Source organism: Salvia miltiorrhiza, chromosome 4 (genome assembly GCF_028751815.1).
Source record: "Salvia miltiorrhiza cultivar Shanhuang (shh) chromosome 4, IMPLAD_Smil_shh, whole genome shotgun sequence".
NCBI lineage: Eukaryota > Viridiplantae > Streptophyta > Magnoliopsida > Lamiales > Lamiaceae > Salvia > Salvia miltiorrhiza.
In genome coordinates, this window is record NC_080390.1 from 6,275,945 (window position 1) to 6,329,907 (window position 53,963).

General features: G+C 36.7%; 2 protein-coding genes and 3 long non-coding RNA genes across 5 annotated transcripts; 2 read left to right on the top strand and 3 right to left on the bottom strand.

The window, feature by feature from the left end:
* Positions 1-2,375: 2,375 nt before the first annotated feature.
* Positions 2,376-9,653, bottom strand: LOC131022446 (uncharacterized). The gene is made up of 9 exons (XM_057951932.1): positions 9,509-9,653; positions 7,517-9,169; positions 7,129-7,355; positions 6,735-7,067; positions 5,085-5,331; positions 3,696-3,824; positions 3,406-3,621; positions 3,174-3,297; positions 2,376-3,048 (listed from the first exon to the last, which is right to left on the bottom strand). Exons 2-9 carry the CDS (start codon positions 9,065-9,067, stop codon positions 2,819-2,821), a joined length of 3,057 nt encoding a protein of 1,018 aa, XP_057807915.1. The 5' UTR covers positions 9,068-9,169; positions 9,509-9,653; the 3' UTR covers positions 2,376-2,818.
* Positions 9,654-11,520: 1,867 nt separating this feature from the next.
* On the bottom strand, positions 11,521-15,876 carry LOC131022447 (CO(2)-response secreted protease-like). Its single transcript, XM_057951933.1, has 11 exons — positions 15,633-15,876; positions 15,453-15,544; positions 15,286-15,377; positions 15,099-15,199; positions 14,860-15,015; positions 14,662-14,773; positions 14,074-14,578; positions 13,504-13,850; positions 13,307-13,421; positions 13,009-13,222; positions 11,521-12,271 (listed from the first exon to the last, which is right to left on the bottom strand). Exons 2-11 carry the CDS (start codon positions 15,531-15,533, stop codon positions 11,715-11,717), a joined length of 2,280 nt encoding a protein of 759 aa, XP_057807916.1. The 5' UTR covers positions 15,534-15,544; positions 15,633-15,876; the 3' UTR covers positions 11,521-11,714.
* An 8,337-nt stretch (positions 15,877-24,213) lies between these two features.
* On the bottom strand, positions 24,214-25,806 carry LOC131022448 (uncharacterized). The gene is made up of 2 exons (XR_009101296.1): positions 24,898-25,806; positions 24,214-24,680 (listed from the first exon to the last, which is right to left on the bottom strand). It is a non-coding gene; the product is annotated as an uncharacterized LOC131022448 (long non-coding RNA).
* Positions 25,807-33,475: 7,669 nt separating this feature from the next.
* LOC131022449 (uncharacterized) lies at positions 33,476-37,093 on the top strand. The gene is made up of 3 exons (XR_009101297.1): positions 33,476-34,328; positions 36,182-36,248; positions 36,854-37,093. It is a non-coding gene; the product is annotated as an uncharacterized LOC131022449 (long non-coding RNA).
* Positions 37,094-41,839: 4,746 nt separating this feature from the next.
* On the top strand, positions 41,840-46,853 carry LOC131022450 (uncharacterized). Its single transcript, XR_009101298.1, has 3 exons — positions 41,840-44,090; positions 45,944-46,010; positions 46,614-46,853. It is a non-coding gene; the product is annotated as an uncharacterized LOC131022450 (long non-coding RNA).
* Positions 46,854-53,963: the final 7,110 nt, after the last annotated feature.

The window sequence follows — 53,963 nt, forward strand, 5'->3', positions numbered from 1 at the left end:
CTGTTGACTTGCCGCTTCACCGGAGCCCGTCACCTCTCTGAGCAGCGTCCTATCGTCGAGTCTCCGTCGATGCGGCGGAGATTGGTGTTCGATCCGCCTTTTCTTGGGAAAAGACATCATACCCAGGGCTACCCCGCTGCAGGCGAAGCTATCGCCGCCTCTCCAGCTTCTTCGCCGCCTCCGGTTGATTTGTTCAAGTTAATTATAGAAACTGAATTACTGATTTGTTTATAGAAACTAAATTGTTTTTATTGGTTGATTTGTTCAAATTAATTAATGTTTGCAAGTTGAAGTATAAAAAGTTGTTGCATACTGAAAAACAATCGGAAAAAAAAAAAACAGCTACCATATAAAACAACTGAAAAGAAGAAGAAAAAAATGAAATAAATTAAAATCAGGCGAAAAAAGAAAAAAATAAAATAAATTAAAATTAGAAAAAGTGAAAAAAGTGGTGGCAAAGTTGGTTGAAATTAACAAATTAATTAAGTTTAAAAAATACATCAAATTATAGGGGTCCACACTCAATCTCCACTAATTATTTATTTCTTAATCTCTGTGTCGAAAAAATGTAGCCAACAATATTAGGACGGAGAGAATAAGATTTAACTTCATTAGGACGGCCCGATAAAGAATACAACCCAAATTTGTTGGGACGGAGAAGCACTATTGATACTTTACCCTCCAGATTCTTGATTTTTTCACTCCCTCCGTCCACCAAAAAGAGTCCCATTTGAAGTTCGGCACGGGTTTTAAGAAAGTTGTTAAAGTATGTGTAAGAGGAGTAGATGTAAATTTATAGGGGTAGTGTTAATGAAATTTTTTAAATTCTTAATCCCAAATTAAGTTTTGAACTTCTAACAGCTTGGAAACACCATCATTCAATCACCATTTCTCGAATGAAACCTGAATTCATTCATCAAAAAAAGATTAGGAACCCTCAGACCTCAATTGTCATCACAGGGCGACACAAACCAAAGGCAAAGCATCAAATGCAGTTTCATGTTCTGATCCAACAGATTAAGCCATAGCATCACATACATCACAAAAATTCATCAACCAACTCAGACGACAGACCAAGGCAAGGCATCACATCATCAATTGCAGTTTCATGCAATTTCAAATCAAGACAACAGATTCAGCCATAGCATCACAGACATCACAAAAATATGGCATCACCAGCCCCCCTTCACAAAACCAACATTTCAACCACCACAAGAAGTCGAAAAAAAGAACAGATTCACCACCACATAAATAGATTAACCACCTAAAATCGAAAAAAAGGAACAGAGGCGGCGAGTCATAAAGAGGCGGCGACTGTGAATCAATTTGTCTATTTGCCGATTCATCTCCGAAAATCAAAGGGAGGCGCCACCTTAGGATTTTGGGCTCAGAGGGAGGTGGCGATTTGAGGGAGACGACACCTTACCTTACGGTTTTAGGCTAAGAGGGAGGCAGTGCCTTAGGGTTTCGAGCTCAGAGGGGAGAGAGGCGGTTGGTGGTGGCGTTCCTCGCCGGAGAAGAGAGGCGATGCCACGCTACCCGATGTCGTGCTCCTCTCTCTAAAATCCCGCTGCCACCGCCAAATTCTCTTTCGCCACCTACTTAGGCCATCAATGGTCACCGACTCAAGCCATTAGAAGGGGCGGCCTCGCTGGAAAGAGGCGTAACCCTCGCCGGAGAGAGGTGGCGCAAGTGCAGTTGAAAAACTAGGGTTCCAAAGAAATGAAAGAAAGTGAAAGGCACGTTTGATTTAATCAGAAAAGGGGGAAGGATTTTAATTAAGGAAATAGATTATGATTTAATTAAAGAAGTAAATAGATTGTTTATTAGTTATTGTGGTGGGTCCATGAATGACAAATAAAGTAAATATGAAAGTCAAATAAGGGTAAAATTATATAAAAGTGAAACAAGATTTTTTTTCGTGGACAAAAAAAGAGGTGAAATAGGACTTTTTTTTTGTGGACGGAGGGAGCAAGATGTAATGCTTCATAACCCTTTTTCGCCGTCATATTCATTATCTATAATTAACGTGGATTCTTCGTATCCTCTAGAAGCTCTTATCGATGTTAATAGTATTTGATTCGATGTTACATCGATGTGACTGGGATAAAGTAGCAAGAATCCTACTCATCATTACCTATATTTAATTAGCTCAGTCTTTACTTTATTTTATTTTTTGATTCGTTGCCTATTTAATCAGCTTTGATTTGTCTCTTATGCGTGTTGGTTTTCGAAGGTGAGAGGATCAACGATTAGAAAAGGGAAAAAAAAAACTGCAACGGATGTTACGCTAGACAAGTGCAAAAACAAAAAACTATGAGAGGGAAAAAAATAAGAGAAGAAAATATCATCAGTATTGTAAAAATCACCGAAAGTGCAGTATACAAAAATTTATTCCAACAAAAGGCAACTGTGAAAAGTAAGCATTTTCTGCAGTTTTCACAACCAAATCATTAGATGAACTCAGATGATTAACTACCAAAACTTGAACTAGAGAGGTAGATTTATACATTCTCTACTCTTGTAAGAAACTCTTTCGTTTGTGTATGTATGTGTGTGTGTGTGGTGACAAATTAATAAAAACAAACCAAAGTTTTGTCGACAGCATCCGTGTCGAAAAGAAACGTTTGAATGCTGTAGGGCGAAACTCTTGTTATCTCCAACATTCTTTCTCCAACGCATCTCTTGCAAAAATGTCAATAGCATGTGAAAATGAAACAAAAAAAGGCATTAGTGACTCATATAGAAAGTCCTCCGTCGATGATAAAACATCGCCTTATTTCCACAAAACTCGTTGTCTAAACACATAAACATCGCATCAATCGATGGGATCAGGCTGCACGGCTTTCTGGACTATTTCGGTCTGCTCTTTAGTGTGAACTTGGTAAAAGCCGGTAGCAGTGGCGGCAGATGGAGCACGGCCTACGTACTTGATGTCGTCCACATTACCTCTGTTTGCAGCTTTCATTGTAGTGCCAAGACGAGGTGCGATGTAGCTGTATGCCCCCATGTTCATTGGCTCTTCCTGGCACCAAACAACCTCCGCATCTGAAAGAATCGCACAAATTTTAGTCGATCTCGATTACTCCATTTGGTCAGATGAAATTATGCAGTCGCACTTAAAATTTAGCATATCAAACTGTAGATAACAAAGTACTATATTTCAGACATACTTGGATATCTCTTGAGTTCACGTTGGACGAGGTCGTATGGGAAGGGACAAAGCTGCTCCACCCTACAGATTGCCACGTCCTTTGCACCGACCTTTTTCCTCTCTTCATCAAGCTCATAATACACCTGCAAACAAGAGTACAATATGGAATTATGAAGAAAAAGGAAGATAAAAAGTAACAGGCATAAAGTGATCAGCCAGTGATCTACTACACAAGAAGTATAACTTCATACCTTTCCGGAGCAAAGAACCAGGCGTCTTATGCCCTCTTCAAGATCCGAGTGAACACTTTGGTCCTTAATTAGGCGTTTAAATCTGGTTCCTTGTTTGTCAAAACCTGGGTGGCCTTGGACATCATCAAACTCAGATAAATTAGATTTGCAGTCCTTGTGACGTAGCAAGTTCTTTGGTGACATCACAATGAGAGGTTTACGGAATTCCCTATGTATCTGCAATCCCAAAAATATAGAATCAGAGAATGCAACTTCTCTAATAGCATGGATCTTTAGTTAAATCTACTTACTTGCCGCCGCAGAACGTGGAAATAATTTGCAGGTGTAGTTACATTCACCACCTGCCAGTTGCATTCCTGAATCTGTTTCCTGAGGGTTGATTCCATTTCAGGTATGACAAAGGGATGATCATCACTCATCTGCAATACAACATAAAAGCTCAATTTCCACATCCATGGAAAAACAACATACAGGATAAATTCTGGAAATATGTAGGGTGTGTTTGCTTTTTATCCCTCTAAATGGAGGGATAACAAAAATTTATGCCTTTAATGTTTGCTTTCTTATCCCACATTTTACACAAACACCATTTTTCCTTCCTTATTTTCACTTCAAGGAGGGATAATATTATCACACCAAAATATTATCCCTCCTTGAAGTGAAAATAAGGAAGGAAAAATGGTGTTCATGTAAAATATGGGATAAGAAAGCAAACATTTAAAGGCATAAAATTTTGTTATAGAGGGATAAAAGCAAACACACCCGTAGTCTATAGTTGAGTTATTGAGTATCAAATGTCAAAGACTGTAAAGCGACTAGCCAAGTCATGTCAGAAGTTGACACAGCAAAATGGACAAATGTAACATAGCTGAAGATGATGATTGGGTATTTAAGAAGTCAAATAGGATAGAAAATTCTTCAAGGGGTCATATTCTTCATAGTCAGTTATTTAGCTTCTTTGGTTTTACTTTGGCGCCATATTGTCTTGTCCCCAGCCTAAACACCCAAAATCCATCCCAAAATCCAAAAGGGAAAAGCACACAGACAAGCTAATGACTGCCTCATTTTCATCAACAAAATGAGGTCCCTTACATTAGTTTGAGTGCGCAGAAAAGATCAAGAATCTATTACGAAGGAGAGAAAATTCTTCAAGGGGTCTTAGTCTTCATAGGTCCACATTTATTTAGCTTCTTTGGTTTTACTTTGGCACCATATTGTCTTGTCCCCAGCCTAAACTCCCAAAATCTATCCCAAAATTCAAAAGAGAAAGCACACAGACATGACTGCCTCATTTTCATCAATAAATTGAGGTCCCTTACATTCGTCTGAGGAGCTCGCAGAAAAGATCAAGAATTCTATTACTAAGAAGCGAACAAGCAACTTATGTCAGGAGACTCAGAATAGCCACATCAATCAATGGGCTAGTGAACAATAAAAAGATTCAGGGATTCAAAGCCATTATTCTCTGGTGTTGTGGAACACTCCTCTTTTTATTCTACTATGTTCAAAAGGAGAAATCGTTAGGCATCATTAAGACAACCAACATTAAAAGGAAGAAACTACAAACAGAAGAAATTGGCCTATCCACCTGTTAAAATTTTCCTATATTCACATGTAAATGCAAATACAAGATTAATTACATGGAATGAGCAGAATATAATGAAGAAAAATAGCAATACCTGAAGGAATCGTTCTAATCTTGCACTTGAGTGTTCTGGACCTTGACCATCATACCCATGAGGTAGAAGAACAACTAGTCCAGTTTGACGCAGCCATTTGGCCTCTCCACTGCTCACAAATTGGTCAAACATCACCTGAGCTCCATTGGAAAAATCACCAAACTGGGCTTCCCATAGTACCAGAGAATTGGGATTTTCCATTGAATAGCCTAATTCAAACCCCAAAACTCCAAACTCGGAAAGAGAGCTGGAAAGGACCAATTATCACATAACTGGTCAGAAAGGGACTAGAAAAATATAAAGCTCTATATGTGCAATGAACAAGAAAAATATTAATCTTAAGTAAAAATAATTGAATAATGAAAGCCTGAAAAGCAACTAAATCAATGATGCATAGTCCAAGAATCAGTCAATCAGATGTCATACATGAGGAATAAATTCATGACATCCTTGCTCCAGAGCATAGTTATGAATCGCGCAGGTAGCGCGCGCGATCGCGCGTCGCGGTGCGTCGCGCACCTCCATCGCGCTGCACCGCTATAACTTGGCTTATTCATGATAGCGCGCGCTATTCGCGCATCGCGCCGGTAGCGCGCGCGATTCCTCTGATGCCTTGAAATCAGTCAATTGCATGCATGGGCCTCACTTTTATTGCATGGGCTTTTCTTAATTAGGCTTAATTAGGGTTATTACTTATTAGGGTGCAGAGTTTTGAACGGCCATAAGGCAATAAGTGATATTTAATTAGGGTTTTAAGTTTTATTCTATATACTTAATTACTTAGAGTCTTTAGACTTTCCAACGCAGAAGATTTCTTTTATTTCTCTCACGGCAGTCTGCCTCTCTCTCTCACGGCAGTCTCTGTCTCTCTCTCACGGTTCATCAACCTTCTTCCTCTCATAGTTCTTCCTCTCCTCTTGTCTCCTCTTATGACTTTATTTTTTATTAACTAGACATATTATGCATGGTTTTACTATGATTATGATATATATTATGTTTTTATCTATTTCTGCGCAATATATTCAAATAGCGCGCGATTCGCGATGCGCGATCACCCTAGGACAGGTTTGCGCGATCGTGCGCGATGCGCGATTAATAACTATGCTCCAGAGCACAAAAAACTAGCTTTAAACTTATTTATAGCAGTCTGGATCGTGTGCCTTTTTAGAAAAACTTATTAGTCCTGTGAACAATTATTGAAATTACATCATTTACATCAACAAACACACATATGGCTCCCCTTGCCTTATTTCTTGATAATTAAACCTACGAATATCAGGCATACTGGCCTAACAACAAGAACCAGACTCTTAGTAGGAATATTCGTCCATATATGGAGAACTCATCGAACTTCATAAGTTCTAAATATCAACAATACCATCAAATTAAAAATGACATGGTCCTTGACTCTCAAGAGTAAAAGCAGCAGATTTGCATAGTTGATATTGATAGAATATTTATCGAGCCATAACTTCAACTATTTTACAGTTTCTGGTCAGCACTGCTTCAAAGAAAGGAAGATGTTTGAGGGACGGAGGGAGTATTAGAAGTCCAATTAAGCACAAAGGTCAAACAGTACATAAAAGAAAATATAGGTAGTTTTTACTTATAAGAACTGATATGGGAAGCAAACATGTCAACCGAAATTACCTGTTGCTTACAGTAAACATCTCTTCGTGTTGGTTCATCATAACATGATCTAGAGGGCAGTATTTTTCCCCTGTTTCCTGATCATGGAGAACAGAATGCCTATGGCTAAAAGTACCTCGCTCAACATCCTGCCCACTCAACCTAACATGGTTTCCCTCCACAAGCAATGTTGCAAATGCGAGTGCTTCGCCAACTGCCCAGTCAATGCCCTCTCCTGTCTCAATCATTTTTGCACGATCTTCAAAAATTCTCTTAACTGCTCTATGGGGTTTGAATTGTTCTGGAATAGTTGTGATAGCCTTGCCAACATTCTTCAAAATCTCTGGTTTGACCCTGAAAATAGAAAAGGCTTAGTGCTTCATAAATTCTCTGAGAGTGTCAGTAAAGACATTACCCAGTGTTACGAATGCGTGAAAGCTGTTCAGGAGACTTGAACCCAGTCCAGTAAGCTGAAAGCCAGTCCCTTCTTTGAGGCACATAGTCTTTGCTGGAAAGAAATTCTTCATTGAGAATTGTTGCAACTTTGTTGTTTATCCTATCAACATCTTCTTTTTTGACCTCACCAGATTCCAGAAGCTTCTTTTGGTAAATCTCGAGTGCTGAAGGGTGATTCCTTATAACCTATAACCGTTCAGGAAATTAGAAGCTTGCATAGGCTACTTGAAGAAAGAAAATATTTTAAGTGAATGTCTAGTATAAGAATTAAATGAAACCAAATTTCACCTAGAGATAGTAGATTAACAACATTTCATTAAGTAGCAAATGAAAAATAAAGTGCATACCTTGTACATTTTAGGTTGAGTAAAGGATGGCTCATCAATTTCATTGTGCCCAAATCGACGGTAGCACACAATATCAACCACAACATCAGTATGAAAATTCTGACGCCACTCTGCAGCAAGTTCGCAGGCATGAACAACTGCTTCCACGTCGTCACCATTGACATGGAAAATAGGAGCGCTAAGAGCTTTGGCAACATCTGTGCAGTACTGGGAGGATCTTCCTGATCTTGGGTCAGTAGTGAAAGCCACTTGATTGTTCACAACAATATGAATGGTCCCACCAGTAGTGTAGTTAGGAAGAGCACTAAGATGCAAGGTCTCGTAGACAACACCTTGTCCAGCAAAGCTTCCATCACCATGAATCAAAATACCCATGTTTTTTGTTCTGTCAACGTCATTGGAGAAATATTGTTTGGCTCTAGTCTTTCCAACCACAACAGGGTCCACTGCTTCCAAGTGGCTAGGATTTGCAACTAATGACAGATGAATTCTCTTACCACCCCTTGTTGGGCGATCGTAAGAAGTGCCAAGATGATATTTGACATCACCAGTCCCAGTGTAAAGTCCAACTTCATCCACAGGTTTTGTACCACCACTAAACTCGCTAAAGATTTGCCGCAGAGGTTTCCGAACAACATTACCCAGAACATTTAATCTTCCTCTATGTGACATCCCAATGACAATGCTCTCCACTCCAAGATCTGCTGACCTATCAAACATTTCCTTCATACCAGGAATCAATGTCTCACAACCTTCAAGCCCAAACCTTTTGGCTGCAGTCCATTTGGCAGCCAAAAAGTTCTCAAATTGGGTACTCCAGATGAGCCGGTCAAGGATCACCTCACGTCGTTGTCGATTATATTGAGTAAGTGTCGGAGTCTCAATTTTGTCTCTCAACCAATTACACTTTTCACGATCAGCAATATGCATGTACTCGTAGCCTATACTTCCACAATAAGCTTGTTCTAGCCTTTTCAATATTGCCCTTAAGGTCTGCACGGGACGGTTCTCGGACAAGAACCCTGCCATTCTCCAAACACCGATGAAGAATTCTCTGTCAAGATCAGCTTCTGAAAAACCATAAAGTGCTGGATCTAGATCATCAGGAATGGACCTCTGTTCCAGACCCAATGGATCTATCTTGGCTTTCATGTGACCATACACCTGGTAAGCTCTCACTAGCAACAACAGCCGCATACTCTCTTGAATTGTTTGGCCAGAAATACCAGGAGAAGTGGTGGCCTGGCCGACAAAATTTCTGAAAAAATTGTCCCATGATTCATCCACGCTATTGGGATCTTGCTCCCAGGCTCTCTGTAGCTCCTCAAGATAAACACTACTCGTGCCATCTAGAAAGCTATCACTCAACCTGGAGAGAGGAACAGGCCGAGGAGCAGGCGCAGATTGAGCCTTTGATCTAAAAACTGTAGCATGGAAATATCGACTCCGTTCAGGAGCAACCCCTGGCCGAGCTACATAGGAACCAGTTTGAGATAAAGTCCGTCTAACAGCGAGCTTTGCCACATTAGAGCCAACTCTAAGCCACGCCATAGCTATTACAAAATCTAGTTTACAACGACCACGACTGCGAAAGTTTGATGCTATTCCAACCAAATCAAGCGCTATGCACTGTCATTCTATCTCCAAAACATCCTAATCCAACAAAAGAACAACGATTAAAGAACCTCAAAATCAAAATCTACAACACACCACCTCATCGTACGCACAATATTAACAGATACCAAACCTCATTCAACGTAAAGCAATACGCAAACGCAATCGATTCAATCATACATGTCTAGCATAAATTTCAGGAAACAAAATCATTACACGAAATCGACAGAACAGATCGAAGCATCGCGACGAAATATTGAAAATAATCTCTGTGAAGGTGGAACAGGTGGCGCAGCAATATCATGCAGCATAGCAATACTCACATTAAGAAGTCGGCTATGAAAATAGCAATATACGTTTCTGATAGAGATTTAATACCTGAGAAAAAGAGAGAACCATGCTCCAAGCGAAGACTAAACCCTAATCTGCTGCGATTAGCTCTTTCTTAGGCTGTATCTGCACATTTTTCCCAATCCAAGCTCCATTTTATAGCATTTGTTCCCCATTTTCGGTGCATTTCTTTAATTCAAAGTCAAAAAGCGAATTTTATATTATAAATTATACTAGGTCTAAATCATACGTGGCGGCTCACCGATTTGTATATACATACGTGGCGTTTACCTATTATTATTATTATTATTATTATTAGTATATAAAAGAAGGCCACGCCTACTTACACTCCAAAAGGTCACTAATGCCCCCATAATTTCCACGACAAACAAAAGTAGTTATTCCAGATAATAAGAAATTCTATAGGATATTTAAAATGTTTTATTACACAATTTAATGAAACACTTACAAATATATTGCTATTAAAATATATTATCTTCGTCCCTCAAATAACTTCATGTATTTCCTTTTTGAGACGTCCCTAAATAACTTTCTATCAATTTTGAGATATTATCCTACCACTAATAATACTTTATTTATTCTTACTTTTCAACCTTTCATCATTCTCAATACTAATTATAATACATTTTCATCACTTTCAATATTAATTAATTATAACACTTATCAATACATTTAACAACTTTTCCTCCAAATTTTTATCATCCCCTATTATGAAATTATTCAGGAGGAAAGAGAGAGTATATGTATATCTTCGTGTCAAACTTGTGTTAAATTTTTCCTTTTTTTTACCAAACTACATTTATCCATTTTATATATAAATGAACTAATATATTTTATCACAGTGATTAGACACAAAACAATTATGATCTGTAATTGTATAACAAAATTATGTTACGATTTCTAAAGTAATAAGGTATCCATATTCGTCATGGTTTGAAAATTTTGAATCGAAAAAGTTGAGATGAAAATAAAAATAGTACTACATGAGGACGAAAGACATATATGAAGACAAACGCATCAGAATTGAAAAGCACACTTAGCAAAAGCAAATATCAAATTTAGACAATAGGCTATAAATAGAGACAATAGGAAAAACTTTTGCAAGATCATATCATATCTTTAGCTCAATTTTCTCTCTCTCTTTTTTTTTTTTTACAAATTTGTCATTGAAATTGAAACTCAATTCAATAATATTTATTTTCTCTTTTAATTATAACTATTATCGTGCATGAGAGAACAAGTTTAATTAATTCTAAGGAGACGACTTTATATGAATAATTGAGTATTTTTATTTTTGATAGTAAACATTTTTCTAATCTCACAATTTTAATGGAATATGAATCAAGCAAAATTAGCTGAAATAATAGGAATAATAAAGGATTTTGAGATATCTCAAATTTCCAATCCATCTAAATAAGCATGAGATTAGCTTTATTATTTTTATCTATTAATATTAATCATACAAAATAAATATCCACTAAATAAATAAATTACAAATGCAAATAAGGAACACGATGGAAGGGAGCAATATAATGGGGAAAAGAAAGTAGTGGTAATAAACAAATAGGGCAAATTCGACCTGTTAACTTGAAAAGGCTAAAAGAGCATGTCCTTATCTTGTTGGTCAAGTTTACGCTTTTATTATGTCGAAGAGCTGAAAATTAAGCATTTTCTTAGAAAATAATGTTGTAGGAAAAATATTTGAAAAATCCTCAACCCTAAACCATTCTCTCCATATTCTCGAACAAAGCCGTAATGATGGTTTCTCAAATTTGGCGGTAGCTTTCACGAATGTTCTTTACTTCCTTTGTTCTAATTGGATTTGGACTCTCTCAAAATTATTTGCCCGAAAATGGTCAAATTAGTTTTTAATCCGAATGACTTTTGGTGTTAAAAAATATTACTCCCTTCCTTCGGAAGATGATCCATTTATTATTGGACGTTACATAAATTAAAATTGCATGTTTATCATAAAATTTGAATCTAAATATTACATTCATTCATCAATATAATATTAATTAAGGCGTTTCTTATCGATATTAAAATATCAAAATAATTATTTTCTCACAATAATTAAAAGTTTTCATTTCAATGATTTATTGTGTAATACAAAAAAAAAGGGAGTCATATATATATAACTTGAGAAAAGTTAATCAACACCACGCACGCAATGACGCTAGCTGCTGCATGCACAATGCTATAATTATATAAAAGAAAAAGAAAAAATGTAGGATCAGTCGACATTAACCGCAAACACAATTCGGACAAGGTGCGATCCATCAAACCACGTGACATCTCCAAAATTGTAGCCCTTGGGCGCTCGCTTGGCGTCGAAGTAAACCTTGAAAGCCGCCTTGTCGACGCCGCGCCGGAACACCATCTTGCTGGGCGCCACCCTCACCAGCAGGCCGCGGGGCGCATTCACGGACGCCACGTAGGTGGCGTGGGCGTCGGAGCCGACGTTGGTGGCCACTCTCTTGACCTTCCTGGTGGCGTTGCGGGCGAGGCTGGCGATGGAGATGGTGGGGTAGTTGAGGCTGGAGATGAGCTCCTCCGCCGCCCCGCCTTTGGGGCAGCTGAAGTTGGCCCTGCTGCTCAACGATCGTATGGTCTTCTGCTTGTAGCCCTTGTAGCACAGGAAGTAGAGGTGGTCGATCGTGGTCGTCTCGATCACTAGGCCGGGCTCCGCCGCTTTCGTCGGCCTCATCTCTCCCGCTCCCATCTCGTGCGGATTGGCGGGAGATGCTGTGCCGTTCGACACTACTTTCCCCATGTTGTTTGAGCTTGATGCTGCAAATACAAATAATACCATACAGTATTACATAATCATGCATGCTTGATGCTCAAAGTGAAGGGATCCTAAAAAAAAATGATTTAGCAAAATTTGTGACATGTTTCAGCATCATGTCCAGCGATTTAGATTTCTAGTATAGATCAAGACCAAACCCTAAACTCTAGCTTCGTATCTCCATGTAAGTAGAGGCTTTTAGTCATTACAATAATGCTCTGCAGATTTGATTTATCTCCTACGTTATTCTCTGTTCTCTCTAGTTTATGGCATATTTCTAATAATTTAATTTAGTTTGTAAGTGATTCTTGGCGTCAAGAACACAATTAGCAATCGGATATATATAACACGCATGTGATCACCACAATAAAATCGTCGCAAACCCAATTTATTGAGGTTATGATTTATTAGACGAGAAGTCGTACTTTCTCAATTCCAAAAAACATTTAATTTTCATTTTTAGATACCATAATTGACATTCAGTGTACTATGTCCCATTTTAAATTTTATTTATCTCCTTATCTTTTTTCTTTAGTTTCATTTTTATATACTCCATGATTTAGTTTAATTTTGTGATTATATATTAACAAGACTTATTTCATACAATTGGAATATACATAATTATTTTTATAATTTAATTTCAATTTTAATAGTAATAGGTTTATAAATTTAAAGTTATGACATATATTATAATGTTAAAACTTAAACTTTTATGATGTATTGTTCAAAAATGGATTACCAGTTGTGATCAATGCAGACTTGATGGCGGAGAAGGTCCAGTTAGGGTGGATGGATTTGATGAACGCCATGGCGCCTGTGACGTGAGGGCACGCCATTGAGGTGCCGGACCTGATGCCGAAACCAGATGCTTTGTTTCCAGGTGCACCGTAGTTTGCTTCTATTCTCGGCACTATTGCTGCAAGAATCGCCACACCGGGTGCCGTGATGTCTGGCTGTCAAATCCTCCACCAATTTTAATAATTATGTCGCAAAACCACAAATTATGACTATTTTTCTAGGACGGAGGGAGTACTTACCTTGAGGATGTTCTCGGTGAGGCCTCCGGGGCCCCTCGAGGAGAAGGATGCTACAACTGGAGCTGGCCTCACCCCTCTCATCTCTGTAGCTGCAAGCACACTTGCAGTAGGATTCCTGTATGTGTGGAAGGAAAATTTTGATTAGATGCATTTTTTGTATTGTTTTTTCAACAAGTATATATGTAGCTAGGCTTTACTTAGTGGAGTTGATGTAGTGGAGGATGTGAGAGCCTATTGCTGCTCCAACTTGTGCATAAGGAAATGTGCCTGAATCAAGGGGAGTAATTTCTTCCTCCTCTGGATCTATTATGATCACCCCTTTTGCTTTGGCATCTTCCACCACTAGCTTCTTTATCCTCCTCGAAACATTAGCCTCGTCGTTCATGCACACCACCATCTTTCCGGCTACCTTCGTGTAATCCAAGGAGCCCGGTACGCAGTTCCTAGCATCGGATGCCGTGGCGAAACTTGAAGCAATGCTCTCTCCGAATGCCAAGGGATACTCGTTGCCTGTTGTTAGAGGGGAGAAGTTGATTGCAGTGCCCTACTTTGATACAAGAGATTCATTTCAGTTAAGAGATATGCATGTTTTGGAGTTTCAAATTCTTTATGGCCACTATCTCAGTGCGGTTTGCAAAAATATGTCAATTTCTGCTAATTTGAAAGAAAAAAAATAGCATACTTTTGCAAATCATCACCTTAAAATAGTGAGCTTAAAGAAATTAGAACTTGGTATTTTGATTAAATTGATGATCATGTAACTCTACCTTGAAGGATCTACCGTTCCCGAGCACGATGGTGGTCTGAAAGGCTCGATCAATGGTGGAGGCAGCAACGGTGAATATCCAAGGAGCGGAGTTGACAATGGTGTAAGGATCAGGGCCGTCGTTTCCACCGGAACAGACGACCATGACGCCCTTCTGGTCTGCGTGGAAGGCTCCGATGGCAATGGGGTCGCTGAGGAAATCGGATTGAAGGATGGAGCTCAAGCCGATAGAGATGGAGATGATATCGACCCCATCCTTGACAGCATCGTCGATGGCTTTTAGTATGATGGAGCCGGGGCAGCCCTCCTCGGAGCACGCCTTGTAGGTGGCTATCCTAGCAGACGGGAAGCCACCACGGGCAGTGCCCCGTGCAAGGCCATAGAAGTTGGCGTTGGCCACGGGCGCTCCACCTGCAGTCGATGCAGTGTGTGTCCCGTGGCCTAGGAAGTCCCTCGGTGAGCCCGGGCTCGCCTCGTTTGAATAGAATCTTGCACCTATCAACTTCCTGCATCAGGTGGAGATTGGATTGAGGTGAGAAGCATTGCAAGTTTTTCTTGAAATTGGCTAGAAAAAAGTAGAATATAAGACCTATTGCAGTTGGACTTGTTGAAATCAGAACCTTCCATGCACACTCCTTTCCACTTTGATGGGATCTTCCCAATTTGATGATCACTGAAACTAGGTGACTCAGGCCATATACCTGAACACAATTACAAATGGGATTGATTCTTGAAATTATTTTGGAATTTGCAACAAGAAACTATACAAAAAAAGAAAAAAATGGACCTGTGTCTATGATTCCAATAATAACATCAACTGACTTCTGCTCATAAGGGTATCTTGATCTGAAACCAGAATCTGCAGCCTCAAGAAAATCCCAGGAACGCGTCGTGTGGAGTTTCAGGACCGGATCAGGAAAGATCGACACGACCTCATCATGACCTGCTTTTCATTCAGCAATCAAGCAATGAGCCCTCTGCATATATATGCATTTCAAGCAATAGAAACGAGGGCGAAGATCACACCGGATAGCACAGATGCTTCAGTCTCTGTAAGCATAGCAGAGAATCCCTTCAAAGCATGATTGTAGGATGTCAACAAGAATCTTCTCTCACTCTCTTCTTCACTGCCAAACAACATGTATGTGTGTGTGTGAGAGAGACAGAGAGAGATTCTACTTCAAGAAGCAAGAAATTTAGCAGTAGAACTCACCTTGGGATCAAGGATGATAGCAGCTGCAGATGGGACGAGTCATCATCGCCTGCACTTAAACTCGAAGAACTCCCCATATAAACAATGTAAGGCTGCAAAATGCAAACATCAAACCATATAAACACTCGTCGTTGTTCAAGATTTATTGATCATGGTTAAGAACTTGCCTGAATGCTTGGTTTTGATGCCATACAGCAGATAATGATGAAGGAGAATTGAATGTAGAAGAGCTGCAGCACAGAAGCCATAGTGTTTGTGTCTGCTCACAAAATGCAAGGCATGTAGATCATGTAATATATATACACATTCCACACACACTCACACCTAAAACAGACATACATGTATACCTTTTGTCTAAAACAAGACATCTGTTAAAAGAAACATGTTCCATGCAAATAAGCAAAGAAAAACTTGACACTATCTGAAATTCCTTGCTTTCATGACAAGATTTTCTTCAGTGTGTGAATTAATTTAATGATTACTTAACATCTATACAGATAATTAAGCACCAAAATGGCACAAGGTTGATTAAATAAAGAAAATGAAAATGAAAATTTATATATAATTAATCCATGCATTATAAGTGTTGATTGCTTCGTCTAGAGGCATCTTGGTTACTTATTGGAATTTACACTAGACATAACTTTTTGGCCCTACATGTCAAATAATTTTTTTATATATAGCTTTTTATATTTAACGTAAAACTAAGATTAAAGTTGTGAATTATTCACAACTTTTATATATTTATCCTTTTCTTTTTCTTCGAAAAAAAATGGTTGTTGGTTATAATGTCATTGTAGGTTGAAGCATATAATCCTCAAAGCAATGTGACTCTTTAAATGTTTTAAAAATATTAGTTTTTGAGCATGTTGTGCTTTATTCTTGTTTGTTTTTATTTCCAAACCTTTTTCTCCTCTTATCCCATGTAGATACATGGCGTGTTTTTGATGATGACAGCCTTGATTCCGCTTTTCTCATAGTTGCTTTAATTTTATTTTTGATTTTTGATGTGTTTCTCACTCTCATTTACAAGTGACATTCCCACTTCCCAAATAATTTTCTAAACTATAATAGTTCCCTTTGCATACAATAGTATAATTGTCTGCTTCAGAATGAAAATATTTTTTAATTTCTTTTCCAAGTTTATTTTTCAGGTTGGGCTTTTTTTATTGAATCAGCTTGGGCTGGATCTAATTAATTGGGATTAGTCAAGGGTAATTTTAAACATAGCCCCCATTTTTCTTTACATAGCCTCTAATTTAAAATAATAATAAAAATATTATTAAAAATACTTTTATACCCTCGTAGCCTAAATCCACCTTCTACAATTGCTAGAAACTGTCTTTTGCAGCCCCTGCTTCTCTTATCTTTTTATTCTCTCAATATCATTACCAGCTCACCACACCAATAATCAAACCTTTCATATGCGACCTCTGTCATTTCTTTGTCCCGATAATGATAATCAAAAGCTTCATATTTAAGCAAGAACATATCCAAAATTATCAATTTAAGTACATGACGGAGGAACAAAAAATTATAGTTGTCTCGAACAATTGACAAGCATTTGATCGAAAAAATCTACAATTTGTGCATAAACAAATTGATATTGAATGGAAATACATAATTTGAAAACGAAAATCACAAAATTGGTTGTCGTAATTCAAAAGGCTTTTAGGTGTATAAATTAAATGAAGAAAAAATTGATGTTGAAATTCCCTTTGAAATTTTCCAACTCATGGAAGAATCTTTCATATGAATTTTCACGTAAACCACTTTCTTGATTTACTTTATTGGAGAATTAATACTTTGAAATTCACAAAACAACGACATAACTTCTTTGAATTGATACTTTGATTATTGGAGAATTAATCACCGCAAATAGTTGATCAATTCTACAAGGAATTGTGGTGACTGTAGAAAGAGGGATTGAGAGGTGTGGTCAGTGCCGCTGCCAAAGCTGGTGGCGATGTAGTGACTGAAATTGTACGAGGGGCTACACACTATAAACTTTAAGTTCATACAAACGGTTCATGAATTTGACTCTACAAGGGTATAATAGTACATTCAATAACATTTATATTATTATTTTAATGTAGGAGGTTATGCGTAGAGAATTGGGGGCTATGAATAAAATCACCCATTAGTTAATTAAATCATTGGGCTAGTTAATTATTTCATTTATTTCAGGATTGCTTTAATTAAAACGGCGATTCTATCATAACACTCATTTAACTCTTTATGATATATCAAAAATAATACTTTCTTCGTCTATGATTAATGTTCTCCACCTTTTTCAGTGCAGATTTTACAAAAAAATAGATAAGTGTATTGTTAGTGAAGTTTGAGTCTCACATTAAACGTGCTATTAAGGGGGTAATGTTTAAAAATGTGTGGTGAATGAGTGAAGTTCGGATCACACATTAGTAAATTGTGTTATGAGTGGAGTTTGAGTCTTATATTAAAAATGTTATTATTGGGTAGTGTTTAAAAATATGCGGTGCATGAGTGAAATTTGGGTCTCATATTAGTAAATTATGTTGTGGGTAGTGTTTATAAATGGAAAGGGAACATTTTTTGTGGACATACTAAAAGCAAAAAATGGAACATTGATAACTCTATGAGAAAGAATAAATAAAAATAATATGAAGGTATTTATAGTCTCCTATTAATATGATACATAAATATTTTTATACAGATATAAATCCCATAAAAAACTATATAGCCTCAAATTCAAAATTATGACAGAAACACGTTTAAATTAAGTTGATAAACGCGGGATTCAACAAACTTCATCGAAGAAATTTCGTCGTGGAACGGATCCCTATCCCAACCTCAACATATCTATATATATATCTATATAATATATAATAACGAAACTGGATTGCTTTAAATAGAAACTTCAGTTTTCCATTTTTTCAACTTTCTGTTTTTAGAATAATTTTAGTAAATAATATAGGATTAAGTACTTAATTATTAACTATATTATTACTTAATTATCTTTGATTACATTTCAAAGTATACTATTAAGACTGCCATAAATTAATTTAATTACTCAGCATGATTTGTTCTGATGAGGAGTAATATGTGCAGAGCAGAGGAATGGTCTAGGTCAGAGGGATGGGCCTTGTCAGATGAACGGTCTGCACCAGAGAAGTCGCCTCCATCAGAAAAGTCGCTCACGCCAGAGGAATGGTTCTTGCCAGAGGAATGGCTCTCGCCAGGGAAATGGCTTTCGCCAGAGAGATCACCAAAAGAGCGGGAAAATCTCCCGTCCAGGGGCGAATTTACTATTATGACCCTGACCACGCAAGCCGCATGTTTCAGCAATGAATTTACTATTTTGTCCTCAGCTTGTAATCTATAAATAGCCATGTATACACACCTCGTAATCTTATGCTTTCAACACTTTTACTACGGCAGCAAATTACTCTCGTGCTCCTAACGATTTAGCAATTCTCTCTCACAAACAACATTAGGTATAATTCATAATTCATCAATAATTCACCGATAAAACGATCACTCGTTCGTTTATGCTTTACCATGTTCAAGTAACGGTTTTCTAAAATAGTACCTTTAATTTTTCCATTTTTAACTATTTCTTTGTTGTAATTAAATATGTATATGTTATATATATATATATATATATATTGTAATAATAAATAGAAAAGGTATTAATAAATGAAACAATAGGGCCGGATGACCCTATTCAACATACAACATCAAATTTTGTCCACCATTTGAAAAAACATAAATTTTGGCCATTTTTTGTATGTCATGACTATTCTACCCTTCTCACTCTCTCCTCTCTCTTTCTCATCTCCCTCTCTCTCTCTCTCCAGCGGGCAGCGGCTGCCGCTCTCTCCTCTCTCTTTCTCATCTCTCTCTCTCTCTTTCCAGCGCGCCGCTTGGGCAAAATTCGTCGGAGTAGAGGATGAGGCAGCGGCGGTGGAGGAGATCCTCCCTCTCTCTCCTTTCAGCGGCTGCCGCTCTCTCCTCTCTCTTTCTCATCTCCCTCTCTCTCTCTCCAGCGCGCCGCTTGGACAAAATTCGTCGGAGTAGAGGATGAGGCGGCGGCGGTGGAGGAGATCCGGTCATCTGAAATCGACGGTGTGGAGGACGGACTGGTCAGGTGCTGGAGGATGAGGCGGCGGCGGCGGTGGATCTGATCTGATGAAGCAGCGGTGGATCTGATCTGATTGTTGCGCCGCCTCCTCCATCGGCAGATCTGATCTCCGTCTCCTTCGATTTCAGCCATTGGCAGATCCGACTGATCTGTATTTATGCTGCACGTATGACACTTATCTGTATTAGTGCCATAAGTGCACACTTCCCCCTAGGGTTTAGATATTCCATTTAGGGTTTAGATTATCCATTTGGGGTTTAGATGTTCCATTTAGGGTTTAGATTGTCCATTTAGGGTTTAAATAATGTTGTTGTTTCTGTATTTGTGCTGCACGTATGACACTATTAGTGCCATAAGTGCCAAAATGACCATTTTATTTAGTTTTATTTTGAATTTCCGTTGGCACTTATGGCACTATTTAGTGCCATAAGTGCCAAAATGACTATTTTACTTTGTTTTATTTTGGATTTCCGTTGGTACTTAAGTGCCAACGGAAATCCAAAATAAAACAAAGTAAAATCTTGGCACTTATGGCACTAATAGTGCCATAAGTGCCTAACCCGACCCGGCACGCGACCCGCGTGCTTGATCCTACCCGGTCCGCCTCATTAAGGGTAAAAACGTCCAAATCAATAAAAATGGCCAAATTTTGTATTTTTTCAAAGTGTGGCCATAAATTGTGTTTTATGCTTCATTTTGGCTACTTCAAGATTTTACTCTTAATAAATTTATCCTAAATAATAGTATAAGAGTTATTATATTGAAGCCATTAAGTATAGAATTACTTAAAACCTATAATTAAAGTTATATTAAGAACAAATCAATGGTCATTTTTTCTAAGTCAATCACTTCGGCATGATGATTTTTTTTACTGAGTATCTACCAATCACAAATTTTGTATCTATTTATTTTATTTTTTTCGAGAAAAATTTGGAACCTCTAATGCTACCATGTATGAGTAACAAAATAAACGTGAAAAAACATAATAATAATACAACATAAGAAAATTATAATCTATTTTTTTGTCCAACATAATTAAGCGATGTTTTTGCATATGTAGACCCAATAAAATAAAAAGAAAATTATTCATATATGTATATTCGATTATAACTTTCAATATTCATATTTATATGTATATTTCTATATTTCTATGGTGATTTTGAATTTTTATAAATTTGTTTATTTTTATATAAAGTTCGTTAAATTTGAAACGATCATTATCTAACATTTGTTTTGTTATAAAGTGTTCATGTGTCCTAGAAATTTTTTTTTATTTTTTTTTAGAATTACAAGAGGTATCTATTGTGAACAAATAAATCACCCGCACGCATAGGGCATTTTGTTTTTTGATTGATTAATTATAATTAGTTGTTCGTTGATATATAGTTGAGGTTTATTACTTTTGTATATTGAGAAATTTTTATCAAATCAATTGATAAAGTGTTAATTATTTTGATTAAATTAATAAGGGTTAAGTACCAATTTGCCTCCTATGGATGGCGTCCCTATCGCGTTTAGCACCCTATAGTCAGGGTAAGTGCTGCTTACTACCCCAACGTGGCAAAATCGAAGCAAATCCCCCCCCCCCCCACGTTTTAACAACCCTTAACGCCGTCCGATTTTTTTTTATTATTTCTTTTAACATGGGTGGGGCCCACACCAACGGTTTTACAACTTTTAAAATCTGAAGATTAGGGTTTAGAACCCCCAATTTTCAAAATCGACGAACACTAGCTTTCAGAAATCGATTTTCACATCTCGTTAGCTATTTTAAAATCTGAAGATTAGGGTTTAGAACCCCCAACTTTTAAAATCTGAAGAGTAGGGATACGAAGTTTTCGCCTTATCTCCGACATATCGAAAGCAGTTAGGATGGAACAGGGAAAGTGATTGTAGGCACAGGTCATGTCATCTTCCCTATTAATCTCCTCTTGGCGAGCACCAACGGTAGCCATGGTGGATTATATATAGGAACAATCTGGAAGATATCTACAGAATAGGGAAAGGATGATCGGAGAAGTAATCAAGAAGGAGAGGAGAAGCCTAGTACCTGGAATGGAAGGTGATCGAACCAAATGGAGCAAAGAGGAAAACCAGGCGGCGGCTGGAAACAAATGCAATAAGAAAAGAAAAATGCGTTAGTAACAGAAGAAGAAAAAGAAGAAGAAGAAGAATCGAAAACGGTGACTATTTATAAGGAGAAGCGGAAGTTGGACAAGGGGAATTATTAGGCTCGAATATCGTAAGATTTGAAAGGAACGATCTAGATCTCATCGAGCAAATGAAGGTTATAAATGAAGGGTAAAGATTAATACATGTCAAAAGTCAAAAATATGGAAGTGGAAGCAACTCTGAAAAAGTGAAAAGTAGGTATCAGACATTAATTACCTACTATACTAGTCGATTTGACAGAATGACGACACGATATGGAATTAGCTGCGCAGGGACGATAATAAATGAGAAACATCGGCTGTGCAGGAATGATAACAAAGTTCTATGCTCCAAAAAACTTCATACTTACTCGTTTATTGGAGACTGGGGGAGAGTAGCTGATGAGGAGTGAAATACTCATTAGCGTAGGGCACCATTCTATTGGCCAAGAATATTGTTATTTATTATCATTAAGCTAACATTTGTAATGCAGATCAAAGAATTTTACCTGCGCAGGTCAGAGAGACTATTCAACACAGGCAAAAGGGACTAATTCCATTATAATTATCTCGCGGAAACCCGGGAGGCCAAACTTCCTGCGCAACTCTTATTATACTCGTCTGTGCAGTCGGACTTTGTACCTTTCAACTAGAAAGTTGCAAATTAGTTAGTAACAGACGAATCTTAGATAATGATGGCTATATGTGTTTGTACATGTAGAGTACGTGAAGGCTCAAAAGGTCTAGACTACTCATGTTCATGTAATCTCTATAAATACCCCTTCTCTTCCTTGTAACAGGCAGAATGAAAATAATAAAAAAGAGATGAAGTGTTTTACAAGTTCTTCAGTTTAGCTTTCTACTTCTCTGGTGATTTTGGGGATTTCAGGTTTAATTTTCGTCTATATCATTTGATTATGGGTTATGATGTTTTTCTGTTTCACAACCTATCTAAGTTTAAAGTGTTTATGATTTACTATTTTCTGTGCGTAGCATGACCAAAGCTCTGTTTAGCCTTCCTTGTGAGACGACTTGGGTTAGCTTATTACACTAGGACGACCTCGTGCGATTGCGAGTCAATTCATAGGTGTTTTGGGTTGAGTCAGTTGTATTTGGTATTTAACCCTAACTTTTAATACTACTCATTAGAGCTTCTCTTGCTTATCGTTTCTTCAATGTCTCATCTTCATGGATGTTCAGTTGTCCTTGTGTACTACTCAAGCTGTCATTCGCATTGTCATTCCCAACCTGAAAATTATAAAATATCTATGATAATAATAATCAATCTCATAATCAATCTTAATATAATATTTAATGATAATAATAAACTCAATACCGCGCGTGTTTTCAATATCTGTTTCTTTCAACTGAATTTCCTTAGTCTCACTTTCATCACTTGATCCATAATATTTAGCTATAACATGTGGATCACAATTAATTTTTGTCACAACATATGCTCCATCAAATATCATTGATTCTCCAACTTTGATCTTGAATAGAGCATGTTTGTTTCTGATAGCATCTATCTCAAAGGGCAACTCATTGCTTGCAACATCCTGCAAAAATTTAAATTAAAATCAACCACAATATATTTAGCCTCCTGTAACATGTATAATTTTTTTGTGAATTCACTTACACAAATTATTTCTTCAACAGGTTTCCCAATTAATTGTAAGCACTCCCTATCCCATAAGGTAAAAAAAAAAAAAAAAAAAAGAACTTTTAGAATTATCAGCAACACATATACTCTTAGTTTATACCTATTTTTAATAGACAACACATTAGTTACTAATATATATATGTATTTTTGAATTAGCAATATTTAAATTTATATTTACATTATTTCCCTGAAATATCAAAGCTTGCACAATTATCACAAAAAAATTCTCATCATCGACTTTCAGATTTTTCAAGCATATTGCATGCTAAGTAAGCTCATGCTCAAAGTGCTTGCACATCACATATTGTGGCACATATCCAGAACATTCCACTCTAAAAAAAATTAACTAAACAAAAAAAATAAACATTAAAAAATATTTGATATTAAAAAAATATAAAATATGTATAATTAATAAAACCTTTTGACCAATTAACTCTGAAATAGTCTTCAATTTTGAACTGTCATCATTTAACTCATCTTCTGTTGTTCGAATTGTTGGTGTTGTCAACAACTTGAGATTAATAGATCTTTTCTTGTGAAGATTGATAAAACTGAAATTCGAAGTAGTGTCAATAGTTTGGTAATACCATAATTGTAGTGACCCGCTATTTTATTTTTATGATTAAGGTTATTTACCCATTTCATTTTTCAATTATATTAATCCAGTGATTAATATTTACATAATTCAGCTCAGAGTTCTGAATTAGATGCCTATGACCACGATCAAAATATTGAAGTAGTCAATGATTTATTTTTCAGAATGATAACTGACTTATCAAAGTCAAGTTGTTATTTTATTTGTAATAGAAATATTATTTCTATTTATTTAACATTATTCACGTTAGATTTATTCTCTTAAGTCACAATATTAATAGACGAGAAGTCTGCTATCAAAATACGACAATTATTAGAGAGTTTGATATAATTAGCAAAACTCGAGATTAGTATTACAGATACGTGATATTAGCAAGACCCGGATTTATATCAGATACAGATTTACCGAGATACTGAAGGATTTACTAGTCACACCACAACTTTTCAAACTTTACAATCACTCATTTCCTACATACCTATTACAACACCAGCTAGCAAGAAAAAAGAAAAAGAAAAAGGTAGTGTGCGAGTGTGGTGAATAGCTGCAGCAGCTCACTCCCTTCCCTGCAACAGCAACGGCTATCCTATCTCTGCAGCAAGCCCACTCTTCCATTACTCCAGCCATACACAAGGTACACAAAGGGCTCAAATCAGCCACTCTACTGTTGTACCACCCTACAGACTACTCAAGTATAGTTACTAATACACTCCTTCAAACAAACAAATCAGCAGCAACTCTCTTCCATTTTACTTCCCATTTCCCCTCCATGCTACACTAATAACCCACGAGGAGGAATTCCATTCATTGCTCTACTGCCAAACTTTAGAGGTAAGATTTGGCTTAACTCCCTCCATTCCTAAGCTCAACCTGCATCGTTTGAGAAACAATCTTTATATTACAGTTTATCGTCCCACCGATTCAATCACACAGCAGCCACCCAAACACAAGCATTCACAGGTAAATACTAAGCTCTCTTATTTTTGAATCCAGTTCGCATATCATCCAACAAGCATGATTAATTAGAAAGGCAGACTGTGTATAGATGTATATTTGCATAATGGACTTAGCAAAGTCACACACTTACGTAATCTAGAATGAGCTTGAGTTATTACAGAAAGAACAGCATAATCGGTAGTCACCTAGAACAACCAACAACCTATAAGCTCTCACACAAGTCAAATGCATTGAGAATTTGCATAATCAGTAGCAAAACCACAGCATTTCATAACAAGAGTATAGAATAACCAAGATTTCACGAGCTATGAGAATAGCATCAAATCGAAGAGCATAATATATGATCGAAAACAGAATATCCTAGGATTGTTGAAGTTAGCTTTTGAGGGGGGGAGCCGACTGTCCTGTTTAGTCGAGCTCAAGGAAGCGACGACGGCGAGCTGCCTCGTCGGAATCTGAGTACAGCAGCAACGGAGGCGGTGGGCCCTCACCTGCTCGCCCGAGAAACGCAACAGCAGCCTCAGCCTCACCCATTTTTAGAAGCTTATCGAAGGCAAAACTCCAGGTAACGGTGACCCGGCGGTGGGTTTCAAAATTTTTTTTTTTTGAGGAATTGGACGGTGGACGGAGGCGGCGGCGGAAATCTCGAAGGCAGCCGACGACGCAGCAATAGGCAAACGTGAGCAGGCCTCTGCTTTGCCAGAGATGAAGGGACGACGATCGCTTGCTGATTTTAGCACAACAACGGCGATTTCTGTGAAGAGGGTCAAGGGCTCAATCCCTTTTCTCAACGGTGTGCGTGGAATCTGATCTTGTAGAGGGGAAATTGTGAGAAGGAGAGTCGGAGGTGAGACACGGCCGCGCCGGAATTTCAGGGCGGCGGCGGTTCGGCGAAGAGGTGGCAACGGCTGACTGGAGTGCACGGCCGATTTTGGTTCTCAGTGTGAGACTTTGAGAAAAGGAGTTCAGCGTGAAGGAAATTTTAAGAGGAGAAAGAAGCTGGTGTTTGGGCTGAAGCTGTTATGTGGGCCGATTTATTTTATTGTTTTTGGGCTTATTTATTTCTTAAGGATGAGCCTATTTATTAATAAGTGGGCCGATATTTATAGTTCCTTACTTATTTATTTGGGCAGCCCTATATTGCTCCCATTTAATAATTGGATTGCCCTATTATTTATGTCTAGTTAAAGGACTAGTCTTGATTAATCTATTAATTGGATTTAATTAAATCTAATTATGAATTAATTTAGAACGAGAATATTATTTAGTGAGCGGGTTAGTAAACCTTAAGATGAGTGGATATTAAATATCTGATCTCATAAGACAAGCTTTAATCATTTAGTTTGATTATAATTAACGAAATATGAGTCATGCATAGTTAATTTACGCATTCTCATTTATTTGAGAATTTTTCTCGAGTTAAAGTCTTATATTATATCCTCGCATTAAAGGTCAAGCGCGAGAGTAAGAGCCAGTTAAGCAGTCACTGAACTATAGCGAAGCTTTCCTATCAGGTGGGTTTACTTTCATATAATATCAAATGAGTTTAATGTTATATTTGAACAAGTTATTTCGTTGCATAATCTTTGATATGAAAATTATTTCAACTGTTGTCTTGCCATAAATGTTTCAATTTTAGTATGATATCTATCTGCTTTGGCTTTGCCAATGATGCAATCGAATTCGGATCCTGAGCAATTGATAGCTATCCTGCCAGGACTAGTGTACACCAGTGACCGTGAATCATCTAGCGGGTTGGCCGGTCAAGTGTTCGTGAGAGGTGGCCACCTCTCCGGCACACAGTTCCAGATATGATAGATTACAAGAGAACTTAGTCTGATCAGACGAACTTTAAGAATCACAAATGAATTTAGTAAGCTTGGGCCTATTTAGCTAAAACTCCCTTGTTGTACTGTTTATGATGGCATGACAATTTACAGTTTCACGAAGCATGTTTATATGTTTACTTAGACATACGTGTCCACTGAGTACTTTTGTACTCAGCCCTGCATATATTTCTAAATGTGCAGGTTGAGCAGTGGTTGATGAAGATGAAGTGAGGAGCGGAGCTTTTGTCATAAGTTGATTGAATAAACTCTTGGATACATGTCTTCATACATGTAATCAGATTATTATTTCCGCTGCGTATTCTTAAGTAATATGCCTTTTGAATTAAGTCGGATTCATCCGAACTTATTAGTGTTAATTGAATCTTTGTGGCTAAACATAAGTTATATTATAAATGTCTCCTTCGCTGTCAATGATTAAGTTCGATCCTTCATTATATATTTACCCCTTTTTATCCCCGCTTCTAATCTCCCTCCCTTAGTCATGGTTTCCCGGCTTAATTATCCTTAATTAAGTTCGGTCGTGACAATAATCAAAAATAGTTATTTAAAATACTTACTTATCCTTCATCTCATTGATCTCAGCAACATTTTCATCAAAAAGTATGTTCGCCACATTATATGAACTTCACCTATATATTAACAACAATATTAGCACCAATAAGTATTACTAAAAATATAATTGATTTTTCTTTTTACCTTGGAACATAGTTGATCGACAAAATTGTAGTATGACATATGTCACAGTCCGAAACCATTTATTTTCTTTGTATATTTTATTTGAAATTATTACATTTAGGGATGGCAATGGATCCTAGACCCGGTCCACATCCGTGGATCCAGATCCGTTTTTACGGATCTGGATCTCAATTTTTTGGACCCGCGGATCTGGATCTTGAAATTTGAGATTCGGATCCGACCCAGATCCGACCCGTGGATCCGTTTTATATAATATATTATTTATTTTTTATATTTATTTTATTAATAATATTAGATATATTAAAAATTAAAAATAATAGACAAATTAGAATTACTTTGCAAAGAATTTGTATTGCATAAATGTATTTTGTGCAATATTTTTCATGATGGAAATTAGATGTTGATTTTATAATTTTTTTTTAAATTTAATTTAAAAACAGTAGATCCATGGATCTGGACCCGCGAATCTGACGGATCTGAATCCGGATCTGGATTTGATAAATAAAAATGGATCTGGATCTGGTATTGATGAGATCCGGTCCAGATCCGACCTGTTGCCATCCCTAATTACATTTTCAAGCTGTGAAGTTTTCAAAAAATATTAATGTTTATAAGTCGAATTCATGATTAGTCTAATCATAATCCATACCCCTAGTTATAAAAATTAAGCCTTAAAAAGTCAAAAAGAAAGAATCCATTCAACTTATTAAAATGAAGTTTAATATAAAAAAAAAAGAAAAAGAAGCATCCCTTGAAGTTTAATAAATTTTGTACATCTAGTTGAATGGATTCTTTCAGAATCCATTCAACTAGATGTACAAAATCTATTAAAATCTACTCCAAATAAAATCAATCAATAGTCGAACAAAATTTAAACACAATATTATATTAATGTAAAATAAATTAAATATTAATTGCCAAGTAATTTGGATTGACCAAATATTACTCTCTACATCCGTCATAAGTACGTTATTTTAGTTGGGTACGGGTCTTAATAAAATGACTGGTGATTTTTTTTGAATTAGAATTACAAGAGATATCTAAATATAATCAAATAAGCAATCCACATGCAAGCGGAACCTCTACCCACACAACGGTGGGAACATTATCCACATAAAAGTGACCTCTCATAATAATGACATATTTTTAGCGGATGGAGAGAATATAATATTTGATGGTGTAGATCAGGCGTAACCTAAACCTTGAAGATTAAAATAAGAAATACTAGTAAAGATCTATAATTTCTGGATAAAACTAAAAGAAAAAATTCCAATAATATGGCAATAATATAATTTGAGTAGTTGAAAATATTATTGGCATCTTATTATTATTATTTTAAATTAACTAGCATGGATAAAAGAAAACAAATATCGGACCAGGCTGCGCTAGAGGTGCCAAGGGCCAACCGGAATCGGCGGTTCGGCCCTGAACCGGCCCGGTGGTCAACGGTTCCGGCCCGAACTGTTGACCACCGGGCTGGTTCAGGGCCGAACTGCTGGTAGTTAAGGGTCGGTTAAGGTTCAAGAGATTCTCGGCCTGCGGTCCGTCGGTTCGGCCCTAAACCGCCGGGCCCGGCGCGGCAGGCGAGGCAGCAAGAGCAGGCGGTGGTCAGGGACTCAGGGGGGCGCAGCTAGGGGCTAGGGGGGTTAGGGCCTTGACCGGCTCTTTTGCTCAAAATTCAAAATTTTCAATTTTGTTTTTTCCAAATTTAAAATTATAATTCTAATTTTTCCCCACCCAATTTTATCTAATTCACATTGTCCCCCAGCCAATTTTATCTATAAATACCCCCCTTCTTACACCTTCAAACTCACCCCATTGTATTAACAATTCTACACTCTCTTCTCTTCTACTTCTAATTCTCCTCCATTCTTTGCTATTGCATTTGCTCTATAATTCTTTAGCTATTCTCTTGCTTAATTGATTTACTTTATTGTTCTTGCTTTACATTATATCACTACTAGTACTACTACTAAGTACTCTCTCCGTCCCAAACGAAATGTCCTGTTTTCCTTTTTGGGCTGTCCCAAACAAAATGTCCTGTTTCATTTTTTGGCAACCCACTTAATATTTAAATAATTTCCACCAACCCACTTTAGCTACTTTATACACATTTCTTAATCTCCGTGCCGAAAAGAAATAGGACATTTCGTTTGGGACGGAGGGAGTACTAAATACTATATTATACTATACTATATATTTCAATTACACTATCACTACACTCACTTGCTCATTTACTTTATTGTTCTTGCTTTACATTATATTACTACTAGTACTACTATTAAGTACTAAATGCTATACTATACTATACTATATATTTCAATTACACTATCACTACACTCACTTGCTCATTTACTTTATTGTTCTTGATTTACATTATATTACTACTAGTACTACTATTAAGTACTAAATACTATACTATACTATACTATACTATACTATACTATACTATACTATACTATATATTTCAATTACACTATCACTATACTCACTTGCTCATTTACTTTATTGTTCTTGTTTATTATTCTCTAACCTCTACTATCTATATTCTCTTCTCTACTTGTTTATTTGTTATCATGTCTAATGGTCGTGGTAACCGTGGCAAGTCTATCAATGTCAACCCCGAAGAAAATATTGATAGCACTCCCACTTCTCCCGAGTTTACTCAAAATGTTCAAGTTCCATCATCATCCTCTAAGAGAAGGGTGAAAGTGTCAGTTGAACGAGGACCTTTCGGCGCACGCCGGGAGGCTGCCGATTTGGCGGGTGAAGAATATGCTAGACAACTTCAAGAAGCGGAGGATGAAGAATATGCACGTACTTTGCATAACAAAGAGGCGGAGGAGGAAGCCGAGCAAGCACGTCACAACTTTGAGGAGGAAATCCCTCCCACTAGAGGTAAGGGTAAGGGTAAATTACTTACTTCTAACATTTTCACAAAATATTTTAGGAGGGAACCCGCTCCTAAAAAGCCAAAGGATGGTCCAAATGCTCCCGAGAGGTTCGTTGCCTATTGCAACGCTACTTATCAATGGCAAGCGGGAGGGGGTTATGGCACCCTCTCAAGGCACCTCTCAAGGCACATGGAGAGTAAGCACCCCGTCGAGTATGGAATCCATACAACTCAAACTCAACTACATCCCGAAGCTTTCCAAGGACAAGGTAATGTTTTATGGAAATTTGATCCACAAAATGCTCAAAATTACATGGCTCGTTATGTTTCAATTGAGCATTTGCCTTTTATGTTTGCCGATAAAATGTCTTTTGAACATACTATGAAAAATGCTTATAATCCGGTCGCCAAAAAAATTGGTCGAACTACTATGTGCAAAGTTATTAAGCGACAAGCCGAAGAAAAAAAAACGTGATTTAAGAAAACATTTTAAAAATTTAAATCAAAATTTTTCTATATGTTCCGACATATGGAGTGATTCTTACCAAAAAAATTCTTATATAGGTATTGTCATTGGGTTGACGAAAGTTGGTTAATTCAAAAACGTTTAATTGCATTTAGAGATTTTAATGAAATACATAATGCTACTAATATTGCTCAATTGATTATTTCTGTTTTAAATGAGTATCGCATGTTAAATAAGATATTTTCTGTTGGATTTGATAATGCATCCGCCAACACCGCCTCCATTCCCGAGTTAGCTGCCGCATGCGCACCCTCTTTTAATGGTAGGTATTTTCACATAGGCGGAGCTACACTATGAGCAGGTGGGGCAATTGCCCCTCCTCAAAAAAAAAATTATATGTATTTTATTAATATATATATATATGTATAATTACTAAAAAAAATAGAAATTTGCCCCACCAAAATTTTGAGAAAAAGGGGCAAAAGGTGGAGATTGGAGAAAAACTGACTTCAACAAATTACATTCCTTTTTTCGTCTAACATGGAGATTGGAAAGAAGATAAAAAAATAAAAATAAAAATAGAGGAAAGAGAAATTATTTTACCTTTCTCCACAAGTTTTCTTTTATTAAAAGAGAATATGAAAAGTTCTTCTCTATCTCTATGAATTACATTACGTCTTCTCACCTCTATATTTTGTATCTTTTGTCCGTTGGTGTATAAGCTTATTAAACTGACACTTATTTTACCTGTGACAATTGCAAATGTGGAAATTAAAGAGCTTATGAAAATTGTTAAAAGTCGGCCTCGAAATCGAATGGATGATTGTTGGATGATATTGAGAAAGAAATTTTTGAGACAATTTATAATGAATTGATATTAAGTCGTTTTTAAAATATGAGTAATCGTAGGGGTTATTGTGAAAATATTTTATTATATAAAGCTTTATAGAAGTTACTTTAAATTTTCTTTATCATGTTTTGCCCCCTCTATCTTTAGGGGCCTGGCTCCGCCCCTGTATTTTCATGCTCGTTGTATTTATCATATTTTAAATAGATGTGTACAAGATGCTTATTCTCTTATTAATGATGTTGTTGATCTCATTAGACAAGCCGTTAATATTTTGCATAGAAAAGCTAGTATTGGCAAAAGATGGCAAAAATATTGTCGTGTTAAAAAAATTCGATATACGAATTTTGTTAAAGATGTTTCTACACGTTGGAATTCAACATTTGACATACTTGCATCCATAGGCGGAGCCAGGGGGGCAGTGGGGTCACTGGACCCCCCTGGAATTTCCAAAAATCCTAGGGGTATTTTAGTAATTTTACAAATATATTTAAAAAAAATAAAAAATATTAATTTTATCTAATTTTTCTAATTGGAATTCCAATCCCTAACTTCTGCGAATTTCAATCCTTAACTTCGCTGCACATCATCTATTTCTTCGCTGCTCTCCGTTCGTTCTCACTCGCAATCGCCATATCCCATTTTGACTCTATCGTTCGTCTACCGCTGAGCTGCCTCCATTCGTCTCCCTCAGTTCATTTGCCTTTCGTTGCTCCGCAAGTAAATGTTGTGTTTCCTATTCTTGGTCAATAATAGCTCAATGCTCACATAAATTTATTTAAGGGGGTGTGGGGGAAGTTCATGTTCCTTAGTCCTTGCTCCTTACCCACTGTTACTATAGTTTTATTTAAGGGGTGTGGGGAAAGTTCATGTTCACATAAATTTATTCCAGTGTCCTTCCAAAAAATAAAACAATAAATTATCGTACTAGTTTAGTGATGCTAGACGGTGGTTATCTCATCTGCTATAATAATAATTCAAATGCATTTACAGACAATATTTCTGGTATGATGTATTATGTATATTGTGACAGAACAAAGGTAATGTTGCTAAATGTTAAGGTATGTCTTTTCTAAAGAAAACATATGCTATAATTTGAGACTTTTCTAGTTTTCTGCCCCGCTTCTGTAGAGCTTGCAAATGATGATTTTGGGTATTGACTTTACAAGATAACTTGTGCTTGGTTATTGATATGCTTGCTAATTGTTATATTGGACTTTTTTTTAAAAATAATTATGTTTATTTTTTTTTAACTTGTTATATAATTTAAATAACATTATAATTATATTAATTATTATTATTTATTTTTAAATTTTTTTATTTAATTATTATTTTTTTGAAAAAAAAAATTTGGACCCCCCTAAGTCGAAAGTCTGGCTCCGCCCCTGCTTGCATCTACCATGGAACATATTCATCATTTATGTGATTTTTTTAGATAAACTCCCGATGCTAACTTGCTTTTATTGCCCTCTTATTGGCAAAGATGTGGTAGTTTATTTCAACTTTTAAAAGTTTTTCAAAATGCTACTACGGATTTATCTGGTGTTTATTATTGCACTAGTATTAAAGTTTTAGAACATTGCATGTTCATTGGTATTGCTTTAAATGATTGTTATAAAAAAACGATTTGAAGGACGTATCATATCAAATGATCCTTAAGTGGCTTAAATATTTTCTTGAAATTCCCGATGTTGTTTTACTTGCTAAGATTTTAGATCCTACAATGAAAATTGGCGGTGTTTTTCGCATGTTAGAAATTTATTATGGTACCTTTAGGGATATTTATGAGTCAAGATTAAAAAATAATGAAGTGCTAGAATGGTACCTTCCCGCATTAGATGATATTAAACTTAGAATAGATAACACACTTAGAACTTTGTTTAATGACTATGAACAAAAATACATGCTTGCAAACCCCGCATACTCTTCAAGTGGTACTAGTAGTGTAATACCCGGGCTTTTGATGACGTGTTTAATTGCTTAAGTTTGAGTAATTAGGGTATAGATCCCTTGTTTGATTTACTTTGTAAAGAGATGAGGAGTTATATGAAGTTCCCTTGTTATTTTTAAGATGTTGAGATGTTCTTTTGATGATGTTTGGATGATGTGAGATTTTATATCCGAAATTGAGTTTGAGTATTCGAATAATTCGAGATAATTATTTGAATGAGAACGGTGAACTCGGAAGTGAGATCTGAGTCCGTTAAGACGTTTTTGAAAATTTTGACTTTTTGACGATGAATAGTAAAATACTGCTATTTCGTCTTTTTGTCGACTTTCAAAATCTTACGTGCACGTCGTCGAAAAATATTCTTAGTTTTTCGATACGAGTCCAATAATGAAAGTTTTTATTTTTGGACGACGAGTGAATAGTGAACTAGATTTTCTCGATAAACGAACCGAGCTCGTTTATCAGAATTTCGAGAACGAGCTTGTGTTTTCTATATTTATATAGAATTACGAGTGCAATGAAAGTGAGTAGAGGTTGAGAGGGCGAGTAACGAAGAGTATGGGTAGTTAATCGTTAAAACGAGACGAAACGAGATATTTAACGACTAACGGGTTAATATCCTAAATATCTAACCTACCCTACCCCTAACCACCCCCCAACTGCCCACTATCCCTCTATCTCACCTAACTCACGCTATATCAGCCCACACCACACACACAACTCACATATTCACACACACAACACCTAAAACACACACTACACACGCCATTTTCCATTTAAGCTTGGACGGAGCTTTTGACCTCCGATTTGAGCACCGAGACGAGCGCCGATCATCTTTTCGATCACGTATCTAAGTAGGTAAGATCTCTACCTACGTTTTGATGGTTTTCTTTTCGATTTTCGTCGATGTCGAAAAACGTCGATTCTCGACTTTATTTTGAAACGACGTCGGATCGTCGTGAAATTTTAGTATGTTGTTCTTGGGTAGATGTTGAGCATGTTTAATGAAGGGAGTAAGAACGGAACGAACCGTAGCTATGAAACCCATGAGGGCAGCCCCGTTTTTCACATATTAGCTTGTCTTTCGATTTTTGTTTGATCGTTTTGACTTGATATTTGTGCTTAGGGGTATGCTAGAATCGATATATATTAAATTCGTATTTTTCCAAGCATGAAAATTGTATAAGTTTTTAGAGTATGATTATTTAAATTCGTGAAGTTTGGGACGTTGCATAATGAATATTATTGCGTATATGTGTTCTACGATATCACATGAGCATGCTAATTGATTTACAATTTATGGATGATAATTGTTGAACGAAATTAAAACTGGAATTCTGTCAAAATTTTACAGCAGTTTCAAGCTTATGTTTCGATGAGTTTTCATTGCTTGATGGCTCTGAAATTTTAGTATGTTTATCTATGATATGTGTATTTCGTTGCTGCAAAATTTCATGTCTTTTGGATGATGTTTGCTATTTTAAAGATATTTTGAAAAATCCTTGACAGAATCTGTCAACTATTGGTAGACTTCACAAAAACGTTTATATCTATTAATCCATGAAGGATTTTGCATCACCGTTTTTTTTAAACGAAACTAGACTTCAATACTTTTCTAAAAACATAAGATTTCGATTTTTATGACCTCTGAAACAGAGCAGTTTATTATTTCAAAAATGCCCTGTTCTGCTGTCATATTTGTCCAACAGTAAAAGTGTATGAGTTTCATTGTTTATTTGGCAGATCATATGAACGTTTTCTCTTGTGAAATTTTAACCAAATCTTCAAGGATACCTTTAGTTTTGGATGATTAAATTTGATGGAATTTTATTAAGGTTTGCCTTGGTTTCTAATGGCCTAAACAAAATTGGCAGAAACTGTCAATCTTTGACAGCCTGCACTAAAAGAGCAATATCTCCAAAAAACCTTTAACCTTTTTGGTTAACTACCATTTTTAGAGTGAACTACACTTCATGAAGTTTTTGAGATCAATTGGTATGAGAGTTTATGATGATTGAGTTGGTTGTTATGAATTTTTAAAGATGACACAAAAACAGCAAAACTTTCTAGAAAACAACTTGATTATATTTATTTTGATGGATGATACGATATGACTAAATGGTGTGAGTTGTGAGAGTTATGATTAACGCACATAAATGTTGGTATCTGACACTCGAACAATTGGTGTCGAGTATAAATGATAGTTTACTGATAAAGAGTTTTGATGATTTTGAATTGTTTGGTTTGCGTTGAAAAGATGTCAAGATGTTAAGTTTTGAGTCGAGAGACGAGTTCACGTAGTGAGATTCACGCGTTGAAATCTCGTGGTTGACATTATATATGAATAGGTCATGCCGAAATTTTTAGTGAAATTAGGATTTGAGCATAGTCAATTCTTGTTGAACCGTGACTCAAATACATGCCTAATGGATAGTTTAACTTCTAATTGGTTAATTAGACGAGATGAGAGCGAATAGATCTGCTAAGAAAGTGGACTTTTCGATGTGTTAAATATTTCTTTTAATTGAAGAGCTGCTAATTATAACATAAGGATGTTATAATTAATGAGTAATGACGAGAGATAATAATTGTTATATTGATTAACAATCAAGAGAGATGAACATTAGAGATACTAATGTTTCATAAAAGAGATTAGATTATTGATCGAGGTTTCTTTTATAACTTCTCATCAATTCTTCATAACAATGAAGGTCCTTTTGGGAAGTAACGACTTGAGGGAGAGAGTGACGTTACTCATTGATACAGAGACACAACGAGGTGGGCATTACTTTAACTATACGTATATAGAGATCCCCTGCGTGTCGTAGGCCTCTTATACGAATGAATGCATGAGATGATTTAACTGTTAATTTCAGTTTCATATATATATATCAAATGAGTTTAAATGTTACGTTCAAGCAAGTTATTTCATGACAAAATCTTTGAGTTAAAGTTATTTCAAGTATTGTCTTGCCATAAAATGTTTAAATTTTAGTATGATATCTATCTGCTTTGGCTTTGCCAATGATGCAATCGAATTCGGGTCCTGAGCAGTTGATAGCTATCCTGCCTTGACTAGTGTACACCAGTGACCGTGAGTCATCTAGCGGGTTGGCCGGTCAAGTGACCGTGAGAGGTGGCCACCTCTCCGGCACACAGTTTCAGATATGATAGATTACAAAGAACTTAGTCTGATCAGACGAACTTTAAGAATCACAAATGAACTTAGTAAGCTTGGGCCTTTTTAGCGAAAAACTCCCTTGCTGTACTGTTTATGATGGCATGACAATTTACAATTTTGAAGCATGTATTTTTATACCTAGGCATACGTGCCCACTGAGTGCTTTTGTACTCAGCCCTGCATATGTTTTCTAAATGTGCAGGTTGAACTGATGTGATGATGGTGCTGCAATGAGCGGAGTCTCCAGGGTTGTTAATAAATAGTTAACCTGTCTAGAATATGTCTTCATACATATGTCTAGCTACTTTCCGCTGCAAGATGTTGTTGATGTTATAGTATGTTATGTCATACTTTGAGTCTTAAGAGAATGGTTTCATACGATGTATAACTTGATTAATGATATTAATTAAGTTTTATGCTGTCTTTCATAGACTGTTTTCAATTGAGTATTAATGAATAAAAATGACGAGTTTTATTAAGATGAGTAAGTTTTACGGCTATAAATGACGCCCCTTTTCTTCCCCTTCTTCTTTAACCCCATCCCTAGTCGTGGATCACTCGGCCTAACTATCCATAGTTAGGGCGGGCTGTGACAGAGTGGTATCAGAGCGAAGGTTAAGCTCTGAATTAGAAGTCTTGAGTTTAGTCTAGAATGAGTCACTAGACTAATAGTTATTAACAACCGTGAGCTCAGCACACCATCACACCAGGCTCAACGAGGTATGTAAAATTTCAAAGTTTATTTGACGTTAAATTTTGAAGAGCACGATGTTGAGGTTATATGATGAGTTATGATGTTATGCTTTGAAGATGCATAGTTTGAGTTTGAGGATTACAACATGATTAATAATGAGTTATTATGTTGTAAGAGCATATGTTGACGTTACATGATGAATCATGAGAGCGTTTATATCATATGATGTTATATGATTGAGGATGCATAATTATGAGTTATGATGTGATGTATTTGAGATGTTTTGTGATGAGAATTGTTTGAGCAGTTGTGATAAGTCACAATGATTTAGATGAAGGAATCTAATGTCATTGTTAAGAGAGATTTTCTACTAAGTAGAAGGATGAAATGAGAACTTAGAGCTAAAGCTTGAGAGAATTAGCAATTGCTTTAAGTACTTGTTTGTATGAGTTATGAGTTTGAGTTATGAGCTTGAGTATAATAGCATGATTAATGATGAGTTATTAACATGCTGCAATGAGATATTGTACGATATGTTTGAGATGTTTTATGACGCGAGTTTTGCTCACGCAACCTTAATGGTACTTGAGGAGGTATCATGAGCCATAGTCTTTGGAGATGGCTTTGAGAGAGAATTGTTGAGTTGTCTTACTGAGTCACGATGATTTAGATTGAGGGATCTAATATCATTGTTTAGAGAGGTTACCTACTATGTAAAGATGGGACGAGACGAGAATTTAGATGTTTTGAGCTTGAGTTTTAAGAGAACAGTACTACTTAGTAGGAGTTTTGCTAAGTTATGTTTTGTTTATTTCTGTTGCTGGAGCCAAGTAGAGTTAGTACCTAGAACCACCTTTAAGTTCTCCTTATAGGTTGGCCAGGACTGTTGGCACTGCACGAAAGTGGACTGTTGTGAGATCGAACTCAGGAAAGATCGGATACGAGGACGAGGCGTACAGTATGTGGTACAGAGATACCCTAGCAGATTTTCAAACACATGTTCATAGACTATGAAAGGATGAAAGCCTTATGGTTGTTACTAGACTGGATGGCATCGTGCACCTAGTCCCCGTGCTACCAATCGAGTGGTAGGATTGAGCAAGGAAGAAAGCCACTCAATATGATGGGACATGTCGTCTTGAGCATTGGACCCACAGGAGATGGGATTTGTTACAGATACCCAGATTTTCTATGCGGATCTACTGACCGGATGCTTGTTTTCTACCAGGGACTCTAGAAGAGTATAGTAGATATCGAGTCGATCCTTGAGTATCAGTTACCAAAGATGATAAAATGATAAACGATAATGAGGATGAGAAGTAGCCGAGGAGGGCTAGAGTTGATGAGGATGAGAAGAGAAGTCGATGTAGGCTAGAGCTAAGGATGATCTTGAGAGTATGCGCGGTACACCCTCGTTTTTGATTAGTTGCAATTACATTGCGATGTATATAACTTACTTAGGAGATACTGGTACTTGAGATTTTGACATGATGATAGATAAGCATGCGAATTTAGTACCCTACTGATGTTAAATAGATGGATGTTCCTAGTGTGCTAAAGTAGCAACTAGATGAGTTAACTGGTAGCAATTACTGTAAGAGGTCCAGACCGAGACATAGTACTATTAATGGTGTCGGTTTAGAAGGGACATTACGATAGATACTATGGTTTTTGTAGGGTTTAAATAACCCCTTTATGTAAGTCCTCTAAAAAGAGGCATTCTACTGATGGATATATTAGGTTGACCAGACTGGTCTTTTTGTTAACATTTCGTGAGTGCTTATTGCCTTACAGATGAATGTTAAGGTGACCGTGAGGGTTTCCTTAAAGTTGAGTTAGTAAATTGAACTTGAGTTTCGAGGATGCTTAGAGCGTTGGTCGAGTTGAGTTTTCCTTTTGTGATTTCAAAAATGCCTCAAATATGTCATCAAGAGTGTGATGTGAAGGATAGGCGGGATAATACTCCGCCACCACCACCGCAACATGAGAGGAGAGTAAAAAAATATTGAACTTTCGAAACAAGAGTCTAGAACATAGGACCCTGAGTTTAAGCTTTTAGCTTGCTGGTGTGAACTTAAGTTTTGTTATGTATAGTATGTTGAGGGTTTAGAAGATACAGAATTTCCAAGTTCGGGATAGTATATCCCGTGTGACTGGGGAGTGATTATGTTGGACCTGGCCAGTCCGCATGATCCAAATCTCAGTAGACGTGTTTTGGGTTTATAAACTCATGTGTTTCAACTTTCGGTTGAAAAGCCAGATGGGTTCTTACTCTAGGTCATTTTTGTTCGACCTGGTAGTTACTTCATTCTACCCTCGGGTCATTCATTTGAGTCTCTTGAACAATTTTGTTTGCAACAATTTGTTTTGATGTCATTCTAGGGTTGAACCCTTACAACTTTTGAGTTATCCTAGTAGATTCTTTTGATGTATAAGACTAGTGAGAGGCACGTCAGAGGACTTTAACACCTGAGCAACTGGCAAACTACACTTGAGAACAATTGAAAACTACTCTTGAGAAGTATGTACAGAGGAGTACAGTAAGCAGCGAGAGGCTGATTATCGAAGTTTGATGCAAGGAAAGAAATCGGTTGTAGAGTATAATCGAGAATTATGTGAGCTAACACGTTCGCTCATCAGAAGATGGATACTGATGAAGAGATGTCTGAGTTTTAAGTGCTGGTTTAAGGCAGGACTTTAAGGTAGTATGGGCAAGTTATTGGATGCACCAGTTAGAATCCTGTTTAATACAGGAGCTTCGCATTCTTTAATTGGTTGAAGCATGTTACCTTCAAACTCGAACCAAAACAAGCTAGTCCCGAGTTGAGAGTAATCACTCCTGTAGGAAGAGCTACTACAGTTTCTCACATGATTTCTAACTTAGAGCTTGAGTTAGGATTCCTAAAGATGAAAGCAAGAACCTTGCACTTAATGCCTATGTGGAACGTAGACATTATTCTAAGGATGGAATGGTTAGCAGAGAACTTTGGCCCGATTGATTGTAAGAAGAGACAGATAACTTTCCAACCACCTGGGAAGGAACAGACATGTTTTCACGACATTGATAGAAAGAAGAGAATTTCAATCATTTCGGCACTTCAGGCATCGAAATTGGTAAAGAAGAAAGGAGCACAAGCTTACCTAGTTTACTTGAATGATGAAGGAGAATCAAGTAAAAACTTTGAGGATGTAGTAGTGGTAAGGGAATATAGAGATGTATTTCCCGAGGTCTTACCAGGATTGCCACCAACAAGATAGTTGGAGTTCACTATCGACCTAGAACCTGGATCAGCACTAGTGTCGAAGGCACCCTATAGAATGGCGCCTAAGGAGCTACAAGAGCTGAAGATTCAGCTACAAGAATTGCTCAAGTTAGGTTTTATTAGACGTAGTGTAACCCCGTGGGGAGCACCAGTCCTTTTTGTCAAAAGAAGGATGACACGTTGAGAATGTGCATAGATTATCGAGAGCTGAATAAATTGACACTCAAGAACAAATATCCTTTGCCGAGGATAGATGACTTGTTTGATCAATTACGAGGAGCGAGTTTTTCTTGAAAGTTGACTTGAGATCATATTACCACCAGTTCAAATTTTGACAGAATGATATACCTAAGACAGCTTTTCAAATGAGGTATGAGCACTATGAGTTCATAGTTATGCCATTCGGTTTGACGAAGGCACCAGTAGTTTTCATGGATCACATGAATTGAGTTTTCATCAATAACTGGATAAATTTGTCCTAGTTTTCATAGATGATATTCTCATCTATTCGAAGAATGAGCAGGAGCTCCAAAACATTTGAAAACGATGTTGGAAACACTAAGAGTTGAGAAGCTTTTTGCCAAATTCACCAAGTGCGAGTTTTGGTTGAACAAAGTAACTTTACTAGGACATGTTATATCATCTGAAGGAATTAAAGTTGACCCCGTCAAGGTACAAGTTGTACATGAGTAAAGATCACCAACTACGCCTAACGAGATTCGCAACTTTTTAGGTTTAGCAGGATACTATCAGAGGTTTATTAAAGGATTTTCCATGATAGCAAGACCGAGAAAAGAAGTTAAGTACAATTGGAAAGAGGAGTGTAAAGAGAGTTTTTAAGAGCTTAAAGGAAATTGACTATAGCACCAGTGCTGATAGTCCTAGAAATGGATAAAGAGTATACCATCTACGCAGATGCGTTAAAGAGTGGGCTAGGATGTGTTTTGATGCAAGAAGAAAGAGTTATAGTCTATGCATCACGATAACTTAGACCCCACGAGATAAATTATCCAACGCATGATTTAGAGCTTGCAGCCGTTGTGCATGCCCTGAAAATTTGGAGACATCATCTCTACGGAGTTAGATGTGAGATTTTCACGGACCACAAAACTTTGAAATACTTTTTCAAGCATAAGGATATTAACATGAGGCAAATGAGATGGCTCGAATTAGTAAAGGATGTTAACTGCGACAATAACTATCACCCTGGCAAGGCCAATGTAGTAGCCGATGCATTGAGCCGAAAGGTCTCGTCAAAGTTAGGATGTCTTCTCACGAGAGAGGATGAGCTTATAAAGGACTTTGACAAGATGAGGATAGAGATGATAAAACCACCAGGGACGATAGCGAGTATTGTTGAGACGATGCCTAGTTTGAGGAAAATGGTGATTGAAGCACAAGGAAAGATGAGACAATGAACAAGTTACGAGAAAGGATAAGAGCAGGAGATCTCAAGAGCTACAAAAAAAAAAAAAAAAATCAGACAATGCTATCTTATTTGAGGGGAGAAGATGCATTCCCCGCGATGATGAACTTAAGAATACGATCATGAGTGAGACTCATGACACGCCTTACACCGCCCACCCAGGAGGCACACAGATGTATCAGGTTGTGAAAAAAAAAAAAAAAGAGATTTTTGTGGGACGGAATGAAACGAGACATAGCTTTGTTTGTAGAGCGATGCTTAGCTTGTCAGCAAGTGAAAGCATTACACCAACGACCCTATGGGAAGTTAAAACCGTTGGAGATTCCCGAGTAGAAATGGGATCACATAACGATGGATTTTGTGACAGCTTTACCCAAAAGTCAAAGAGAAAATACAGCAATTTGGGTGATTGTAGATCGACTAACAAAATCTGCACATTTCATACCGATCCTAATCGCGTATGGACCAGATAAGTTAGCACAATTGTACGTTCGTGAGATTATAAGATTGCATTGAGTACCGGTGTAGATCACCTCAGAAAGAGAAAATAAATAAATTTCATCACATTTTTGGATGAGTTACAGAAAGAGTTGGGTACAAGGATGAATTTTAGCATAGCAGGCGATAGAAGATATGATAAGAACTACTATCCTTGATAGAGGAGTAAATCGGGAGAATGTGTTGCCACTAATTGAGTTTGCCTATAAGATGTGAGACAAAGTTTCGAGATAGGAGACAAAGTTTTCTTGAAGGTTTCACCCTCAAAGGGGATGAATAGATTTGGAGTTAAAAGACAGCTTAGACCCAGAGTTATAAGTCCTTACGAGACATTGCAAAAGATAGGTCCAATAGCGTATAGGTTGGCTTTGCCACCTAGCTTTGGAAATGTGCATAACGCGTTTCACGTGTCACAATTGAGAGGATATATATTTTCGACCCAAACCATGTGGTTTACTAAGAAGAAATGATCTTAGAACCAGACTTGAGTTATGAAGAGAGACCTCAGATGATGCTAGATCATAAAATTTGGCAATTGAGTAATAAGTCGATTGCATTGGATAAGGTCCAATGGAGATATAATAGTTAGAAAGAAGTGGAAAGAGAGCTTGAGGATAAGATGTGAGAGAAGTACCCGAAACATTTACAAGAGGTACAAATTTCGGGACGAAATTTATTTTAAGGGGGAGGGTATGTAATACCCGGGCTTTTGATGACGTGTTTAATTGCTTAAGTTTGAGTAATTAGGGTATAGATCCCTTGTTTGATTTACTTTGTAAAGAGATGAGGAGTTATATGAAGTTCCCTTGTTATTTTTAAGATGTTGAGATGTTCTTTTGATGATGTTTGGATGATGTGAGATTTTATATCCGAAATTGAGTTTGAGTATTCGAATAATTCGAGATAATTATTTGAATGAGAACGGTGAACTCGGAAGTGAGATCTGAGTCCGTTAAGACGTTTTTGAAAATTTTGACTTTTTGACGATGAATAGTAAAATACTGCTATTTCGTCTTTTTGTCGACTTTCAAAATCTTACGTGCACGTCGTCGAAAAATATTCTTAGTTTTTCGATACGAGTCCAATAATGAAAGTTTTTATTTTTGGACGACGAGTGAATAGTGAACTAGATTTTCTCGATAAACGAACCGAGCTCGTTTATCAGAATTTCGAGAACGAGCTTGTGTTTTCTATATTTATATAGAATTACGAGTGCAATGAAAGTGAGTAGAGGTTGAGAGGGCGAGTAACGAAGAGTATGGGTAGTTAATCGTTAAAACGAGACGAAACGAGATATTTAACGACTAACGGGTTAATATCCTAAATATCTAACCTACCCTACCCCTAACCACCCCCCAACTGCCCACTATCCCTCTATCTCACCTAACTCACGCTATATCAGCCCACACCACACACACAACTCACATATTCACACACACAACACCTAAAACACACACTACACACGCCATTTTCCATTTAAGCTTGGACGGAGCTTTTGACCTCCGATTTGAGCACCGAGACGAGCGCCGATCATCTTTTCGATCACGTATCTAAGTAGGTAAGATCTCTACCTACGTTTTGATGGTTTTCTTTTCGATTTTCGTCGACGTCGAAAAACGTCGATTCTCGACTTTATTTTGAAACGACGTCGGATCGTCGTGAAATTTTAGTATGTTGTTCTTGGGTAGATGTTGAGCATGTTTAATGAAGGGAGTAAGAACGGAACGAACCGTAGCTATGAAACCCATGAGGGCAGCCCCGTTTTTCACATATTAGCTTGTCTTTCGATTTTTGTTTGATCGTTTTGACTTGATATTTGTGCTTAGGGGTATGCTAGAATCGATATATATTAAATTCGTATTTTTCCAAGCATGAAAATTGTATAAGTTTTTAGAGTATGATTATTTAAATTCGTGAAGTTTGGGACGTTGCATAATGAATATTATTGCGTATATGTGTTCTACGATATCACATGAGCATGCTAATTGATTTACAATTTATGGATGATAATTGTTGAACGAAATTAAAACTGGAATTCTGTCAAAATTTTACAGCAGTTTCAAGCTTATGTTTCGATGAGTTTTCATTGCTTGATGGCTCTGAAATTTTAGTATGTTTATCTATGATATGTGTATTTCGTTGCTGCAAAATTTCATGTCTTTTGGATGATGTTTGCTATTTTAAAGATATTTTGAAAAATCCTTGACAGAATCTGTCAACTATTGGTAGACTTCACAAAAACGTTTATATCTATTAATCCATGAAGGATTTTGCATCACCGTTTTTTTTAAACGAAACTAGACTTCAATACTTTTCTAAAAACATAAGATTTCGATTTTTATGACCTCTGAAACAGAGCAGTTTATTATTTCAAAAATGCCCTGTTCTGCTGTCATATTTGTCCAACAGTAAAAGTGTATGAGTTTCATTGTTTATTTGGCAGATCATATGAACGTTTTCTCTTGTGAAATTTTAACCAAATCTTCAAGGATACCTTTAGTTTTGGATGATTAAATTTGATGGAATTTTATTAAGGTTTGCCTTGGTTTCTAATGGCCTAAACAAAATTGGCAGAAACTGTCAATCTTTGACAGCCTGCACTAAAAGAGCAATATCTCCAAAAAACCTTTAACCTTTTTGGTTAACTACCATTTTTAGAGTGAACTACACTTCATGAAGTTTTTGAGATCAATTGGTATGAGAGTTTATGATGATTGAGTTGGTTGTTATGAATTTTTAAAGATGACACAAAAACAGCAAAACTTTCTAGAAAACAACTTGATTATATTTATTTTGATGGATGATACGATATGACTAAATGGTGTGAGTTGTGAGAGTTATGATTAACGCACATAAATGTTGGTATCTGACACTCGAACAATTGGTGTCGAGTATAAATGATAGTTTACTGATAAAGAGTTTTGATGATTTTGAATTGTTTGGTTTGCGTTGAAAAGATGTCAAGATGTTAAGTTTTGAGTCGAGAGACGAGTTCACGTAGTGAGATTCACGCGTTGAAATCTCGTGGTTGACATTATATATGAATAGGTCATGCCGAAATTTTTAGTGAAATTAGGATTTGAGCATAGTCAATTCTTGTTGAACCGTGACTCAAATACATGCCTAATGGATAGTTTAACTTCTAATTGGTTAATTAGACGAGATGAGAGCGAATAGATCTGCTAAGAAAGTGGACTTTTCGATGTGTTAAATATTTCTTTTAATTGAAGAGCTGCTAATTATAACATAAGGATGTTATAATTAATGAGTAATGACGAGAGATAATAATTGTTATATTGATTAACAATCAAGAGAGATGAACATTAGAGATACTAATGTTTCATAAAAGAGATTAGATTATTGATCGAGGTTTCTTTTATAACTTCTCATCAATTCTTCATAACAATGAAGGTCCTTTTGGGAAGTAACGACTTGAGGGAGAGAGTGACGTTACTCATTGATACAGAGACACAACGAGGTGGGCATTACTTTAACTATACGTATATAGAGATCCCCTGCGTGTCGTAGGCCTCTTATACGAATGAATGCATGAGATGATTTAACTGTTAATTTCAGTTTCATATATATATCAAATGAGTTTAAATGTTACGTTCAAGCAAGTTATTTCATGACAAAATCTTTGAGTTAAAGTTATTTCAAGTATTGTCTTGCCATAAAATGTTTAAATTTTAGTATGATATCTATCTGCTTTGGCTTTGCCAATGATGCAATCGAATTCGGGTCCTGAGCAGTTGATAGCTATCCTGCCTTGACTAGTGTACACCAGTGACCGTGAGTCATCTAGCGGGTTGGCCGGTCAAGTGACCGTGAGAGGTGGCCACCTCTCCGGCACACAGTTTCAGATATGATAGATTACAAAGAACTTAGTCTGATCAGACGAACTTTAAGAATCACAAATGAACTTAGTAAGCTTGGGCCTTTTTAGCGAAAAACTCCCTTGCTGTACTGTTTATGATGGCATGACAATTTACAATTTTGAAGCATGTATTTTTATACCTAGGCATACGTGCCCACTGAGTGCTTTTGTACTCAGCCCTGCATATGTTTTCTAAATGTGCAGGTTGAACTGATGTGATGATGGTGCTGCAATGAGCGGAGTCTCCAGGGTTGTTAATAAATAGTTAACCTGTCTAGAATATGTCTTCATACATATGTCTAGCTACTTTCCGCTGCAAGATGTTGTTGATGTTATAGTATGTTATGTCATACTTTGAGTCTTAAGAGAATGGTTTCATACGATGTATAACTTGATTAATGATATTAATTAAGTTTTATGCTGTCTTTCATAGACTGTTTTCAATTGAGTATTAATGAATAAAAATGACGAGTTTTATTAAGATGAGTAAGTTTTACGGCTATAAATGACGCCCCTTTTCTTCCCCTTCTTCTTTAACCCCATCCCTAGTCGTGGATCACTCGGCCTAACTATCCATAGTTAGGGCGGGCTGTGACAAGTAGTTCACATGCTCAATATGGCTCCTCCACTTTAGATAGTAGTTTTGATCAAAACGAATGGGCTCAAGCCGCTTATTCATTTATGCATACACATAGGAGCTATACCACTAACGAGTTAGATATATATTTGTCTAGTACATTTGCTTTCAAAAATGTAGGTGGTCAACAATTGGACGTCTTGAGATGGTGGTCCACGCACGAGAGGGAATATCTCATACTCGCCACCATGGCCAAGGAGTCATTCGCGGTCCCGGCCTCCACGGTCTCCGTCGAGCAAGCATTTAGCGTTGGTGGGCTTGTCTTGGACGAAAGAAGAAGCAACATGGAGGCCACCATGTTGCTTGATGATTGGTCCAAAGCCGAATTGCGAGCTCAAGAGAACCAATGGGATCAAGCCGACGAGAGCCTAAATGATGAATTCACCGAGTCCGAACGATCTGAGGCCGAGGAGGACTACAATTAGGTAAGTTAAGGTAAGAGAACTACGTGACCTTTGATTCTTCATTATTCAATGAAGATACGCAGGCCACTCAAATTTAATATCTATCTATATATATATATATAAAAGCTCAACCTTAGCCAACATGACCATTTTGGCGGGAAAATGTTGAAGTCTTTTAACCATCATGTAATATCAATCATCTTATTATCCACTGGATTATAACCTCCCTCAGCTCTTTCAAAACTTGCTCATCAAGAATATATGTTAATCTGTCATTTCCTAATAATCTGTCATTTACTAATATGTTCTTGGAGAAAAAGTATACGTAGCCTACACATTTTGAGGCTCTATAAATAAGATGAAATTTGCAATCAAACAACAATCATGATTGCTCTACTTATTGGAGCAACCATGAACAATTTCATTTTGAAGCGGCAAGTTTTTTTTTCTTCTAAAAAGACATTGAACAATTTCAAGAACTTGACTTTCATTGATAAAAGAAGAAAGAAGAAGTAGAAGTTTGAAGCTTTGATTTTATTTCTCTGCTTTTGAACTTGCTATGTTGAGTCGCGTTGTGAGTACCGGGTTGAGTCGTGTCAGGGAAAGGGGGGCAGCAGCCTCGGCACCGCCGTGGTTGCCGGCGAATCGAAGAGGGCGGCGGTGGTATCTTTGTCGTCGCGAGGAAGGAGTCAGCTCCGCGTGGGGCAGCGTCTTCGCCCAGATCGGAGAGCTGCGATACAGAGAGGGAGACCCAGAGGGTGTTTCCGATTGAAGGAGATGGCGGTTGTGATTGGGGTCTGGATTCTGAAACGGCACGGCGACTCATCACTATCAATTTTCCGGAGAGAGATGGCTGCCGGTGCCTGTTTGCGCGCGCCGCCGTTTGTGCTTGTGTGTGTGGTGGCGTGTTTGGTCAAATAGAATGAAAGAGAGCGAGAATGAGAGAAAGTGATAGAATATTGTGATTTAAACTTGATAGGGTGGTGGGTTTGGGTGACGTTAGATATATTTGTTGGAAGAAGAAGATCATAGTGAAAAATAAGAAAAAAGAAGATGAGATGAAAAAAGTGGGAAGACAGGAGATTCAAGAAGCGGCGCTACCTATGAAGATGAACAAATAGGGTTTTAAATTTCCTTTCATATTCTTCTCTTTGACCTTTTCTGTATTTGTTAAATTTAAACATGGGCCGTTTATGTTTGGGCTTTTATTTAGGTATATTTAGTCTAATTGGATTATGTAGGATAATTTGTATCCAGGATATTTAGCGTGGATAATGTCAGATTATTAATACTGAGTTGGTGTTTGCTATCATGACTAAATACATAATATCCTGGTTTAAGTTAATCCTAGGGGGGAGGTGGTATAATTAATCCTAAGAAATCTGGATTAGTAATACTGGGTCGTGAGATTAAACCGAGTCATCCACATTATTACTAAATAATACCAAATACTAGACTGATCTGTACTAAATTAGCTAATACAGTGTATTAGCCAATATCAAATACGCCCTTAAAATTTTAATATTATCCTATTAAACATGGATTGTTGATTTCTATAAATAAATATAAAGTGTGAAGTATTGAATATTATGAATTAGTGCTATACTTCCATTAATTATTTTCTTGATGATCACTGAAGGCTATACAATTCCTAACACATTATTGCATTAGAAGAAGAAATTACTCCACAATCTACATTAAATGTATGAGAAAAAAAATTTAGAACATAACATGTTACAAAAATCATTCAGTTGACGGGGGTAAAGAAAAGCACAATACACAAACTACCTAAATGTGAAATGACAATGAGGAACAAAACAATCACTTTTTTGGATGAGCATTAAGAAAAGTTATGTTCAATATTTTTTGTATGTAGATTTGCACTTAAAAAATATCTGATTTTACTAATGGTTAACTTTACGTTAATCTATTGAGGGTTATTAATCAGCGATGTTTGAAATTTTTTTCAGTGTCACTAATCGTTGAGTTTTGAAAATTTTGATTTATGGTAATCATGATGAAGATTGCACTTTTGTTGAAAATATTGTGTACCATAAATTTTTTTTTTCAAATTTATGATGTAATATATTTTATTATGCTAATTCATACATTACATTTAGTTTATTAAGATATTTCTCTTATTTGTAATTAAATTTCTATGAGGTGGTTCTGGGTATAACCGGGAGTACCGTACAATCGGGTTGCACACTGACCCACATCCTGATCCAAACCCGCATCCGAATTCAAATTGTATAAATGACACTATTTAGTTATACAAATGACACTGCCTATAATTGACACTATTCGGTTATACAAATGACAATGCGTATAAATGACAACATAACAATATTGTAAATAACACTGTGTATAATTGATATTATTCAGAAATATAAATGACACTTCCTGTAACTAACACTATAACATTTTAAATGATACTATAATATTTTAAATTATACTATAAGATTAAAAATGACACTATAACATTTTTAAATGTTACAATGTCATTTATATAGCCGAATAATATCATTTATAAGCAGTGTTATTTGTATAACCGAATAGTGTCATTTACACCATTTGGGCTAGGATACGGGTCAGGTATGGGTGCGGGTCAACCCCATTGTACGGTACACACAGTTGTACCCATGTTTTTGTGAATTTCTATGTATATACAATTTTATAAATTTTGATAGCATATTTAGGAATAAAATTATTCCATAGTTTTGTGTAATTAAACGATCTTGGAATTTTGATATACATATTAAATATTTGGCTGAGGTATGCCGCTCTCTCTCGCGAAAAAATGGCGCTGCCGCCAAGAACCCTAGTTTCTACCGGAATTTCTCACTCTCGGCCGGATCTCCCTCCAGCCCGGCATCATGGTCTCTTTCTCGCACCAATCTGATTTTCCACCGGTGTCGTATAACTTTTCTCGTCCGAATATTCCTGCTGCTAGTGATTTGGGACGTCTGGAACAGCCTAGGGCTCATTCGTTGTCCCGCCCGCAGCAGTTGAAGAACGCAGATTCAGCCTCTGGACCGGAGCAGCCTCGCCCGGAACAGCCTGTGTCTCAGACGGCTGGGAACGACATGCCGCCACCACCACCTGAATTGAACTCTTTTAGGGTTTCGTATGCTTCATCTCTTACACAAAATTTCATGCGCCCTGCGGATGTTCCCGCTCACAATTTCACGGCGCTCAAGCCATCCATTGTGGACGACAAACCTTGCCTGATTCTTTCGCCGCAATTCCATCAACGTCAGATTCAGAAATTTGAGCACGCTCTTCATGGTCGTCTGCTTCTTCATAAGGGAGATTCGCCTAGATTTGCTCATGACCTGCATAAAGAGCTCGGTATTCTTTGGAAGACCAACGATCCTTGGCATATTGTTCCTCTTGGCAAGGGATACTTTACGATACGTTTTTCTTCGGCCTTGGATTTTGCGGCTGCTAATGCCAAACCTTCCTGGCGTCTTCGCTCGGGGATGCTTCGCCTTCAGGCTTGGGTACCTTTCTTCGATCCTTACAAAGCAACTGCCACTTTAGCTCAAGTTTGGATCCGTATTTTTCATTTGCCTCACGAATTTTGGCATCCTGAAGTGATTTCTGGCATCGCTCTTCATGTGGGAGCGCCTATTAAGATTGATGGCCAATCTGCGAATGCCTTCGTAGGTCATTTTGCCCGCGTGCTCGTTGAGATGGATATTACGGCAGAGGTTCCCGACTATATTGATGTAAAATGCGGTGATCGCTCGTTTGAGGTTGAGTTCGGGTATGAAAATTTACCTTACTATTGTCATTCTTGTCATATCATTGGCCATACTACTAATGATTGTAGGAAAAACTCTTCTGTTGAGAATAATTCTTCCCCGATTCCGGACAATAATCTGGGTGAAGAGTTCAAGAAGGTTAAAGCTCGCAAGACTCCGAGATGGCATAGAGTCGAGCATACTCCGAATAGGAGGGTTAGCAAGGTTGCCGATCCTCACACTGATCCGACTAGGAATGGTAATTCCTTTGATGCTCTTGTGGTCTCGGGAAAAGAGACCGATACTGATACGGATATAATACCGGATAAAAGCTTAGATCAAACCGCTGAACCACAAGCTCAGGGAAGTGAGGCTGATGGGAAATTGCATGCCCTGACTCCTTCCAACTCAGCTCAAGCAACTGGCGATCAGCAATCTCCTCATCAGGCTCGCCCAGTTTCAGACTCGTCGGTTCAACAATCCCGACCCAGGTCTCCCTCTTCTGCGGTGATTCTGCATCAGGTCCTCCCTGAGGCCCAACCTGGGTCTTCTTCTTCTGCGGCGACTATTGGTCCGATTCAGTATGAGTCCTCGGATGGGACGCCTCTTCCGGAGGTTGAGCATTCTGACTCTGTGAATCTAGCTTTGATGGGGACGCCAGGAAAGGCGATGATGGAGGATTCTCCCATATCTCGCGACCGTGGGCGTCCAAATGGTACTACCAAGAAGGGGAGGGTTTCCGATTCCTCTATAAAGCACCGGCTCCGGCGTATAATCAAGAATGGTATGGATATGAGTAAGAGTCGTGCGGATGGTGCCGTTTTGCAAGGCGCAGGAGCAGTCTCTTCGTTGCCGGTGGAGTTCTTGAATAAAGTACAACAGGCTCAGGATGGAGGTGCGACTCTGCAAAATTTTGTGATTCATTCTACTTCCGACGCTGCTCGAGCTATGTCGGCGGTGGCTTCTAAAAGATGGGGAGATATGTTGGACGATGACGACTCTTTGGATGAGGATGAATCTCTAAATATTTTCTCATAGTTTGGTTTGTTTGTTTTTCGTTTACCCGTGGTTTCTCGCGGGTGTTTACGCCTGCTTTTGTTTTGGCCCTTGTATTTCTTTCCTTTTAATAAAATTTCTATTTCAACAGTGTAATTAAACGATCTTGATTTCTATTAAAGTAGATTGTTATGTTATGTAGGGACCATAAGTTTCATTGGTTATTTGGTACATACACATCAATAATTGGATATCTTTCACATTTTACTTTGTACTTAATAAACATGCTTTTTATTTATGGTTAATTTTATGTTCATATATTAATGGTTACTAATCATTGATATTTGAAACTTAAAATTTTCGATTCTCAATAATATTGCGTAAATGGAACATTATGCAATTAATTTGTATAAGATATTTTATTGTTTTGTTATATATATTTTGATTTATTTAATATGATATTCCTTTTATATTTATAATTATATTTTATATGTTTCTAAAATTTTATAAAATTTAATATCCGTGCGATGCACGGGTAGAATACTAGTTTATATTAAAATTGAGCTCAAGCCCTTAATTTTTTTCCCCCCTTTTAGACAACTCTCTTTCGAAATTTATTGTAATGAATTAGTTATTTAGTTAATGTTAGTTAGTTTACTTATTCAATTTTCAAGATGGTAATTTGTATCCTTGTAATATTTTTTTTGTACATAGAATAAATTCAATAAAGATATCAATTTTTATGCATTATTTTGATTGTCAATGTGTTAGAATTATTTTTCCTTTATTGTATTTCAATTTTCAACACAAGTAATTTAATAAAAAAAAATATATTTTGATTGTCAACTTGTTATAAATTTTTAAAAAAATGACATGATATTAATTAAAAGAACACAAGTATTACTTAAGAATTAAGATGACATAAAAAATATTATTTTAAAAATATATTAATTGTCATGTTTATAAAATATAAATTTTCAACACAAGTCATTTAATTTAAAAATATGACATAAAAAATATTACTCCACATGTTTATATTTTCAATTTCAACACATGTTTATATTTTATATTTTAAGTTGAATAAAAATTTTGAAATTTCATCACAAATCATTTAATTTCATAAAAAAGAATACAAAAAATTTTTTTAAAAAGGAAAAAAGCCCGGAAACCGCCGGTTCAGGGTCCAAAAACCGGCCCTTCAAATTTCATCCGGGCCGGTTCAGGTTCAATAAATTTTTGAACCTGAATCGCCGGTTCGGGCCCGGAATCGGCGGCAGCCCTAGGCTGCGCACTGCCCTCAAGCCATCTCCACTTCTCCAGCTTCAAATTTCTTGAACTATTTGTTTTTTTTATTAACATTATTATTATTATTATTATATTTATTTTGAATTAATTATATTAAATTTACCTATTAATTAATAATAAATTTAAATTTTATTTTTATTATATAATAAAACAGATAAGTATAAATAAAACTGAAATTCTACATTATTTTAAGAGTGGAATTTGAAAATAGCCACTTTTATATAGTAAAAATAAATTTTACCCACTAATATAAAAACTTTAAAAAATACCCACATTTACCATTTTACCCTTGCATATAAAATTTTTATAAATACCCACGAATTCACAACCAGTGAATTCACAACCAAAATTTATTTTGGTTGTGAATTCAAGCTTTAAAACTCGAATTCACAACTGAATAACAAGTATTGGTTGTGAATTCAAGTTTTAAAGTTTAAATTCACAACTATAAATAGTGTTAGTTGTG

Bases quoted from the DNA above. Each gene is read 5' to 3' on its own strand.
- LOC131022446 (XM_057951932.1), bottom strand. From the start codon at position 9,067: ATGGCGTGGCTTAGAGTTGGCTCTAATGTGGCAAAGCTCGCTGTTAGA. The intron at 3,298-3,405 runs GTATGAAGTTAT...TCTTGTTTGCAG, and splicing joins TGGTTCTTTGCTCCGGAAAG to GTGTATTATGAGCTTGATGA. The intron at 3,049-3,173 runs GTATGTCTGAAA...CGATTCTTTCAG, and splicing joins TGAACTCAAGAGATATCCAA to ATGCGGAGGTTGTTTGGTGC.
- LOC131022447 (XM_057951933.1), bottom strand. From the start codon at position 15,533: ATGGCTTCTGTGCTGCAGCTCTTCTACATTCAATTCTCCTTCATCATT. The intron at 14,579-14,661 runs GTCTTATATTCT...CACCTGATGCAG, and splicing joins AACAAGTCCAACTGCAATAG to GAAGTTGATAGGTGCAAGAT. The intron at 13,422-13,503 runs GTAAAGCCTAGC...CCACACATACAG, and splicing joins CACTACATCAACTCCACTAA to GAATCCTACTGCAAGTGTGC.